Raw genomic sequence first — 72,089 nt, forward strand, 5'->3', positions numbered from 1 at the left:
CTAGTGCAATGCCAAAATAAAAGAAACGACAGGCAGTAGGATAGTTTGGATGTAACCTTATAATAAATATGTATAATGTTATCTATCGATAAAGCAATCTCTATATAGAAAATGAACGTGGATGTGTATTTATACACATTCGAAAAGAATACAAATTAAGTTATGTTTTAATTTGTTGATGACAAAATCGATATTTGTGCCAATGTAAACAATATTCAAAGATATTATTACAACATTAATAAGATAACCTTTACTAATAAGTTTGTTTTAAGGTTCGATCACATAGTGATTTCCGGGCTTTTAGTACAATACTACCGTAAAATTTAGGATGTAAAATACCGTTCTTAATAATTTTTCTACAGGTACAGCCAAATTTGCTAATCAAATCTTTGTATCTATGAAAGAATTTAGTAAAAGTTTTAAGTAATTTATGGTAACGAAATCCCTGACTTAATAATTTACCAGTGATGCATTGATTACGTTCGTTAAAATCTATGACATCACTACTCACACGGGCATAACGAACGAGTTAGGATATATAAACACCGTATGATAGAGCCAAAGGAACATCGCCGTCTTAAAAAGGAAAATTAATAATAGGGAATGAAAAATCTTCTCTTTTGTCGTTAATTTTAGTATGGAGTTTCCCTTTGGAAATTGAAATGTCTAAATCTAGAAAAGGACTATATGTCTACTATCATAGACATTTTCGTCAGCGTAAATTTTATACAGCAATGCCATGGTGTTGTTAAATTTGTTCAGAATTATGACTCAGAAAAAATGCAAGAATCTTATCAGTTTTGGTTCAAGCTATAATGGATGAGCAGTGTTTATAAACCCCCAGAAGAAAATGACTAAACGTTTTTTTTAAGTTTTAAAGGAAAAATATTATTTTGAAGGAATCAAATAACTTTGTTTATATTTTTGGTTTAAATAGAAGTAATGCCAAGAAATATCAGTTTGCTCAAGGCAAATCTAGTGCAAACTTACTGTGCATTGTAACACTATTGATGTATCTCACATCTGTCGGAAGGCCATATGGATGTCATGGATTTAAAAACAAATGTCTTTCCTTGTTTATTTTATAATCAATAATTCTGTCAAGGTATTTCTATGATGTCATAAAATTGGATAATCACTTCCGCTGATAAACTTCGACTATCTTTTTTCAATAGTCCTTCCCTAATGACCCGATTAAAAAAGTTGTACACAGATATTTTGTGGTGCTCCAATTAGTGTAGGAATTTACTGACAAGAAAGAAAAAAAAGAAAGATGTACATGTTTTAGCCCTTCCGGAAGTATACACTTATAAGGAAGGGCACATAACTTCCTAATGCTCGGAAAATTTGAGAATGAAGCGAGTTCGTCACGAACAAATAGGTGGAATAGTTCAACATTATTTGAAAAGGAGACAGTATTTGGTAATATGAATTACTTTATGACTGTTCAAAATAATGTAAAAGACAAATAAAATCTCATTGTACATGTAAACATTTACTGGAAGGATAACAGTCCTCAACCGGCATAATTTTCAGGCATGTCACACTAACAGTTTCTCCCCAGAAGAATTTTACACTGTGGTCCAAAAGACTTAATTTCGCCGTGACAGCATAAGGTCAATTTACACACAGGATATAGTATTCCGTTCCATCCTGGATTCAACCCTGTGACCCCTTGCACAGTAAGCCACCACTCTATTGACATAAAGAAGTACTCCACTAGCACAGTTAATGAAGGGTGAGAAGGGGAAGCACTACTACACCTCCCCCACCTCAAGAGTCACTATACTATAGGCTGTGGCAAAATAGCCTCTAAGATTTTACTGGCTTTGCCTTTGGAAAAATAGCTTCATTAGTGCTATTTTGTCAGCTCAGGCAAAATAGGGATTTATGTAAAGTTTTGCTTCTTTGCCGGTCTTACTTCAGATTTTTTTCAGAATACATGAAATAAATATTTATTGGAAATTATTTATATGCACAAATGACACATGAATGATATGTATAGCTAGATGTCCATAACAATAAAGACTGCCCTGAACAGTATCCTCGTCAAACGGGTTTTCATGCTATTAAGAATACATTGTGACGTTACAATTTCCATTGAAAAAGCATGCATAGTACAAATTCATATGACGTATGAAAACATATGATCTGACCATATATGTAATATTCTTCCATTACTAGCTATGTTTTTATTGTATTTGTATTTAATTAAGGAAATAGTCAAAGGTTGGAAAAAATAAAATATGGATTGTCTAAAATTGAATTTAACAAATAATGTGTACTTGTCTACTTTGGAGATACATGAACATGTAGTGTTAAATTCCTATTTATATATTTAGAATGAGGATGTATTTGTTTTTTCTCTTCAGGCACCAGAACAACAAACTAGAAAAGAAACAAAATTGACACAAAATGTGGATGACATGGCCTTCAAGAATTTACTGAAAAGTGAATCCTCATCAGAAAATATGTTATCTCTTAGTAGTCCTTCAGGGGAAGCAAATCATTCTGAACATCAGTTTAACAGGTTTATGTATTGATGTTTTATTTTAGACAAAAAAGTAATACATATATTTCTGCTGTGTTAACAGAAAACTGATAAAACTAGTTATGCACTTTATTTTTATAATTTTTGTATAGATTTTTCTACAGGTTTCTTCAGGGAAACATTCAAAAAAAGCATGTTCCTAAAACATTAATATTACTTAAATATAAGCACTCCAAGTAAAGGAGATGTGGTACATTGTATGATAGCCAATGAGACAACTATCCACCAGTGACCAAAGGTCAAAAGTCATTGTGTCTGCTTGACAATTTACAAACAACTGACTTTATTCTTATGTGCATAATCCAACCCGGTCTAAAGAAATATATTGATTTTATCATTTGACACATTTATCTTAGCTGTCATAAGGAAAACCATCCCCATTTATAGAATATTCATCATTTTGCTCAACGTACTGACATAGATTTTATGCCCAACAAATGACATTACCTAAAACCAAAGTTTGACAAAAAGATAACGATTGAAATCAAGCATATTGTAAGCACATAAATCACAATTGTGCAAATAGCAACGACCATTTGATACAAATTAAGTTCATGTTGGTTTGCTTTATATTGTAACACATTTATATTTATGAATCTTTTATTTGTTATTACTTAAAGTACATTAGAACTTAAATTGAATATCTGTGAAATTGTTCAAGTTTAAAACATATGAATGAGAGCTACATTATTGATAAAAGTTCAAAAATTTATTACAGTTGAAAAATGTATTATATGACAAATTCACAATGCAATAAATATTTAATGTTTCAGATTTAGAAAGTATATCAATGATTCCCCTGAGCCATACAGACAAGATTTACAGCAAATTTTACTTCCTGTTTTTGTGCAGCTATATTTAGAGCTTTTGTTTAATAATCACAAAGTACAAGGTAACAGCCATTGAAAAAAAATTGTGCATTAAATATTTGACATTTTTCTGATGAATTAGAGGGTGAATCAATCAAATACAATACAAATCAATAATGATTTATTAACATCTTACCAATGTCCATTAACAATACAATACACATTTCACATTGTAAAAAATCACTTTTAAAATTGTTAATGCCATTCTAAAAAGAATTATGAGAGACAGATTTAAAAAAAGAATTAGCATATTAACTCATTCTTCAAAAGCTATTTTATTAAATATGTACATGCACCAATTATTTTTTAAATAGATCAATGTCCTATGAAGGCAGAAATTTTAAATTTAAGTGAATTAAATTTTATATGTTTGAAGAGGACTGCTTGGTAAGTGTTGGTATGTTCTTATATGAATTTATAGGTATACATTTATGTATGTTTCAGCAAACAAGTTTTACAGTAGGCATACCAAGCTATTTGATCATAATGTGAAAAACAAAGCAACAGTAGAGCAGATCTATAAACTAAGTACAAGGGCTGATATGTTATCATGTAAAGAAGTGACAGACTGGAGGTAATCATTTTTTTTCCAGAATAAACAGCAATTTAGAGCATAATTTGTTTTTATACGACCGCAAAAAAATTTTTGTGGTCGTATATTGGTATGACGTTGGCGTCGTCGTTGTCCGGCGTCGTCGTCCGAAGACGCATTAGTTTTCGCACTCTAACTTTAGTTTAAGTGAATGGATCTCTATGAAACTTTACCATAAGGTTCAATACAACAAAAGGAAGGTGGGGATTGATTTTGGGGGTTATGGTACCAACAGTTAAGGAATTAGGGGCCAGAAAGGGGCCAAAAATAAGCATTTTCTAGTTTCCAGACAATAACTGTGGAAAGATGTATGGATCTCTCTGAAATTATACTACAAGTTTCCATACCACAAAGGGATGGTTAGGATTTGCTTTGGGGGGTTATGGCTCAAACAGTTTAAGAATTATGGGCAAAAAAGGGGGAAAAACAAGGTTGTCCTGGTTAATGGACAAATACTTTAGTACAAAACATAATTTAAAGCAGTGTAAGGGAGATAAATCAAATACATCATTGAAATTATCTCCCTTACACTGCTTTTAAATTATGTATAAAGTAATGGTTAATGAACAATTAAGATAATTTAAAACAGTGTAAGGGAGGTAATCCAAATACAACGTTTTGGTTACTTCCCTTACACTGCTTTTAAATTGTGTTTAAAGAAATGCATATTTATAAAGGAAGACCAGTAAAAATATCTGCAAATGTTGCATCTTTTTTTTTTACAACAAAATCCATATGAAAGATTTGACACTATATTTTAAATTATATTATAAAATAGATTAAGTTAGCACTATGGTAAATTTAAATGGGTAATTATGGTTGCAAACTCCATTGGAAATTTGAATTGAGATTATGACCATATCTTGAGGGAAAGAATTTTTTGGGGAAAAGAAGGGGGGGGGGGTTTAAAGAAATTGTGGGGGGTCAATTTTTTCTCATTTCAGATTTCAGAAATTAAAAAGAATTATTCTTCAAATATTATTTTTTTTTCAAATTTCAAATATTGAAAAATTTCAAGAAGTAATCTTTAATTGGACAGTATGGCGCATTAGATTTGTAAAATCTTTGACCACATTTATTTATTTGTTATGCCGAATCTAACCGTGTATTTAGATTTTTAATTTTGGGTCCAGTTTTCAAATTGGTCTACATTAAGGTCCAAAGGGTCCAAAATTAAACTTTGTTTGATTTTAACAAAAATTGAATATATGGGGTTCTTTGATATGCTGAATCTAAACATGTATTTAGATTTTTGATTTTTGGCCCAGTTTTCAAGTTGGTCCAAATTGGGGTCCAAAATTAAACTTTGTTTGATTTCAACAATAATTGAATATATGGGGTTCTTTGATATGCTGAATCTAACCATGTATTTAGATTTTTTATTTGTGGCCCAGTTTTCAAGTTGGTCCAAATTGGGGTCCAAAATTAAACTTTGTTTGATTTCAACAAAAATTGAATATATGGGGTTCTTTGATATGCTGAATCTAACCATGTATTTAGATTTTTTATTTGTGGACCCCGCTATCAAATTGGTTCATATTGAGGTCAAAAGGGTCCAAAATTAAACTTTGTTTGATTTCAACAAAAATTGAATATATGGGGTTCTTTCATATGCTGAATCTAACCATGTATTTAGATTTTTGATTTTTGGGCCCCGTTATCAACTTTGTCCACATTGAGGTCAAAAGGGTCCAAAATTAAACTTAGTTTGATTTTAACAAAAATTGAATTCTTGGGGTTCTTTGATATGCTGAATCTAAACATGTGTTTAGATTTTTGATAATGGGCCCAGTTTTCAAGTTGGTCCAAGTTGGGGTCCAAAATTAAACTTTGTTTGATTTCAACAAAAATTGAAAATATGGGGTTCTTTGATATGCTGAATCTAAACATGTATTTAGATTTTAGATTTTTGGCCCAGTTTTCAAGTTGGTCCAAATGGGGGTCCAAAATTAAACTTTGTTTGATTTCAACAAAAATTGAATATATGGGGTTCTTTGATATGCTGAATCTTACCATGTATTTAAATTTTTTATTTGTGGGCCCGCTATCAAATTGGTTCATATTGAGTTCAAAAGGGTCCAAAATTAAACTTTGTTTGATTTCATCAAAAATTGAATTATTGGGGTTCTTTGATATGCCAAATCTAACCGTGTTTTTAGATTTTTAATTTTGGGTCCCATTTTTAAATTGGTCTACATTAAGGTCCAAAGGGTCCAAAATTAAACTTAGTTTGATTTTAACAAAAATTGAATTCTTGGGGTACTTTGATATGCTGAATCTAAACATGTGTTTAGATTTTTGATTATGGGACCAGTTTTCAAGTTTGTCCAAGTTGGGGTCCAAAATTAAACTTTGTTTGATTTCAACAAAAATTGAATATATGGGGTTCTTTGATATGCTGAATCTAACCATGTATTTTGATTTTGGACATTGGACCATAATAGGTAAATTAAAAAAATTGAAGTTCTTAGACCACATTCTCTCTGTGTCAGAAACCTATGCTGTGTCAAATATTTAATCACAATCCAAATTCAGAGCTGTATCAAGCTTGAATGTTGTGTCCATACTTGCCCCAACTGTTCAGGGTTCGACCTCTGCAGTCGTATCAAGCTGCGCCCAGCGAAGCATTTTATTAATTTACTGAATAAAAGATTGACTGTATTGGTAAATGGATGCTGGATGTTCAATGGCAAATATTACATGCATAAAAAATTGCATGGGGTCATCTTGAAAATGCAGTAAGTGTGAGCTTTTGCTTCATGTTCATAGCTTCACTGTGGTTTTGATATGAAAACCAGAAATAAAATTACTTTTCTGTACTTTGTTTATATTGTACTTGAAAGGATTTAAAATGTGTATAATATATATATAAGTACGTCTGAACCAGTGACAACTCTACAACAGATTTATCCATCGGATCACCAGCAGTGATGGTGATACATGGCTGTGTACATATATATATATATTTTCATAAACAATACTGAAACTGACCGTGTGGGACCCTCATGGGTTGTCAAGGTCATTAAACTCCCCTGTAGTAGTAACAACACTGCACATGTGTATTAAACACAAAATATCTTGTAGTCTTTGCAGAGGATTACGAACCCTGTGAAGAAAAAAAATATGTGATTTAGCTATGGTACAGTGGTGATAATTAAAAAAGAAATCTACTATTGTTGACCATTCAGCAGTTTTAACCTACTGTAACCTTGAAAGATCAAGAACATCATATCACCACTGCTACATTATATAAATAATTTTGTTTCAGATTTTTAGAAAATGATGCAGTCAATTTTCTTTTACCATTGACCAGACTTCCAACCTGCATTCCGAACTCGGTTTCGTATTTTACATACTTAAAGTGAATGTTAGTATGCTCATACATTGGTAAAAGAAAGACAACTTCAGCGTTGCAAATGTACATTTTAAAATAACAGATGGTGTTGTCTCCCTTCAATATGTCTTGTTGTGTACAAAATGGCGGTCATTAACCTTCGTGACCGTCGGACAATTTTCAATCCTATTGTTCGAAATACAACTGGAACAGAATTAAATTTGTAATTTTCATTCTTTAATTTCTTAACCTGTCAGCATACCTGCCAACTTGCACGATTCAGGCATGAAATACTCGATTTTGACCCTTGTCACGATTGCACGATTGTGATCGTGTAAAAACCTCTAAACCACGATTTTGTTAAATCCTACTGTTCCCAAATTTTTCCCAAGGGAGACAACTGTGATCAGCCAATCAAAATCGTTGTTTCTCCTGATCTTTGGGTATTGAAAACTGCAAATGTGCTAAATTTTGAACTTGTTAGGAACTCAGAATATTGTAGAAATCGTGATCATGGCAGACCAATTTTCAATTACAAGAAGGTTCTTACACAGCTTAAGAAGTAAATCATGACTGATTGACAAAGTTCAAAGATACAGTTCAACCATAAACATAATAAACTGTAGCTAATGGACAAATTTTACACTTATGGTAACAGATCATACATGTTGTCATTCTTGAAATTAAATTAACAAATCAATTAAATTACAATGTTCTATCTTTTAATTTTCATAAGGAATCAGATATATTTCCTTCTTTGTGCATATTTTTATATTTGAAAAGTCAACAATCACTTTAATATTCCTTTGACCAATAATCTGATAATCCACCTTTAAGGTTCATCTAATATACACCAACAAAAATGGCTGTGTTTACCCCATGAAATTTTCTCTGAATGCAGACAAAACTGTGTAATTCTAATAGTTTTAAATCCTGGCAGCACCTGGCCACAACTCCTCTTTTTCCTGTGGTACCTGAAAACAATAAACCGGTTTGGTACATTGTTGAGGTCTGAAAGTGACTTATAACTGCCAACAGCCACATTATTTGGACTCTGGTAGATAGTACATCAGACTGTTATCTCATTGGCAATCACACCCCATCTCCTTATTTTGTTACGCGTCAATTATTTGAAATAAATGACTACGGTACTAAACATTAAAACATTTGAAAAAAAATAATTTTGCAATAATTTATGTTGTCATTTTAAGATTTCAGTGTAAGCTTGCTTACTACAGGCTCTTCACAATGAAATTAAGTTGTATAAATGGTGTCACTTTGTTTGTAATTGTGAAACTAGTATAACAATACTATTGTCTAAATCTACAGAAATTGATCATGTTTAGGTAACTGAAATAACAATGTGATTACGTCACTAGGTCACCTGTAACTTATCTCTTGAATAAGGACTATGTTGGGTATAAGAGCTTTCTTACTACAGCCTCTTCATAATCATTTTGTTAAATAATTCTACAAATAAGGGAAACAAATTCACATATTACTTTGAATATTGTAGATTGTTCAGGTAGTCTTGAGCTATTTCTTTGTACAGCAGAACAACTAGTAGTTATTTTCACTTCACACACATATATATATATCTTGACAAACAAATAAAAACGTTATAGTTTGTGGAAACAATTCATATCTATTCTATCAGTTACCCTACCTACCATAAACTGAACGTCGCCTAAGATTCAGTAGGTAAATTAAGTAAAAATCAAGACTTGCATCAAAAATATCCCAATATGAGAGACAATCGCGTCATTTTTACTTAGAGCTTTCAGCTCTTTGATTTTAATTTTTTTTGGTATAATGATACACTGTATTTTAATAATTATTGGTTTCTGTTTTTTTTTTATCAAGCTATCTACTGGTAGATAGAATAACATAAAAATATTTGATTTTATACAGGATAATGCTAACACACTGATTGTTTCTATTGACATTTGCGAATTTAAGATAAAAGCTCTACAATAAGAATTTGAAATTTTGCTACGATGCTCAGTGTGTATTTGGTGTGAAACAAGATGGAGCATGATAATGTTTATCTTGCAATCAACCTTTCAAATACAGGTGTACAGATTACATGAAGGGATATATTTATAGTATACATACAAGTCTAAATTGAAAAAAAACGTTCAAACCTATGATTGCATTGGATAAAAACCGCAATTTTTATACGTGTGCATGCAAAACAAATTTCTTGTTAGAGGGGTCTAAATACAGCACAAACAACATTTTCCAAAAGACCAAAAAAGTGAAAAAGTATATTTTAACAAAACGCATTTGACTAACAGGTCGAACAACAAATGTTCTTAAATCCTGCTGACTGCCATTGGCGATTGAAAAAATAAATGGATCACAAGGTGTAATAAATGGATCTTAACTATAAATTTAATACCAAACAGAAAACAATAAACTTGCGGCAAAGATGGTATACCACAAACAAAGGTGCAAATATTTTTTGTACACCATATCCGGATTTCTACAATTAATGTCTCTTCAGTATATATAGTATACATATATAGTCTCCTGGTATCCTGCTTATGTTGCGAGCAAACAGTTATATTTAAATTACTGTTAATGTCACAGTTTAATTTGGGTTGTTCATCACAGTCCTGGATTTAAGTCATGTTAATTTCATTCTTTCTTTTACTAAAGCTCTAAATTTGATATTTTTCTACAATGTACGAATATTCTATATATTTAGGTAGTTGAATTCCTCGTCTTTGATAGTCATTGAATAACTTTATTACACAACCAAATGCTATACATACTAAAAATAAACTATGGATTTTACACTACAAAAATAAAAATGATTCTGCTTAAACTTTTAATGCAGATTATCAAATATAGTCTCTTTTCATGCAGATTACTTCTAGCAGACATTTTGTTGAATGCATAATAAATATGACCAATCAGAATAATCTTGTGTTTTACAGGGACAATAAATACCAAATTAAGATGAGTGAAGAAGCTCTAGATTATATTAGAAGATATATTAAGGTAAACTTAATGTTTAATGGATGAATTGTAGTTGAAGTGGGTAAATTTTTCCTAAATATATTGTTTTACCTAAACAACAACAACTTTTGCTTAGCCTTTCATCACCAAATGAAAATTTATGCGCCATTGTTATTTTTCCCACAAAAGACATGAAGTGAAAAGTATACAAAAATGTGTAATGTGTTTTTTATGGATGTTTGCTTGTCTAATTTTCAAATCTTTGCCTAATATTTTGTCTCTTTTTGTCTCCTTGTTATCTGGGCATTGAAGAAAAAAATCTCAGGATTACAATTATACATTTATGTCAAAATATGCACCTTAAATACACTTCTGACAAAATCTTTTTGAATTCTTTTCAAAACACATCAATATGAATAGTATTGTTCCCTCGAGGTCTATTTACAGCTCATAATCGATACACTTATACATAGTTCTGTATCTTGAACAGATGATTTACTTATATATTACATTGCCAACAGGGACCTAGGTGGCCAAGTGATCTAAGTAGTTGAACAACTGTATCACTAGCCTGTCAACATTGAATTTGGGAGTGTGAACTCTGCATGGGGCAGATGCACTAGACTCTAATTATAATAGACAAGAATTGTCAGTCTTTCTGCCGAAGGAAGGTGGTTCTCTTGGGCACTCTGGCTTCCTTCCACAAAATAAAAACTGACTCCCACGAAGTAGCCAATAGTGTTGAAACTGTGTTAAACATCAATCAGTTAAACAATAAATACATTGCCAAGAAGGACTACAGAATCTAAGGCATCTCTGTATAAAATGTAGATATATTATTTTTCAGCAAGAAGAAAACACAATGATTGTACAAGTATTTAACAAATATGTTAAGGTAGAGGGTATGTATGTTTATAAATATATTTTGTGATTTACTTTATCATTTGATACCTACTTCTCGAATGAGTTCATGGTTTCCAGAACACAGTTATAGGTTGCACTTTGTAAATACAGCTGTTTCACAAACCACGCCTCTTTTGGGGAGATATATGATATTCATAGATATTTTGTTTTGTTTACCTACTGGTTCCCGGATATGATCTTTATGTTTCATCTCGTAGAGACATAACTTGGGAATGTTACCAGTATAAATACACATGGATAGCGGCTAAATTGAAATTTGAGGAAGACCCAAAGTGAAGAGAGGGGTAGTACAGAATTTAAGTACAAGTTTAAACTCTTAGAAGTTCGAGGCATATAAATGTTGAAAATAGGCCGCACAGCCCTATATTTTGACCGTTGAAAAAAAAGTAGTGCATTCTAGGATATAATTTTTTACGAAACTTCATAATAAAAGTGGCACAGTTTTAGCCGTAAAAGGAGTTCCTATGGGAAATTGCATTGTCTATATTTACAGAAGTTCAACCTACAGTAAATACAAGTTGATTCACTCTAGGTGATGTTGATTGAATCACTGTTGAACAGTTACGATTGTTATTGCCGTGTATGATAACAGTAATTTAAACCCGTCATATAATTTATTTGTTGAATTTATAAAAAGATTTCAGTAAATCACCAGCAGTCACTAGTTTAAAGTAGTTTAATTGTTAAAAAACCATCAAAAGTTAATTCAGTCAAAAAAGATTATGTGTACAGCAGTTGTGTCTGTCCAAATAAAAAGAAATATCCCCACAAAAATAATTATGCTTGTCCAGAAAGAAGAAATGTCATAGCTAAGAATAACTGTTCAATGAAGTTCAATTCTTCACTTGTTCTGTTTTACTGATGGGTTTTAACATTGCTTTCAGTTGAATCATACAATTGCATGGTTGTGTATTCCATCGGTTGATCAGTTTTAACACACTCGGTAAATACCCCACCTTAAACAAATACAAAGTTACTGCAAAATAACTCGTATATTAAAAGGTCACGAAAGCAATTAATTGAATGAGGATAATTTTTTATGTTTCATTGGTTAACCAAGTGATCAATGCAAATCCCTGCTTACAAGGTTTTAGTCTCTATAACATATTGCTTGAAATACATGTTTTTTAAATTTTCCTTACAGTTGCTGAACTTGAATGTAAAAATCAACAGTTGGAGTTAAAAGAAAGTAAACAAATTACAAATGGGGAAGTATTAGATCAACAGTCCTCATCCGAATCTATGAAATTGTTAAAACAGGCCATAAAAAGTGTACGGGAAGGACAACCATCTGTATCATCTATATGTTTTTATACATATATAAATGCATATCATGGGTAAGAGGATACTGTCTAGAATATATGTTTAATAGTCATCAAAATCATACAAATCTCACTATTATCACAAAAAATCTTAATAGGAAAAAAAATACTGGTAGTCATGAAAATTTTAATATTTTTTCAGTCTATTTTCGGATTTCATGTGTGGCTTTGAGCGTTCCTGATGAAGGTAAATCCAGAAAAGCGCTTCGGATGTATGAAATTATTAAATGTGTTGTTTTCAATTATTTACATCACTGGGTCGATACCTCTGCTGGTGGACTATCAGTCCCCGAGGGTATCATCAGCTCAGTAGTCAGTACTTTGGTACTGACATGGTTTATAACAAACTTTTCTAAAATTGACCGTTTATAAATTTTGAAATTATAAAGAAACTAAGGTTTCAACTCCCTCAGGCAAAGTTGACCTTAGATGGATTTGGCTATTTGTTTTAGGTATTTTTGTGATATAGCTCTTCAACTGTTTCGGTACTTATACATCCCTCGGATTTCAAATGTTTTGCTTTGAGCGTTCCTGATGAAGGTAAATCCAGAAAAGCGCTTCGGACCAATGAAATTATTAAACGTGTTGTTTTCAATTATTAGTCGTTTAAAAAAAAACCAATATACATGTATGCTAACAGAAATTAGTATACATGTATGTAAACAAAAAAATGTATATACTACAGATGTACAAAATTTTTCAATCAACTATTGAAAATAATATGTCTAATGAATATAATGAATACCCTAAGCTTTGTTTATGTTTCATTGTTATTTATAAACATATTTTTGTTAGATTAAATACCGTAACGTTGTATATTTTTGCAGGGTTTAAGATTTGGGTATTCAAATGCCAAATCAGTTTGCTAGGTTTTATTTTCGTGTTTTTCTGTCCTTGATTTTGACCTTACATGAAGATCAGATGAAGGCAAGCGTAAATTTCTCATTTTCATGATAACTGAGATTACCAATAATTTTCAATTTTACAGTGACAGTGATATTTTTGTGATTATTTGTAGACTCTGTAGCGTAGATATATCATCAGACCAGGGTATGATTAGTGCTGGATTTGAGGACTCTTCTATCAAAATATGGAGAGTATCTCCAGGCTCTCTACAAACCAAAGAAACTGACACAGATCCATCCAAACTATTCCTGGCAGCTGATTACTGGAATGTAGAATCGGATGAAAGGTTAGGTGTTACTATTGATAGCAATAAAAAAGTATTATTTCAATATTTGTTGCGTGATTCAATATTGTGTTTTAAATGCATGAATGTCTTGTGTGTGTTGTATGAAATGTGTCTTATAAATCTAATACACAATGCTTATTACCACAAAACACAGATCAAATTTGAATTTTGGTGGCGTCACTTTTACCGTTCTAGAGTTATGCCCCTTTACAAATGGAAAAATTGCTGAATTTTTTGTTTCGGTTTTCTTACTTAAGTTTGCTTCAACCAAATGTTATGAAACTTATACAAAATGCTTTATACCACAAAACTCAGATTAAGTACCAATTCAGGTAGCATCACTTTTACCGTTCTTAAGTTATGTACCTTTATAAAGTTATATGCAAGTGGGGGCATCATCTTTGTCCCATTGACACATTCTCCATTTATTTCACAATAGTTTGATCAGTATCTATTTTTCTTTCAGCTCACCAAAATATGAAGAAACTGTAACTTTAAAGGCACACAATGGTTCGGTGTATAAAACCTATTTCTTCAATCAGCTGCCATATTTGTTATCTGGATCAGAAGATGGGTCAGGTCAGTCTTTGAAAAATTAACATCCTGTTATTAAAGTATACTAGGATGTAGAATGCTTCAAAAATCAACAAAATTATTGATTTTGATCACCAAATTCACCTTATTAATGTGTTAATTTATCAACAAAGAATACACATATACATACCAAAATCATTTCATAGAATACTGCAAAAAATCTCATTTTGATTAATTATGGGGTAGTGTCATAAAGTACGTTTAAGTGAATCATGTTATAGCAAACATTGAATTTCCTCACAAAACTTATTTACTCACTATAGCATTATTTATGTATTTTGTAGTCAGACTATGGGATTTAGATGGTTTTACTAACAAAGTGTGTTACAAAGGCCATAATTATCCAGTATGGGATATAGACATCAGGTATGGACTTCTGTTTAAGAGTTAATTTTTAATCCCCTCACACTCATTCACCAGGGCAATTAGTGTTACCAATGTCAGTCATTCCTAAAACGAAAAGTTGTCAGGAATTTTTTGTTACACTGTACCTTATTCCGTTCACTATTCTGCAGACAAGAGCATTTGTGTCATCCCAACATACACACTTTTAGTTTTCTAAAATTTGTATTTTTGCCTTCTTTGCCATTCCTACAAAAGCATGAGTGTATACATTGTTTGTAGAACCATTGAAAAAAATCTGTTAATAACAGGATAACTATTGTAGCATTGTAAAACTAAGGAGGTAAATACCCGCATACTACTTTTTATTACAGTAGACTCCACCTAATCGGATATCGGCTAAACGAATATATCGGCTATTGTAATATAATTTCAAAACACAGAAAATGGACCCAGAAGTTACGAATTTACAATCTTGCAGACAAGAAGATTTTGTTTTTACTAAATAAAAGGAACTATTTCTTAATAAATTGTTGTCTTTAATCATTGTCTTCCTTTGTCATGTGAATTAGATGCCCTTTTACTTCAAATGGTTTGAATTTATTTATAAAATATGCAAGACTCAGTTGACAAGTTGACGTTGCTGTTTGGAGAATTTGGATTAAACTCTAAATGTTCACAGAATCAAAAATATAATCTAAACTGAATGTACCTCCTTCTGAATAATTTATTGCAATATAAATATAAATCCCTTTTGACAAGAGAAATCTGAATTTTGTCAGATATATTTTTTTCACATGTGCAAAAGTAACCACATGTCATGGACGCCATTTTGGATGTTTACAAATTTGTGAGGAAGCCTCTAGAACTATGACCTAAATATAAATAGTCTTCAGAAAACGTAAACTTTATGCAATAATATTTTATCAGTCATGATTATTTTCATAAATTTAAATTTGATTATTGAAAGAAATAAAATTATAACAAATACGATTTTAGTTTGGAGATTCTACACAGGCATGCTTAGATCTATTTATAGCCAAATTAGTTTACCTGTGTGATATAAATGTAAATAATAGATATTAATTTGCTTACAAAACAAATAAATACAAACTATGGATGGTAGATAATAATTCACATAAATATTTCAGGACATTTGATTTATTTTAATAAATAAAGGATTTAAAAACTGCAAACAAATTTAATCATTACATAATCAGCTGATAATTTTTTACACAAACATCATGGTGATGTAACTGATAAAAATCACTCCATCAATCCTCCAGCCCTTTCACATATTCAGCAATTTTCAGGGTTAGTAACATCTCAGGATTATATCTACTCATTATTGCAGAATATTCAATGAATAAACATTCATCGTCTAATTGAATATATCGGGTAATCGGATATTTTTAGCTGACATTTTGGGTATCCGATTTGCCGGAGTCTACTGTACAATTAAAACACTCACAAAAATTAGATACTTTGAGAAATTGGAAAGTTTGTTATATGAAGAAAATATAAGCTAATTGGTATTAATCAAAAAATAAACTATTTCTTGCAGGAAGGTAGTTTCCAAAACAAATGCAATTTCCTCCCATTGAACTGAAACATCTGCTGTTATGGAATGTTAACCACTGTACATACAGTTTGTTTGATGATAGACTTGAATGAATGAATAAAATGTTATCTTTGTTTTTGATTGAAATGCACATTTTTCTCAATGAAAACAAGTACTAGTAATAATATTAAAACTTTAATGAAATCTTACAAATTTAATTTTGTAATTTACAGAAATTAATGATTTTCTTCTGTTACAGTAATAGTAGTGACTACTTCACAAGTTGTTCCCAAGATAGAACAGCCAAGCTGTGGACAACAGACAGGATATATCCTCTAAGGTCATTTGTAGGTCATACAGCAGACATAGATGTAAGCTTATGTTTTTTTATTATAAAAGTTTTACATATGTAAATTTTTGCAAATATAATTTGACCAAGTATGCTTGTTTGTATATTGTCATTTTAATAAATGATTTTAAAGCACGCTTGGTTGTTTAATAGAATTTTATCAAATGACTTTAAAGCACTACATGTTGGATTGATAAAAGATGATGATAGATATACTATGCCTATGTCCTTTATTTCATAAGGGGAGGTAAACGTTTGCTTAAGAGAAACACTTAGATTTTTGTATTAATTTGATAATGGCAGAAGTTGCATATAAAATGGTATTCTGCATTCTTAAAAAAAAATTGTACTTCAAGACTAAATATTAATCAATCAATTTAAAGCCTACAGAAAAGTGTTCAGTATCCTGTATCCTTTAAGTAGAGACTGGAATGTTATCAATATGGTTTAGAAAACTTCTGTAAAATTTATCTAATTTTAACTGATCAGATTTAGTTTACTAATTTGCATAATGTATCGACATTAAAGACAACAACACTCATAAATTATCGCAAAATTATAGTTTTAATGGTCGACATGTTTCGTCATCAAGCATGGCGTCTTCAAGACAAGTATACATATGAAATAAAACATTGTAGTACAAATTTTGCGGTAAAACTGGAAGTAATCTTACAATTATTGTTGTTATGACGACGCTATCAATAAAAATGGAAAGTGAAAGTGAAATAAGAGTAGTTATGTTAAATGATATGCATAATGGTAAAAATTGCACATATAGATCTAGAGATTTAGAATGATAATTATACCCCTCTCTGAAAGAAAGGGATATAATTGTTTAAATCTTTTGGTCCGTTGGTCAGTCCCATGAAAATTTTGTCACACTTTTCTCAGAAACTAAAAAATCAGAGCTTCCTGAAATTTGGTATCTATCTTCATGTAAGCATGCTTTACTGTGTGATGCATTTTTAGATTCATCATTCATCCACTCCCTGTTAACAGAATACTTATATATTCTTGCACATAATGGCCATGTATCAAATTTTCGTTGCATTTTTCTCCGGAACTACAAATCAGTGCTTTCTTAAATTTGGAATCAACCTTTATGTGAGCATGCTATACTGTATAATGCTTTTTACATTCATCACTTGTCAACTTCTTGTTTAATGAGTACTTATAGAGGGTGTATCATAAGTGAGCAATATCTCACAATTCAACTTGTTATTTAAGAATTAAACTGGTTTGCATTAATTTTTTGGAAACTTTTTTTGTATTGTCATTTATCTTTCACGAATAGTTCTTATGTAGAAAATACTGATATAATGTATTTCGAGTGTTATTTCTTCAGTGTGTCAAGTTCCATCCAAATAGCAACTACATAGCAACTGGTTCAAGTGATAGAACAGTACGTCTCTGGAGTTTACAAGATGGGAAGAGCGTTAGGCTAATGCAGGGGCATAGAGGGACAATTCTGGCATTGGCATTCTCACCAAATGGACAGTATTTAGCATCAGCCGGTAATTGAATATGACAATCTAAGAATGGTTTTATTATCAAAGGGTTCATTATAAAGCAGTGATATTAAGTTTACATGATATATGTTCTATGAAAAGTAATTTATATTTTAAGTGGTTAATAGATTATCATTAAATATATTACTTTCAAATTCTTTTTTGGGGGGTGGGAAAACAATGTATTACAGATGAATTATTTCATAGGAAGAAGCAAATGTTTATCAGAAGACATGGTAGTTTCTTGCAATGTAATATGAGAAACATCTCTTCATGCAAGAAATAGATAACAGGCCACAGCCATAAGAGAAATTTATGTTTACTACTGATTTTTGCTTTTCAGGAGATGACAGAAGAATCCGTGTATGGGACTTGAACACAGGGACTTTGTTTAAAGAGCTTAGAGGTCATACAGAAACAGTGCATGCTTTGTCCTTTAACAAAGACAGTACACTACTGGCTTCAGGTTTGTCAACTTTAAGAGAAAACTGTATGTTTATTTGTTTAACTCATTGTGCATTAAATCTGGTTCTGACCAGTTGGATAAATGTTTGATAAAACACACAGTGATTAAATTGTTAAAAATGATTTCCCATTAAGATCTATTCTGAAAATTACACTCAAAGTTTTCATTAAATTATTCTAGTAATACATTTTAAGTCTCTATACTAATGATTATGATTTTTATCCTCTCTTGTTCGTTAAAATATGAATCTTTGAAATATAATAATCAGCATATGACTATGGTAGAATCTATATTTCTATCTATGTTATATTATTATTTAATGGGATAAAGAGCAGGAATAAAACCATTGTTACAATGATGAAGGGTTGCACAGGCAATTTCTCACGTGAATTTCACTTTAATCTCACATGAAATTCACTTCAAACGAGCTTAAACCTGAAACCCGCGTGAAAATTTTCATGTGAATTTCACATGAACTTATCAACAAAAAAATAAAGTGTTTTTCTAGATTTTAATTTTATTTGAAAATTCAAATGTTATTTAACATTTGAATTACTTCATTGAGAAAATTCATGTGAGTTTTACATGATTTTCACATGATTTTCACATGAGATTCTTGTGAAACTCATGTAAAATCAGTTCACATGAGTTTCATGTATAAGCTCGATTTTGAAGTTCATGTGAAATTTCCCTTTGTATTTCCCAATATATTTTCAGAATCAATACCCACTTTATATCCCTCTTCTCTACAAATATCATGTAGCAGGCTATTTTGGTTGGTGCAAAAATTCTGCTATTTGGAATTTGAAAAGACTACAGACAGTTTTAGTGTTTTTTGAATTTTGCAAATACAGCAATAAAATTTAAATTTGATAACCTGCATATTTTTTGAGTTTTGGGTTTCTTCTCAATGAGACATTTACTTTAATATTATAAAATTTTTCAAATTACCATGAAAGTTTACCAGCCAATTAACACCTATTGGTTATTTTGTTCAAATAAAGGAGTTGTATCCATATTCAGACTATCAAGAATGTAATCAATTCCATCAACATTTGTATATCTTTAGGTGGAATAGATTGCTGTATTAAGGCATGGGATGTCAGGAAAGGTGTCAACAATAACAACACTGTGTAAGTAAACAATTATCACCTCAGGTGAATATCTACAATGACCTCATTTGAAGGTGCAGTGTTTAAAACCTGTTAACTTAATATCATGAACATGTAAACATCACATATACAAATAAGAAGATGACAAATGATTGCCAATGAGACAACCATCAGTCAGAGACCAAAGTGGGAGGATGTAAACAACTTAAAGCATTGTTTGTCCTTTAACAATGAGCAAATCCCATACTGTATATTTAGCTATAAAAGGCTTTGCCATGACAAATTCAAAATAGAAAACCAACAGCGTGATTTATGCTGAATACAAACAAACAAACAAGGCAGAAAGCAACCAAGAACAACCACTCAATTACAGGCTGGTGATTTGGGATAGACACATAAAGATGGTGTTAAACATGTTTGTTCATGTTAAAACAGTATGACCTATATATTATGATAAAGTAAAAAAAGTAGTTCATAATAATATTTTAATGACTTCAGTTACTTTTCATAGTTACCGTATTGATTCTTGATCTACAGTAAATCAAATATGATAGAATCTTGGAACTTTGTTCTGGCTGCTAAGCCTTGTTTGACAACAAACAGAAAGACATTTTACTCCACAAAGAATGCTTATTTTGGTGCAAATTTGTTCCTTTTTTCAGTGTGGATGGACATACAAGTGCAGAATTGATAGGAAGTTACCAGACTAAATCTGCAACAGTCATATGGTTAAATTATACCAAGCACAATGTTCTACAGGCAGCAGGGGCCATATAATATCCATCAGATATCTGACATGACAGGTATGGTTAGGAGTCTACAGGAAGCAGAGGATGTATAACATCCATTAGATACATGACATGAAAGGTATGGCTAGGAGTCTACAGGTAGCAGGGACTGTATAACATTCATTAGATACCTGACATGACAGGTATAGCTAGGAGTCTACAGGTAGCAGGGGCTGTATAACATCCATTAAAAACCTGACATGACAGGTATGGCTAGGAGTCTACAGGAAGCAGGGACTGTATAAAAATATCCATTAAAAACCTGACATGACAGGTATAGCTAGGAGTCTTCAGGAAGCAGGGACTGTATAATATCCATTAAAAACCTGACATGACAGGTATAGCTAGGAGTCTTCAGGAAGCAGGGACTGTATAATATCCATTAAAAACCTGACATAACAGGTATAGCTAGGAGTCATTTACAAGGTGTAGGAATTCGTCTGGAATAAACAGAAACACAGGAAGCATATGGTGAATATCTATAATGCCAACCAAAGAAGGCATCAATGGAGGATCGAAATTGGATTATTATCTTACATATCTGAATTAATGTTTAAGATGATTTGATACACAGGAACTTGTCAAAGGGCAATTAAAGACAGCAAAATTATAAGTAAACTAAAAATAAGAAAAGATTTCATATTATGAAAACCATGGACCTTATAAAATGCCTACAGTTTGTCTAAATACAGCATTAAAGTGGTTGATATACAAAGGAGAAGGTTCAACAAGGCCCAAATTTCTCGTATGAATTTATATTTAGTCTATGCAGAATGTGCAATAGTGAACATACTTTTTTTATTTCAAATTTTAGTAACTGGAATAATAAACTATCTTTTAAAGGGAGATAACTCAATAGATATTAATTTATTTCTTCAATTCTGTGGAAAAAATTATGATGAGTTACAAGTCCAATTAATTTGATTAAGAACAGGTTAAATTTCAAAGATGCATGTTTAATCCATTTGATTTCCAACAGTTTTTGAGTGTTTCACATGCATATGTTTCATGAATTAATATGGTGTATCATGTTGTAATAATTTTATAAGATACCGATAGGTAAAAGTATGTTAGATTTTTACAGAATGTTTAAAAGTTAGTGTTTTATTATATATATAATCTTATCTTTATCTTTAATTTTTTCCTGTAAACTTTTTTATTCTAAAAGTACCAAATACATCGGATATAATACATGCTTCATACCCATGTTTGACATCAACTTACAATTTCTAAAAAAAAGACACCCCCCCCCCCTATAAATGTGGCATTGATTTTTGTAATGCTAAGGGATTGAGAAAAGAAATAACTCTTTTGATTGATTTAATATGTTGATGTTTTCAATGAATATTTATTTTACAGTTGATACACATTTTCTTTTTATCAGTATTTATTTAAACGTTGTATCCATATTTGTATGAGCATTTAGATATACATATAGATAATCATAAGGTCATTGATCTATATTTATATTGCAAGGTTAATGATTTCAGGCAGCTATGATGTTGTTATTTATATGTTATCAGTTGTTATTAAAATAAAATGTAAATAATTGAATAGTTTTACTTTTTTATACTATCCAGTTATTGTTTTGCATGCAACAAATGTTGAAGAATGTGAGAAATAGGACGCTAACTCTGCTAGAGCAGCACAAGCTCTGTCGTATAAAGCTTTGTATTCCAGAAGGTAAAGGTCATGGACAATCCATACCTGGGATACAGGAGGGTCTGGTTGGGGTTTACAGAATAGAGAATGATTGACCCCAAAAATGCAGAATAGAGATGGATGGTCCAAATAAAAAAAGAATAGTGAACAATGGGGTGCAAAAATATGAAGAATTGAAAATATTGGACAATTTTTAGTGGAGGGGGCATTAAGTTTTACCCTTATCCGTACGTACGTCCCAAGATTGGTTTCCGTTCTCTAACTATAGTTTGCCTCAACCAAATGTTATGAAACTTATATACATTGCTAATTTCCACAAAACACAGATCAAGTTTGAATTTTGGTGGCATCACTTTTACCGTTCTAGAGTTGTGCCCCTTTACAAATGGTAAAATTGCTGAAATATTTGTTTCTGTTCTCTAACTTTAGTTTGCCTCAACTAAATGTTATGAAACCTATGCACAATGCTAATTACCACAAAACACAGATCAAGTTCAAATTTTGGTGGCGTCACTTTTACTATTCTAGAGTTATGTCCCTTTACAAATGGAAAAATTGCTGAATTACATTTCTGTTCTCTAACTTAAATATGCCCCAACTAAATGTTATGAAACTTATAAACAATGCTTATTACCACAAAACTCAGATCAAATACAAATTTGGGAAGCGTCTCTTTTACCGTTCTTGGGTTATGTTCCTTTATAATGTTATATGCAAACGGGGACATCATCTGTGTCCCATGGACACATTCCCCATTAATTTTTTTAAAGAACAGAGAAAAATTGGCCTAAAAAATTGAAGAGTACATACATGAAGACCTTGGTCCATTTTTATACGACCGCAAAAAAATTTTTGTGGTCGTATATTGGTATGACGTTGGCGTCGTCGTCGTCATCGTCTGGCGTCCTCCGGCGTCGTCCGAAGACACATTGGTTTTCACACTCTAACTTTAGTTTAAGTGAATGGATCTCTATGAAATTTTACCACAAGGTTCAATACCACAAAAGGAAGGTTGGGATTGATTTTGGGGGTTATGCTACCAACAGTAAAGGAATTAGGGGCCGAAAAGGGGCCAAAAATAAGCATTTTTGTAACTTCCAGACATAACTTGTGTGTTAGTGTATGGATCTCTCTGACATTGTACCACAAGGTTCCATATCACAAAAGGAATGCTGGGATTGATTTTGGGGGTAATTGCCTTAAAATTTTAGGAATTAGGGGCAAAAAAAGGGGCAAAAAACAAGCATTTTTCTAGTTTCATGACAATAACTTGTGTGTAAGTGTATGGATCTTTCTGAAATTGTACTACAAGGTTCCATATCACAAAGGGAAAGCTGGAATTGAGTTTGGGGGTAATTGCCGAAACGTTTAGGAATTGGGGGCCAAAAAACACATTTTTCTAGTTTCCAGACAATAACTTGTGTTCAAGTGTATGGATCTCTCTGAAATTGTACTGCAAGGTACCATACCACAAAGGGAAGGCTGGGATTGATGATGGGGGTAATTGCCTCAATATTTTAGGAATTAGGGGCAAAAAAGGGGCAAAAAACAAGCATTTTTCTAGTTTCAGGACAATAACTTGTGTGTAAGTGTATGGATCTTTCTGAAATTGTACTACAAGGTTCCATATCACAAAGGGAAAGCTGGGTTTGAGTTTGGGGGTAATTGCCCTAAACGTTTAGGAATTTGGGGCCAAAAAGGGGCCAAAAAACACATTTTTCTAGTTTCCAGACAATAACTTGTGTTCAAGTGTATGGATCTCTGTGAAATTGTACTGCAAGGTACCATACCACAAAGGGAAGGCTGGGATTGAGTTTGGGGGTAATGAATCATAAGGGGGTTCAAAAAATTTAGGGGGGGGGGGTTTCCTTTTTTTTTCTTTTTTTCCTTTTTTTTTCTTTTAAAATTTTCCATTTTAAGTTGGTTATTTCTGATTTATATTTTAAAGCAAATAATAATGATATGGTAGGAGATACACACCAAACAGGATGTGTAAATTATTATATAATAAGTATTGTGCAATAGCAAGAAATTTTCAATTGCACAGTATTGCACAATAGCAAGAAATCTTCAATTGCACAGTATTGCGCAATAGCAAGAAATTTTCAATTGCACAGTATTGCGCAATAGCAAGAAATATCCAATAGCACAATATTGCGCAATAGCAAGAAATTGTCAATTGTACAGTATTGCGCAATAGCAAGAAATATTTAATTGCACAGTATTGTGCAAAAGAAGATACTTCGTATAAATTGCTTATTTCTTGACCAATTTCAATGGGGTTTTATTCTTGAATTCTTGGGGTTCTTTAATATGCTGAATCTAACCGTGTATTTAGTTTTTGGAATTTGGGCCCGTTTTTAAATTGGTCCACATTGAGGTCCAAAGGGTCCAAAATTAAACTTTGTTTGATTTCATCAAAAATTGAATTATTGGGGTTCTTTGATATGCCGAATCTAACCGTGTATTTAGATTCTTAATTTTTGGTTCTGTTTTCAAATTGGTCTACATTAAGGTCCAAAGGGTCCAAAATTAAACTTAGTTTGATTTTAACAAAAATTGAATTCTTAGGGTTCTTTGATATGCTGAATCTAAACATGTATTTAGATTTTTGATTATGGGCCCAGTTTTCAAGTTGGTCCAAATGGGGGTCCAAAATTAAACTTTGTTTGATTTCAACAAAAATTGAATATATGGGGTTCTTTGATATGCTGAATCTAACCATGTATTTAGAGTTTTGATTTATGGGCCCCGTTATCAACTTTGTCCACATTGAGGTCAAAAGGGTCCAAAATTAAACTTTGTTTGATTTCATCAAAAATTGAATTCTTGGGGTTCTTTGATATGCTGAATCTAACCATGTATTTAGATTTTGGATATTGGACCATAATAGGTGAATGTCCAATTTAAAATCTTTAAGTTCTTAGACCACATTTTTTTCTGTGTCAGAAACCTATGCTGTGTCAAATATTTAATCACAATCCAAATGCAAAGCTGTATCAAGCTTGAATGTTGTGTCCATACTTGCCCTAACTGTTCAGGGTTCGACCTCTGCGGTCGTATCAAGCTGCGCCCTGCGGAGCATTTTATTATGGTTTAATGTGTGCTCTAAAATGTTTTTTTCAATTATGGAACAACAATAGTAGTTATAGGAAAAATTGCAAGGTATACATGACTGTCAGAAGGGTTTTACTGTATTTGGTATGTTGAATGATTGTTAGGTGTACATGCCCATATGACAAGGTCAATCTGAGCTTAACTCATATTCATGGTTTAGCTTTTAAGTTTTCTTGATCAGGTCTGGTTCTCAGATACAATAAGTAAAAGGTAACTATGTTTGGTGTGTAGAATGATTGTATGGTGTACATGTCAGTCTGACAGGGTTTATCTGACCTTGACCTCATTTCTTGGATCACTGATAATGTTAAGGGTTCGTGTTGCTGAGTCTTTAGTTTTGTATGTTGTGTTTTGTGTATTGTTGTTTGTCTTTTTGCTGTTTTTCATTTGCCATGGCATTGTCAGTTTGTTTTCTAATTATGAGTTTGAATGTCCCTAATATATTTTAGAAGTCGACTCTGGTTAGTATTTATGTATGAAATTTTTGTGGGCAAAATGTAAACCGTGAAGACATGTTATATACTTATATAATTTTATTTAGATATTGTTGCTGTATGTACAGTATTAATGTTTTCTGTGTATTGCAATGGATGCCCATTACACAAATATAGAAAAAAAAACTAAAGAGAGAAGAAAAGAAATATTTAGGTTTATATTAAATATTTTCTTTATTCATTTAAAATTAATGTGTCTTATAATTTCACCTTAAATTCTGTCTTTTATATATGAGAATCAAGTCCAAAATATGGACAAAAGAAAGTAAAAACTGAATCAAAATTCTTCCCAATATTTCTGAAATGGTGGCCAAAAAAATCCCTCCAGAATACCTGATACACATATTTAAGTTTCTGATTTGTTATAATGGAAAATTGACTTGCAAGAACCAAATTACTACATTTTGTACTATAATATTTTTTGATATATGTAATATTAATGTGATCTATAAATTGAAACAATTAAGTTTAATCTGTCATCATTGGTAAAAATAATGAGAAAAATAAAAATACCATTATTTTATTTTGACAAATTGAAGGTTTGTTTAGACACCTACTATTATTGAACTTCCATTAAAAGTGTGGTAACAATTTATGATTATCATCTTAAAACATGTACTTTAAAAAAAAACCAATGACATGATGTCATTTTAAGAATTACAGTGAAAACTAGCTAGCTATTTGGTGCCTTACAATCAACTCGAAAATTACAGTGAAATTTTATCAGAATTGTCATTAGAAAACCTTACGATTGAGGTGTTGAAAGGTTGTAAAATGCATATATATTGATAAATGGCATAAGAAATCTTAAAAATATGAAAGTTAATGGCTACCAAACTAAACACATTGTTTGGTTAAGTAGTAAAAACAAGAAATGATAAATGAGCCAATCTGAAAGACTGTATCAAATATGGGGAGAAAATGCTTGAAATTCCTTATTCAAGGTCACAATGTGATTTATATTTGTAATAAAACCATAATACAATAATAATTATAATACTTCAACATGAGGGTTTCTCTTAAATGAGGGATAAGCTAAATATTTGTGTATACAATTCTTTAGCAATAATTAAAAAAAGAACAAATTCTACAGACAAAACCTAAATAAGGAGTTGGAGAATTATTGGAATTACTCCTTTATTACTAAACTTAAATTTCATTCATCTTAACATATATTTATACATTCTGATCTTAACCTTCATTTGCCCTTGTGCATTTTTGCACGAACACGTAAGAAGGATGTATCAAAGTACTGAAGTACTGAACATCGGATGACCACAAGTTCTTGAGGATGGTCAAAAGCACTTGTCTCAGAAAAAAACAACATATCTCTTTACCTAAAACTGAGGTTAATGTACAGAGATATATTTTTTTCTGAGACAAGTTCGTGCGTGGATGATGAATAAATGACAGGAAATTCAACTTCACCGTAATAACTATTATATTGTAGTGATACAAATCAGTATACACTGAGTTGTTGTTTATATTATATTAAAATAACAGTTACATATATATATGATTTGAATCCATTTGTATATCATTCTATTCTACTATTCTAAAAATAGTGCAATGCAAGTGCATGGTGGACACTTTTCTGTAAAAATTCGATTTTTCTAAGATTGGATACGAGTAGGCATTCATATTTTCCCGCAAAATCAATTACAGAGTTACCGGTCCTTGACGGTATTTTCACAAAACGTTCTTTGAGATATTCTTCCGCATGCTTTAACACAATTTTTCGGTACGTGTGCATTGATATTATCAATGATTTTTTACTTATATATATATATCTAACTACAAAACATTTTCATATTATTAATTTATGTTGTAAACAAAAATATTTTTATCAGTATTCATTGAAGAGATGTATTTATATCAAACGATAAGGAATGTTATTTTGCACTCGTTTATGTGCGCGTATTTATCATGTTTACAGATCGGTTACAAACTCAAAACTAATTTACATAATGGAAATCTAGGCGATAGCAATACATCGGGATGACCTCAAGGTCATCGCGATGTAATAAAACAAGTCCGATTGCATAGTTTGTGTCAAACATTCCTATTAGCTCCCAGGTTACAATGTGCTTTATGGTTACAGTAATAATCTAATGTTCAGTTTGCTGGTATTTTGTTTTGATTGATTCATAGAATAAATGAATGAATGAATGAATGACTGTAATTATTCTTGTATCACGTGCTAAGAGACTGAGTAACAGAAGATGGAACATGTATTTACTATTCACGTGATAACAGGGTCCTGTTTCTTCTATTCCCTTTTAACAGTTTACAAAACTTTGAATTGTTCGAAAAACTAGGATTGTGTAACAGGAATATATTACCTTCGCTGTGATTTGTAGGGTGCCCTGTGCTCTTCAAATTCGTATTTGATTTTGGCCTTTTAACTTTTTTTATTCAAGTGTCAATGATGAGTCATTTGTAGATCGGAACGTGCGTTTGGGGTACAAAATGATAAGCCTGATATCTTTAATGTTGTTTTTCTTCAGATGAATCAAAATTTGTTTACTGTTGTTTGAGATCTCAGAAAAATAATTAAGTCTCCCCACATGTTCACGTGACTGTTCCAAGTCAGGAACCTCGTTTAATACTAATGTCTGATAGTCCGTCATTACTTATTTATACTCGGGCGATTTAGAGCTTGACATATAGTATAGACAACATCATGTCTATTGTTGGAGATCGTATGTTGACCTCTAGATTTCTTGATTGATTATTGTTTGCTGTACGTCCAGTGCCAAATACTTCATGCATGTACAGAACAAGAACAGAATGATATAATTGACAAGTTCTGCACTGAGGGGTGGACCGGGATGAAAAGGCGGGAAATGCCACTGAAAAGGAGGTATATCGGATCGGGACAGAAATTTAGTCTTGCAACAGGACAAATGCGGACGGTGCCTTCAAAGAGATGTCGCAAGAGTTCTTAAGGGCATACGATACAGTTACAGGGGAGGTAATGACGTCGCTAACGTAAAATGTTATTTTTCGCGACCGTCAAACTGTGACTTATCGAGAAAAGATGCATTTTTCGACCGATTGTTATCATTCAGACTGATTGAACTTGAAAACGAGTTCACGGACCCTCTTTTTTAAAATGACATTAGGCTTGATTATGTATGAAGATTATTGGTGCCAATTTTTATGAACAAATCACCGATGAATTTTTTTTAAATTAGATAAATATAACGCCAAAAGCGCCGTTTTTTTTAATAAAATCATGAAAATATGATAAAAATGAATTATTTCCAAAGATTTGTTACACAAAACACACTTGTGTAGAGAAGATATTCCAGGTGCTTTTACAAAACTCCGCTTGCGTTTATCTTTTAATTGAAACAAAAAAAATAAGGATGTCTTTCCATTGGATAGAAACGTCCAAGAAACCGAAATGTCCAGTAAATGTCTACAATTTCGACCCCATTTATCTCTAAAAGTAGCACATGAAGGTTATTTTTTTTATACGACCGAAAATCATTTTGGGGTCGTATATTGCTATCACGTCGTCGTCGTCCGAAGACATTTGGTTTCCGGGCAATAACTTTAGTTTAAGTGTATGGATCTCTATGAAATTGAAGAAAAAGGTTCAAAACCACAAAAGAAAGGTTGGGATTGTTTTTGGGGGTGATGGTCTTAACCGTTTAAGAATTAGGGGTCAAAAAGGTGCCTAAAACAAGCATTTTTCTAGTTTCAGGACAATAACTTGTGTATAAGTATTTTGATTGCTCTGAAATTATACCACAAGGTTCAATACCACAAGTAGAAGGTTGGGATTCATTTTGGGGGTAATTGCCCAAACCGTTCAAAAATTAGGGACCAAAAAGAGTCTAAAACAAGCATTTTTCTAGTTGTCAGACAGTAACTTGTGTTTAAGTGTATTGATGTCTCTTAAATTGTACCACATTTTACAAAAAGAAAATTTCTTTAAATGTTATTTTTTTTGGAAAAGGGGGGGGGGGCGGGTGGGAGAGGGGGGGGGATTTTTATCCTCAAGATTTAAGAAATAAAAAAGAAAATTTCTTAAATTATTATTTTTTTTTGGAAAAAGGGGGGAGGGTATAAAAAAAGAAATTGTCAATTTTCCAAAGAAAAATTGGGGGTCACAATTTATCTTGCTAATTCTTTGTATATAGTCTGAAAACAGCTTTACTAAGTATTGCGCAACAGCACAGTGTATTGCACAAAAGCAAGAAATCTTCAGTTGAATATTAAAATATAAATTCAAATCATATAACAAATTTCAAGTTCTTTGACTACATTTATTCTGTGTCAGAAACCTATAATGTGTCAAATATTTAATTACAATCCAAATTCAGACCTGTATCAAGCCTGAATATTGTGTCCATTTTCTATACCCAAGTCAACTCTTGGGATATGTTTTTCTCTGTTTTGAGGGTGTTGTCCTATTGGCGTTTTATATTCCACATCGCCTTTTTATGTTGAGACCTATCAGCCATACAACACAGAAAATGTACGCCTGTGCTAGTATGCTTTATCATGAGGTCAAATGTATTTGATATGCAGTTCCCCTTAATCTAACCTAACGACAAACCTTAACATGTAAACTATGCAAGATATACCTGTTGCGGAAGTTTTATTGCGGAATGTATAAATGTCCTATAGATATCGTCACTGACGAACATTTTGACACTATCATGACATTCGCTTGACATAAAATAACCACAACCTGTAAAATCATTATTGATTTAAACGTTTTTGCCATATAATAAAAAATGCATATAAATAACTTTGTTCCATGTGAATATAAAACACCAGCATTTTTTTCATGTCGTTGTTTAGTCGAGAGAACTTTACAAGAAGGTAATATTGCATATGTGTAATAAACAACTGCCACCTATTTTTATTCTTTATTTTAACCAATTTTATTGAAATCAGATATTTCATTTATCATTTGCAAACAAGGAATTGTATATTTAAAAGGAATGGAAACGCGGCTCGAGATCAATCGGGACTCCCGCGGAGCGATAATTCATATCTGTTTCGGTCGGAAGTATGATAAATCATACAAAGAATCACAACGGTCCATTTCCTGTTTTATTTATCGGTCATCGATCTAAATTCACTTGGTCAACTCCTTTTAGAAGATATAAAGGAGGATAAAAACCAAGACAAGAAGAAACAACTCTTCCGTGTAAAAAGGAACCCCTTGGGTGTCAATTAAATGCCTTTTCGACATATGTTTGCAATAAACTTTTAATAAAAAGTCATATTAAAATCGACCTCGTTCGTCAAATTTGCGAGATTTTCATCCGGATTACAAAACAAGAAATACAGTGTTTTGATTTTTTTCTCTGAAAGGCTCAACAACAATGAAAGGCCAAAAAAAATAGTTGAAGCTGAAACCTTATTCTAAAACTTGGACTCTTTTTTTTTATGTTTCTGGTATAATTTCTGAATTTTCTACGATTTTCCGAAATTTCAGTTTGGCATTTCATTATTCTGTCAAAACGTGTCTTTCAATCTGGCAGTTAAGTATGATTTTTCAAAATGTTGAAAAGTAGTAATACACAATTCCTTGATGCAAAGAAGCCGAAAATATGAATTTTTTTAAATGAAAATGGTCACGAAAACCAGGGACAGTCTATACTAACTGTATAGACTTCCCTGGTACTAACAAAGTATAGACTGTCCCTGCAAAAACTGACCAAGATACACACGGACAATACGACATAATGATTGAACATGGTTCTCAGAATTAAACCAGTACAAGATAATTGTTAAACCATGTTATTTGTACTTTTTAACGCGAGCATTATAAAATTATCGACCAAACACCATACATAATTTGTTTTAAGGCTACCCAGTAAACGTAGCCATGGGCACGAGAGATAGTATACAATATTGTAAAGCACAAAAGAAAGACATATCGCACTTGCTCTCCTCTGTATTGGTAACCAATGAAATCCCTCATATCTAATTTTGCACAATCCATATATAATTGATTATATACACTCAAGACAAATAAGAAACAGTTTATGGACAGTCATATTTGTCTGTGTCACGTAAATTTTTTTGTAAGATATCAGCGTGTATCATTCAAGTTATACTATATACCAATTACCAATTCATTGGCAATAATGATTTTTGTCTCGCCTTGACGGAGTCAAAAAGCGAGACATAGGTATGCTGTTTTTGGCAACGTCGGCGGCGTCAACAATGTATTAGTTTGTGATTAGGTCTAGTTTACGGTGAACAACAAGTGGTAGGTCAATGATATTTAATATGCAGTTGTATTAGCATTGGCACATCTCATTTCCATGTAGATTATTTGGCCCTGCCCCTCAGTCATGGTCTATTGACTTTGAAACGTTTGCTTAGTTAACATGTATTAGTTTGTGATTAGGTCAGTTTATGTGGAACCACTAGTGGTAGGTCAATGATATTTGGTATGCAGTTGTATAAGCATTGGCATATCTCATTTCCATGGAGAATATTTGACCACGCCCCCTTAGTCATGGTCTGTTGACTTTGAAACTTTTGCTTAGTTTACATGTATTAGTTTGTGATTAGATCAGTTTAAGATGAACTGCTAATGTTAAGTCAATGATATTTGGTATGCAAATTTATTGGCATTTGCAAGTTTCGTTTCAATAATGATTATATAGCCCCACCCCCTCTCATCATGGTTCATTGACTTTGAAACTTTTACATAGTTTACAAGTTAATGTTTGTGTTTAGGTTTGTTTAAAGGGAACGACTTATGATAAGTCAATTGTATTTGGCATGCAGTTGTTTTAGCATTGGCACATCTCATATTCCATGGAGATTGTTTAGCCATGTACCTTCAGTCATGGTTCATCGACTTTGAATATTTGCATAACTTACATGTTAAAGTATTGCTATTTTAATTTCAACGTTTGCATTATCAAAATTACAAAATTAGTAGTCGATAAAATTTGTGAAAATATACAAAATATTTGTTGTATCGTGATGGCGTTTATAAGAAATCCTCTTTCACTCCACTTTTCCCCTAGTGATAAACTACTTATCTTTGATACCCTTGCAAAAAAATGATATAGGTTCAAATTTGTTTAAAACATTATTATAATTTCAGGAAAAACAAGAACATTTTTGGATTATTTCTAAGTTTTCTACCATTTTTAAACAAGAACAATTACACTCGATGAACAATTAGAAATTTGCGCCATTAATTACACAAAAGAACCACAATTTACTTTATTGCCATTCCATTTTAATGACTGGGAAAGAATAAAGAATTTGTTTTCATTCAAATATTCTAGCAATAAAAAAGTAAGAACAATGATGTCATTATAATATTATTGCAAATGAAAATTATATCAACTGCTTTAAAATATGCTCATGAATAGTTCTCTATGATTTAAGATGATGTCCATGTCAAAAAATGTTTGTGTGCACTCCGGACGACAAAAATTTGTTGAGGAACTTTCATGATATTGATAAATGTAGTGTTAATACATTAAGAGAGTATCATTGTAAGCAACAACACAGCTAACTCTCCCTGTATAAGTTTTGGAAGCAAAATACATAAAACGTTTATGACCATAAAATGAAAGGGACCACATAAAACAGCCACGATCGTTAAAAGTTATTTAGTATGGCAGAAATATACAACCGTGTTTTCAGTACGATTTAAAAATCACAAGTACTCAAAGGTATCTTCATCTCAGTAGTCGGTGATTCGGTACTGGCATGAGATTGAACGTATTTTCTAAAATTACCCATGGAAAAATTATTAAATTATATCAGTGAAGAAAACTAAGGTTCTATCTTCCAGAGGCAAAGTTGACCTTTGATGAATTCGGCTATTCTTTTTAGACCCCTTTTGGTTATAATACGGTTTATCTCATTTATAAGATAAACCAATTTAATGAAAGAGAAATGATTACTGCGTCATTCGGATCCGGTTCTCGTTTCCCGATAATCAACGTCACATGACTCTTCAGCATTACATTGAACTAGCCACTCTTGTAGATATGTAAAAGTTTCAAAAACCCACCCACCTCCCCTTGCAATCTTCCATCTAATAACAATTCTTTTGTCTGCTGCTGTTTTATTTATCTTTTCAGAATGACCAGAACAGGCCGGATCTATAACATTTTGGACAAAAAAGAGGAAACAAACAAGCCGATGGATTTGCTTGCTGAATCATACGTTCGAGAACTATATATGTTAATGCTAATTTTCATGAATGGCTACCACTTTTATCTAAATATTCAGACACCAGCAGTGTGAAAATGGAATTATCAATACCTGCTATTAGTTCTTCGCCTGAAATGCATTTAACTTTTGACTTTATTTGGATAAAGATCAGCATTTATCTTGATTACTTGATTATAATTGTTCATTATTTTGTAATAAAATCATTCGTCAGTCAAAAAGGATGTCGGGATCTGGCAAGATTAAGGGGTTATGATCGTTTCCCGTAATTGTACGTCGGATCATATTAGGTTTTTACTTTCCTGCGGTACCGCAGGAAGTTCTGTTGAGACCATCTCATGTCTACCCTGAGTGGTCGGTTCTGAATTGGTACCAGTTCGAGCTTGACTGTTTTATGATACATAGTACGGACTATGTATTCAGCGTGCATATAGAGTTTTATGATATAGAAACTGTTAATCTTTACTCCCCTGAAACCAGGGGGTGATTCGAATAAGATCCGACGTATTTGGGGATCATAACCCTCGTTCTCTTTAGGATGAACCTTGAGGAACTTGAGCATCCATTGCTACCAATGGTGCACAGATTTGTCAGTTAAATCAATCATGTCGGCATTCTGTTATCATGTCAGACCTCGTCATTCAAAGTGAACTGTGGCCGTTCTTTCCACATTAATTATTTGTTTGTTATGTTTTTGCCTGAAACTTGATTCTTTGATTAATAGCTCATAACGTTTCTATACGTTACCATACATCGCTGACTTTTAGATATTATGATCATAGCGTTTTTGATAAAGGTCTATACAATTAATAAAGTGTTTCTTTCATCACAAAACGTGCCATTTAAAACACTCAAGCCTGGGTGTGCACTTTTTATAACAGTAAAACAATAATTAAAATATTTTAAAGAATACGTTTTTACATTTTATTATTTTGTTTAATTATGAGTATTAAAGAATGTCAGTGTTTGATCGTGTAATGTGTAAAACATTCTTTTAGTATTGTGGTATATTAGTCATAACCCCCTTCTATATATCTTATTTTCACTGTTTGATGACAAATTACTGTTTTATGTGCTATTAATAACAAGTCTCTGACAAAAGCACATCAATTTGAATGACCATAAAAAAACTGTCTTCCATATTGATACGATATTAATAACTTAGCCGCAATTTTTTCCCTTTGTCGGATAGCTTGCCTTTATATACTGAGGTAAGAATGTTTGATATTAGGTATCTTGTTCTAATAGTTAGATATGAATACTCGAGCAAAAGGCGAAGTCAAATATTTTAAGATATTCTCTTACAGATCTTTTACATTTTCTAAGAATCTACTTTTGATTCCGGTTTTAATTGCTTGTAGTGGCATCATGACTTTCTAGCAAAAAAGAAGTTTTAGAAAGGAACGTTTCTCTATCATATTATTTATCTCGATGATGTCTAAAAAGTCTGTGTTTGGCAATATTTTCAGTCAGTCGTGTGTATGAAATAAGAGATGTGGTATGATTGATAAAAACAAACTATAAACGAAAGACAAAGGGAAAAGAAAATGCAGGTCACTGTTCGTTCTTTAACAATAAACAAAGACAAAAAAAAGACAAAAAACAGCAGGCAGAGGATAAACATTTGACTAGTCTCCTGGCCAGTTGATATTACAAGAAAAATACACAAAATTAAATCAATTTATAGCTCATCTTTGCCTCAAAAGTTGAAAAATTCAAAATACTAGTACATTGAAATAAGAATATGTTAAAGTATGTTCGTAACATTTACATGTATACTTTTACCACCAGATGTGCAAGGCGGTCTTATCTGCAGTTGCCATCTTGTTGACGCTGTACGTGACAGTGGTCAGTGGCAATTACCTTCCAAAGACTCTCCTGGAATGTTTTGACCATAAAGTTGAAAATAGCCATGAAGGTGTAGCATTAGCTCGAGATCTACAGAAACATTGCCTTGACATGTTCTTACATCCCACGATAAAGAGAAATATGACGACGGATGAAGTCAACTATCTTCAATCCATATTCCGAAAAATTATCTCCGAATCAAATCATGGAAGCAGAGTCAAAAGACGTACCAAACTGTTAGAAGTGTTTCCGAAACGTATCAGACGAGAGGTCCGAGATCCTATGAGTAATTGGCCAAAATATTCTGCAGCAGTACGGAGGCTGAAATTTGATATGGTAAGTTATGCATTGAAGCAGCTTTTCTGTGAATTAAAAAAAGATATAAATAAAAATTAAACAATCCCTTTTAAAGTGAAACATTTTAACAAAATACTTCTTAAGACAGAAATTAATTAGCCAACGTTCAAATATTGCATAGTCTTAATACTACGGTACAGTATATAAATAGTCTGCCAACACAGAGACATATCTTATTCCCCATCAACATTTTCACTCACAACTGGAAGTCTAAAAGTGTGTCATCTGGTTGATCGATCTTGGTATCTGTCTAAAGTTTCTATATTCTGCTAAAGTATATGGTAACGTGTTCTTGAACACTGTAATTAACATTTCCATAGCCTAAAACGTTACTCTTCTTGTTTTTTTTTTCCAGAGTGGTGGTACTGGTACGAGTCGATATGATACAATAGCAGATCTCCATAGAATAGCTATAGATGAAGCACATGGTGGGCCAAACTTTTGTCCCTGGCATAGATTGTATTTGCTGATGTAAGTGGTGAACGCAACCTCGGTGGTCTCGTGGTAGCACGTTCGCCTCGAGTGCGGGAGATCGTGGGTTCGAACACCGGCCGGGTCAAACCAAATACTTTAAAATTGGTATTTGCTGATTCTCTGCTAAGCACGCGGCATTTAGGAGTAAGAGCAAAGACTGGTCGGCTGAGAGTCAGAATAATATTTCAGGGTAAGGTGACATGTCTTCCTGCGGACTGTTACCTTGTGAACTAGCACGTTCAAAATCCGGCTCAGCGTGTCGGTCTTGTGAAGAGCAGGGTTAATATTCATATTACATTAACATTTTCTCGTCCTAAATATGCATATTAATTTGCCACTGGACGTAAAGCATCCATCCATCATCATCACAGTCTACGAAAAGGTTCTTAATATATGAAGGTCTTGGTTTTGGGGGGGGGGGGGGGGGGGGGGGGGGGTAATTTCTGTATTCTTCAATTCTTTAATATTTGTCCATTATTCTCTTTATTTAACACACCATAGTTTCTATTTTTCTTTATTCTTTTTCGTATTTGCCCTTTATTCTCTATTTTAATCCCTGCCATGAATGGAATGTAATTCTACAAAAACTTTTAAAAATGTCCTTGTCGATTTAAAATCATTAAATGACTCCATCGACAGCAAATCTAGCTGTGACGTTCTGTTAGTTTTTGTTTGTCACGGTCAAGAATCAAATGTAGCTTTAAAATTCGCGTATATATAACCACGACGTCTAAATTGAGAACAACGTTCAAACATATGATTGCGTTGGATAAACACCGCAATTTTTATACGTGTGCATGCAAAACAAATTTCTTGGTAGAGGGGTCTGTTGATCACTGTTACTAGCAAAAATGTTTAACTATTTCATATATCTTTCTAAACGGTTAAAAAATGCTTTGGATCAATGTCATCTGAACTGATTCTTTACCAGAGTCATTTTCAAAACGTATCTAAATCTTTCATAGACTTAACAGCATCACATCTTTAGGTTCTAAATTATCTTTCGGAGACTTCACTGCATCACATTGTTATTTGCTTGTACTTTGAGGTTTTAATTTTTAATTTTTGAATACATAATTGCATTGTAATTTGAATAATATTTGACCTATTTTGAGTGTTTATAAAACAAATATAATCGAAAAGAGTATTTCAAACCAAGAACAACAAGTCAATTGTCTCTGTATTAAATACGCCGATGCCAATGCATTTGCTTCCGGTGCAAAGAACATGTAGAAGTTTGAGTTTAATTGGTTTAAAAGAACGCACTATTCCTTTTTTTTTAGATTTGAGACAGCTTGTGGTATAGCTATCCCATTCTGGGATTCTTCTATTGATTTTGAAATGGCAGATCCAACTGAATCAAAGATTTGGACAGAAGACTATTTCGGGAACGGTTTTGGTGAAGTAGAGTCTGGACCATTTAGTGGATTTGATACGCCAATTGGACCACTTATACGTAATATTGGGTCAGATGGTTCTCTTTTTCAGAAGACTGGAATCTTGCGCTTGTTATCCAAGAGAAGATTTGCTGAAATAAATGTAGGCACTTCCCCAGATGGTGAAAATCTTGAAGACCAGCATGGACAAGTCCACATTTGGTGCGACGGACAAATGAACAACTTAGAAAGGAGTCCATTTGATCCAGTCTTTTGGTCACATCATTGTTTTGTTGATTACATCTGGGAACTATTCCGTACAAGACAGAAATCATTGGGAATCAATCCTGCAACTGACTTTATTCCCACCAACATAACTGGTCAATCACCAAACGACGAAGCAAGAGGAATCACGGGATATCTAAATGTTGATGGATATTCAAACCGCATCGCTAAACTTGTTGAGTACAAACTTACACCATCCTGTCCCAAGTGTAGTAATAGTGACGCCTTGCATTGTGACCGGGCAAAACAAATGTGCATTGCTGATGACAGGACTGTTAACTCGTACGTCGGTCACCAAGAAGACGCTGTTAAGATTGCAAACAAATATGGTCTTTCAAATGGAAACCATGGCCCTGCATTTAATCTCATGTACCGAGATGCTCGAGTCAGAGTAGATTCGGTAACATTAGTTTACCGAATAGTTCGACAAACTTCCAAGAAGTTGTACTATGGTTTACCGCATCAAACCAAAAAATCTTATTACCGAGTACCGTACACTTACAAAGGGACATTTCAGAAAAGACTGTCCGTAACCAAATGGTATTAAACAGGTTTCAAAGTCCCATTTAAAAAAGAAAACTTATTTATAAATAAAATTTTTACCTTTTGTTGTTTTACAGTAAAAAAAAATATGTGTTAAGACTCAGATCGACGTCCGCTCTCTAATCGACGTCTAATCTGATGTAACATTCTCAAGTCAAGGTTTCAATATTTTGTACCATGTGATCATGGAAGTATTATATCGATTTCATTTTACTTCCATGGAAATACCAAAGCGACGTCCGAGCAATAGGTGTCTCCTCTAATCGATGTCAAATATGATTTAATCATTTGTTTTCTATATGATGTTAATTTATTCTCTGTAGTGCTAGTTTTTTCCCCGTATAGATTCTAATGCTGCCTAAATAGAACATTACACATCATAATGATTTAGTTGACTCAGAAAAGAAATAGGGGAAACAACATCCCATCTCAAAAAATTATCAACTAGTTGCATCGGCAAATGACAACACGGACAACAAATTATATGGACATTTAAAATGTGTGGAAGACGTTGATCCACTCGATTTACGTTGTCTTATTCCTTTCATATGCATATGGATAAAGGGAAATGTGGTTGTATGTCAATGAGACAGCAACCAAACAACAAAGATAACCGAAAGATATCTATAGAGTCTTCAACAATAGACTCAAGGTAGTGTCAATTAAGCTGAAATTCTCCAACTACGAAAAATATTCGGATATGACTACAAAAACTCCTAATATAGGACATAGAAATACTTTAGTTAGCAAAAATAACTTAAATCAACGAAGTATATAACATACCACATCTTCTTATTTTTATAAAGTATATAGCTATTATATGTAGAGTTATTGTCATGAAAACGGATCAATACTAGTATTTCAATTGAAATTGATATCACTACCTGTTTTCATTGATAAGATTATGAAATCAGAATTTTGATAGATTTAATAAAATTATAAAATTTTTATCTTACTTGTTACAAATAATTTTCGGGAGACGTGGGGTCTCGTTAAAGAACTGGATGTCGATTTGAAAACGGAAAAAGACTTCGATTAGAGGCGCATACAATCGGCCGTCAATCTGCAATCTTACAATATAATTCATTATGACGTGAGATTGGACGTCGATTTGAGATACGAACGTTGATTTAAATTTAGACTGCCTGCTCAGCATTTAGAGATTATCTATGATTTACAATCTAACAAACGTGTACAAACGTGGTACACAACAACAACAGAGCTAAAGGGTTATATCCTTCAGAACCGTTTTACATTAAAAATTGTTATTAGAATATGATTTGTTTATAAATATCCTTATACGGCGGAAAACAGTGATATAAATGAAAATTCTTTTAAGACATTAATTTTTTGTTGTCAGTTTCTATAGTGTTCGACGAGTTGACTAACTTGACGTGATAATTTTTCACATTGTATGTATGTTGAAGTAAAGCCAGATTTATCACACAAACATTTATAACAGTAATAATTAATATGACAGACTGGTCGTTAAATATCAGAATATTAGTCAGAATCAATCATTTGTTATAAACTTATTCTTCACTAAGTTGTCGAGTCAGGTCAACAGAAATGTATACCATTTGTATATACAATGTATAGGTGTTTAGGCAAAGAAGGTTTTTTATTTGTTTGCTTATTTGTTGTTGTTTTTTTTTTTCTTGGAAAAAACCATCACCATCATTGTCACCTAAGCATAAGTTGGTTTTAATGTGTTTGTTGTTTAAACAGATAATTCAATTTCCGATATTTTGTAATTCTCCAACAATCCTAATGCATATCGATACCATTGCTAGTGGAAGGTCCTGGTTGTATAGGGCCATACTATGTGTTTTGTACTGGCAAATTTATTTCAAATTAATACTCGAAAATATTCAATTGACAAAACGACGTAAAATTGTTTATTTTAATGACAATGCAAATGTGTTTGTTGGCTGATTTGTAGTCCTTTTCGGTGTAATTTTCAGTTTGGAACTAAACGACTTTGAACTGGCGAGAAATAAATTAAAGCATAAAGTGCATCAAAATAATTTCGGTATCTTGAAATTTTGTAGCGTAGTAATTGTCTATGTTCTTGTTTACATTTTTATAAATTGAAGTGATTATACTTCGGTGCATATGCATCATTGGACTTTGAACTTGATTGTAGTTCCAAAACCTCGGTAGATTAAGAAATCTTTGCAACAGTTTTTATTCTGTTTTCTCCAAGTTAAACTGAAGTAAAAACTCGTTAAGAAGATATTGGAAATATATGTTGTTCTTCAAACCCCGTGCCTTAAACACGACTGAATTAATGTCAAGGAACGGAAATGGGCTATCAGAATCGTCACAATTTCGCATAAAATTTTTACACGTTGAACTCCTTCTGAAAATCAAAAACATAATAAATTGAACTGTTAAACTTGCTTGAAAATATCATTGAATGAAAATGTTATAAATAGTTCAACACTTGTATAGAATGTACATAAAACTACAATAAATTTCATCAAATGGTCGTATGCTTTGTTTTTTTGTTTATTTTTTTAAGGAGAAGGGGTATAAATTAGTAAAATTGATTTTAAATTTAAAATATACAGAAAAGGCGTTACGTCGTCGTGTTCATTTTAACAGTTCTAAATATCTTGGACATGGTTTAACAAAATGTTAATTTCATACTATTTCTCCATATGGCTTAAACAAATATTTTTTATAATTGCTGTAAAATACTTATTTTAAATAAAGTTGTGTAAACACCGAGTTTTCAGAGAAATTTTCATATTTTTTGGCGAAAGAAGCACATTTCAACAATTTTGTGTTTCGATATCGTTCAAGATTTTCTCATATTAAGGATCATCGAAATCTTTGTTTTTCTTCGACGTCTTTCTTTTTTTTTTATGCCACGGCCTTGTCAGTTTCACGTCGGCTTATGAATTTTGAATGTCTTGATATTATTAACATATTATTACCCCAGTTGTATGTCAAAATCTGTGACATGCGGACCCACTTAATCGAAGCCACAAAATATTGAAAAGCAATAAAACGTTTAACATAATATAACGATGAAGGCAAGTCTGGTAAAGCGCTTCGGACGCACTAAGTTTATGAAGTGTTCTTTTCATTTTCTAGTACTTGGTCGATACCGCTGCTGGTGGTAGCCATGTCAACAAGGGTATTATCAGCCCAGAATTGTATTTTATATTCCTTTTGGTCTTTTATCTCCCCAAATATGCAAGTATCTATGCATTTTTGGCTTTAGTATTTTGTGGTTTGTTCCCTAATAAAACAATGAATCTAACATTTGTATTTGCTGCTTCTTTGATAGGCACGCAACATTCAGAAGTAAGAGCAAAAACTGGTCGACCCGGAGTCATAATAATGTGTCCGGGTTTGGTGACATTTCTCCCTTCGGACTGTTACGTTGTTTACAAAAAGTACGTTCAAACTCTGACTCGTTGTGTCGGTCTAGTACAAAGCAGGGTTTTACATTATATTCATATCACATTAACATGTTATCGTCCTGAATATGCATTTTATTTGCCACTGAACGTTAAACAGCCAATCATCATTTATTGTCTAATAAGCAACATGAGAAAATCGAATATCAGCGCTGAACAACTGCTTTTCATGGAGTTTATAATTATCAGCAATGTCTTGAAAATATAAGATATGAACAAAATATTGTAAATATTATCTTTGATAAAAAAAATGTTCTGCACCGGTGAGATAATTACGCAGTTCTTTGAAAAGAATACTAGGGAAGCCGGTTAGTGTCAGGGTGTAGTTTTATTTTAAGTCGTTATAACGACTTTTGATAAAACGACTTAACTTACTCGTTATACCGACTTAGCTAACTCGTCACTCGTTATATAGATATACGAAGATGTGGTATGAGTGCCAATGAGACAACTCTCCTTCCAAGTCATAATTTGTAAAAGTAAACCAGTAACGACTTAACTAACTCGTTAGAATGACTTAGCTAGCTCGTTATAAAGACTTAACTAACTCGTTATAACGACTATAATATAAACTTACTCATTATAACGACTTAAAATAAAACTACACCCTGACACCAACCGCGTTTCGTAGAATACCGTTTGTAAGCAGCGGGGAAATTATTACGCCGTTCTTTGACCGGAATACAGTTCGTAATTAGCGGGCTTTTCTTTATTCGAATACCGCTTATTACGCCGTTTTTGATTGGAATACCGTTTGTTTACAGATACTTTTTTGGTAAATGGACGTATATTCTATAAGTGTTAATCGATGTACTTATTTAATGTAGACTTTAAACATTTTTTTTTTACTAAAGTTAATAATAGCGTCGATCTCTATTTTGGACGTTGTTTTGCTTTTCCTCCAAAACAAAAGCTCTTAAGCATTGTACTGCAGGATTGCCCCTTCCTTTTCAATTTCTTTTGCTTTTTGTCGTTGTCGTTATTAAAAGAAGTTTGACTTCCAGCTTCTTTTGTAAAATATCCATCATTCAATTGAGACGAAGAGTCTTTCAATTTCTGTTTATTTTTTTTACTTTCCATTTCGTCCTGTATTTCATACATTTTTGTCATCACTTTACTTGTAAGAATCTCCAGGCTCTTAGCCTTTTTCTGATGTAATTGACTTCGTTTTCTGTTTACATCTGTCATATCATAGACGTTACCGGGTATAATAAAATCTTTGAATAAACATTTTGTGTAACTGTGAGGATCATCACTAATGTCTTGTAACGCTTCCTTCCAAATAGCCCAATCTTTCCTCGCACTGCCCCAGATATCAGACAACAAGTAGTGGCCTATTCGACCATTCCGTGAATCAACAGTTAAAATTCTATGTGAGGTATCTGTATTGATGTCTAGAAATCCATTAGGAACAATCCATTCTAATTCCATCCCATCAGTATCCAAATCAACATCTGCATCATATTTGATAGAGGGGCATTGTACATAATCGGGAACGTTTTCAGAAGCAAGTATGAAAACATTTTCTGAAATACCAAGAAACACTTGTCTGACTGGTTCACCACACTTGTCTAACTCAATAAAAGCTGATTCTGCAAGCAGAGTGTCTTTAAATTCTGAATATTCAGGTAGGAAAATTAATTTCTGTATCCGATTTCGTGCCATGAGTTTCATACTTTTTTACTAGAAAACATGAAAATATAAGTTTAAACCAAAAAATGGATTCTATGGCAAGACGTTTTACTATTTATTCTAACTTCAAGATATCTCATATAATATATAAGATATCTTATATAATCTAGTTTTTATAAGATATCTTATAAAGTTTATAAGGTATCTTATAAATATATCTTATAAAGTTTATAAGATATCTTATAAATGCTTCTTATATAAATATAGATTCTACCACTGCATCGAGTGTGATACGATATTTATCCACTCGAGACAGTTAAATTTTCGAAGAATTAGAGAAGGTATCTTATTTACTTTATAAGATATCTCATATAGTTTAAAAGATATCCTATAAAGCAAATTATATGAAGACATAATCTTTCAATCAGTTTAATTGAAGTCTGGAGCTGGCATGTCAGTTAACTGCTAGTAGTCTGTTGTTATTTATGTATTATTGTCATTTTGTTTATTTTCTTCGGTTACATCTTCTGACATCAGACTCGGACTTCTCTTGAACTGAATTTTAATGTGCGTATTGTTATGCGTTTACTTTTCTACATTGGCTAGAGGTATAGGGGGAGGGTTGAGATCTCATAAACATGTTTAACCCCGCCTCTAGCCTTTGTTAGTCTTGTATTATTTTTAATTTTAGTTTCTTGTGTACAATTTGGAGTTTAGTATGGCGTTCATTATCACTGAACTAGTATACATATTTGTTTAGGGGCCAGCTGAAGGACGCCTCCGGGTGCGGGAATTTCTCGCTGCATTGAAGACCTGTTGGTGACCTTCTGCTGTTGTCTGTTCTATGGTCGGGTTGTTGTCTCTTTGACACATTCCCCATTTCCATTCTCAATATTATATGAGATGATATATAAGATATCTTAGATAATCTAGTTTTTATAAGATATCTTATGTATTATATGAGATATCTTATATAGTTTATAAGATATCTTATATATTATAAGATGTCTTATATATTAAATAAGATATCTTATATAGCTTATAAGATATCTTATATACTTTATAAGATATCTTCTAAAGTATATAAGATAGCTTGTATACTTTATAAGATATCTCATATAATTTATAAGATATCTTATAAACTATATAAGATATCTTATAAACTATATAAGATATCTTATATATTATATATTTTATAAGATATCTTATATATTATATAAGATATCTTAAGATATCTTGTAAACTATACAAGATATCGTATAAACTATATGAGATATTTTATAAAGTTTATTAGATATCTTGAAGTTAGAAAAAATAGTAAAACGGCTTGCCATAGGAATCGTTAATTAGTATAATACTTTACAGAACCATATGATTATGTAGTATATGTCTCTATATGTCTCTGGTTTAAACGCCAAGACAACTAGCTTGGGCACAAATTTTACAATTCAGAATAGCCTTCTCCAATAATACATGTTTAGACACATTTTACAATAACTTGTTTACATTAGTAATTTAAACATCTTCTTTCTCAATCCACATGTGTTTTGTTTAAAAGATTTGTTTGTCAATCAAAGGGAGATTGCACTACATTTACTTTTAAACAACTAAAGAAAAGGGCAAACAAAGAAAATGAGCAAAACGCAAACCCGGCAAATCCGTTTCAAGTTTAAAGTTACGAAAATCATCTTGATAAAAGCCCCAAGTTGAGGTAATTTCCAAAAAAAAAAAATTAACTGTTTTATGTTTTATTGTCCTTAAGCTATTCAAAGTCGCACCCAAACCAGATGAGAACTCAAGTTTGAATTTGCTACATAAAAATGCAATAATTTTATCATTTGCCCTCTGATAGTTTGAAAACAGAAAGATGTACAACAAATATGGTTTGAAAATGTTAGCATTCATCTCTATGATATAAAGACAAATCATTTAAGGTTCGATTATTGAAATTTTTTGATTGTGGGTAGGGTGAAAGAATTTGTGTTAATTTTTATTTATTTCCGAGAGATAAAGGTCCCAAAAAGCCGTGATTTGAATTGAAAAACAGATTTCCCCCCCCCCCCCCCCCCCCCCCATTTTATCATAACTTCTCATTTTTTTGTGTACATTTATAAGATTTTATACTTTATGATGGTATTTTGTTGTATTAAATAAATGAAGAATGTGCCCATGGGACACAGATGATGCCCCCGCTTGCATATGACGTTATAAAGGTACATAACTCAAGAACGGTAAAAGTGACGCAACCCAAATTCGAACTTGATCATTGTTTTGTTGTAATAAGCATTGTGTATAAGTTTCATAACATTTGGGTGAGGCAATCTAATTAAAGTTAGAGAACGGAAATAAATTTTGGGACGGATGGACGTACAGACGGACAAGGGTAACACTTATGCCCCCTCCGCTGCGGCTGCAAGGTGTACATAATTGAGATATCATTCTCAGATGTTCGAGGGCGATCGATCTTAGCATTTACACCGAAAGAAAGATCGATCATTTTTAAATTACCTCTGGAGGTATACTTTTTAAGTCCGATTGAAGATAAATTAGGCTAAAGATCATTTTTTTTTAATCGATCTAAGCAAAGACCGATATTGTTTAAGTGTAAGTGTAAACGGGGTCCTATTGCGCAACCAATCAACGAAATCTGAACTTACCGTAAATAGGTGTGATACTGTAAGATTTTTTAGCCTACAGATCTGTTTTCTATTTTTCTGTACTTATTCAGTAAAAACATGATCCCTGAAAGAAAGAAAAAATGCAGTAAAAAAACAAGTTAAAGAAAAAAAAATTGGGAATTTGTATATAAGAGGTGGTTAGGTGTTCCATATTCATTTCAGTAAAAGTCTAGATTTAAAAATTTACAATATAATAACAAGAAGATATGATATGATTTCCAATGAGACATCTATCCATCAGAGACCAAAAGTCACGATGAAACCTTCAACAATGAGCAAAACCATACCATTTAGTATGATATAAAAGGTACCGATTTGAAAAAATATAAAACAATGCAACCGAGAAAGCCAATAAACAAAACAATAAACGAAAATCAAATATAGTAGACAGAAAAAAAAATGATCTTGTGCAATGCAAACATATAAATATCGACAGGATGTGGGGCCATAAGTGTTTTAGTCATACATATTTAGTTATTAAAATCGAGATTTAAACAAAAAAGACTGTCATACCATACAAAGAAATTATGAGAGTGAAGTCGTTCAAAATAAGTTTCGCTTCCATATTTGGGGGATTCGTATTGCTCAGTTTCTATTTTTGCGTGTCGTTATTTGTAAAATTGTTTATCTGCTCGGGTTCTTTATGGTATATTATTGTCTGTCTTTCTCAACTTATGGTTTTAGGTTGACTTGAGGTATCTTCTCCTCCTTTTTATGATTACTTTCTCCTCGTGGAACATTCGTGTAAAGTTTGTCTGATGTCTATAGTTTAGAGTCTCAATAAATTCAAAGTTAATCTCATTTAATTTTCCACAATTACTAAAGGATGTCATTTCCTTAAAAAAAACTGTATATTTTAGTATTACCTAAAAGGTATGGAACCCTTAAAGTAACTTAATGATGCTCTAAACGTTTGATACCTTAGTCATATTTTACACGAGAAGGAAAGTGATTCCTTTTAAATTTACTTTATTAATTTGTCCAATCCCAGTCTCCAACAAATGATCAAAAATAATTGCGTGATTCATTATAGTAAAAGTCGATACTTACGTGAAATTCTTTCGTCAACATGTATCCAACGTTATCGCCATAGTCGCCATGCGCGAAAACGTCACTATGTATAACGTACTGCAGTGGTAACACCTTTAATTAACGCCATACGTCGCTTTATGGGAGTCTGGAATAGGGTCCTTAATTTTTGTACCCACTTTAAAGTTTTGGGGCATTTTTCTGTATCTTTAAAAAAAAATAACGCTTATTTTGTAAAATTCTCATGAAAATGATTTTACTATTATTTTTTTTTTGCAATTATATCATTTCTTTATTCTGTATATAGTTAATTTCTGTAATCAGCATTAATTGTATTTCCTAATTCTTTTAATTTTACAGTTATTCTTTATACTTTTGCGCCCTTTTATATTCTATTCTTTATTTTTTTTTGTTATTTTTCTCTTTTCTTTATATAATTTTGTAAAAAAAAAAAATACAGCAAAGTTGTGAGCGTTGCCGCCACCTTGCTTACAGACTGCCTCCGTCATTTATTTATTTTTGTGGCTATGGTTTTGGCTCCCTTAGAAATTTTCTGCGCATGTTGATTCAAAAACCGAAAAATGAAGTCAACCGACTTTATGAAGAAGACCGGGGAAGGCTCAGGTGCGCTGGATCTTCTGCTTATTTTTTTTTTTGGCTTTGCTTGACGACAGATTTAACTAATTTGTCAGTATTAAACGGGAATTATTCACCCTTATGAATTGAAAAAAAAACTCTAGAAAAGGGATTTCCAACTACGTAATAATTGTGGAAACACAAATCCTCGATGCACAATATTTCTGTAGCTCTTCAATTTCACAATGAGTATAGACTAGCTATAGTTTGTAGCATGAAATTGAAATTGTTTAAAAAATTATAAGGTGAAGATCAATTGTATCCTTTTTCGTTTTTTTTTTTTTTTTTATTTCTTTTTACCTAGCAGCTGCATCGGTTGCTTCAATGGAAGCTTCGCCATCCAGTTCCTTTTTATATATTTGATGTACTGTGTTACTCCTCGGTTTACTCGCAGGATAATTTATCATTTACAGTTTCCTTGTTTGACCGAGGTTTTGTTTATGAGTGTTCGGTTAATTGTCATAAATACTATCACAAGCGATATTTAATACTTTAATTCATGTCATGTTGATAAAATCAGCAAAATATATAAAAAGTTGCAAAAGTAAAATAAATAATAAAAAACAAAGCTGCAAAACAAAACAAATAAAAAAAATATGATCAAAATTTATATGCCAGCTTTAGCTGGCACTTATGGTAGAAGCATCGAATTGGAATAAAGAACGATAACTCTCTCTACATGATCCAATCTAATTAAAATTAAATCTCCGCACTTGCTCCTCGTTGTTTATATGTCGCGCGTGGGAGAGGAGATTTCTATCTGGATGAAAGAAAAACCGCATAAAACACAAATATTTGTTCATACTGATATTTTCCTTGGGGTGCATACTTCACTTGATGCCATTTTAACCTCGGAAGGCAATAATATGCCAGCTTTAGCTGGCACTTATGGTAGAAGCATCGAGTTGGAATAAAGAACGATAACTCTCTCTACATGATCAATCTAAAAAGTTTCGTCACTCTCGTTAAATCTCGTACGATTTTTTAAAAATATATTTCGAAGTTGATCACGTCAAGTTATCTAACTCTTAAAAATTTGTTTTTCTTTTTTTTTCATTATATTTATTAAATAAATATTGTATTCTTGCTTGGCTACAAATATAAAGTCAATTCTTCCAATAATGAAAACGAAATTAGCATTGGAATATCCGTCAGGACATTGTCAGGACATTAGTTTAACCCTTATATTTTTAATGGCTGCCAGATTCTCGTTTAATCGCGATCTTGAAAAAAGGGACAAAACGGAATAGATTCGATGTTTAATACGACTTGAATTTTTTTTGTTTACAAAAACAAGAATTAAGAAATTTTAGTAACTTGTGTAGTTTATTTAATTTTTATTGTGCCACGGAAATAACCGAAATTTAGACAACAACATCTTACGCCATGAATCGGCATGATGTTTCATCGTCTGCTTCATCTTTCCATTATCAGTGACAAATTTCCTAAATAACCACAGGTACTTCATTTAAAAGTTACAGTATCATAATTTATGATAACATTTGTAGTGTAAAAGTTCCGTCCAGCCATGGGAACACAGAAAAACCCTCTGCAAGCAATAAATTTCGGGAGAAACGTAGCCGGAGGAAGTAAAATCCGGTGCACTGCCTCTGATTGACCATGACCATTATTATTCATCTGCTACAGAATTTCCCATATCAAGTTACAGTAATAATGAAGTTGGTTATACCATGGAAGTATTATATTGACTACTTCCATGGTTATACTGTTGAATGTGATTTCTGTAGCTCACAGACAAATGCAGGTGAAATTCAAAACTTAACAAAAGTTTTACACAAAGAAAATATATTCAAATTCACTATCTGTAGACTGTACTTCCTTTGACAAACTCTCAACAAATCTTGTCATTAATTATGACACATATCTACCTTAAACAGTCCCAGGAGTTTAATCATAAATTAAAACAGCTGTAAAAGGAGACTTGAGTCTGAGTGATACATTTATAGGTACATATATATTGTATGCACCCATATTGTCCAAAATAGGATTTTATGGGAAGATGGAGTTACAATAACCCATGATAATACCATGACTTTTGATAGGTATAGAGCATGTTACTTGGAAGTATGTGGGCTACATCCTTTGAAATTCAAGCTGCCGGCACATTATTTGGATGCAATATAAATAATTGCCTCCCTCAGTCGCCTGTATATTTCATGCGTCAGTTTAAACCTGATCAAAATATTTTCCCTCTACTGAATACTTTTATCAGGTGCACATTTCAACCTATTAAAGCAATAAACACTTATGGCTATAATGTCACAGTTCCCAAATTACACAGAGTACCCAATTTGCACCTATTCAACAAAAATAACTGGAAATCTTACAAGTTTTCTTTGAGACTAAACAATTTGTATTGTTATGATTTGACATTATACATGTCTTTTAACATAGGTTAATATATTTAGATATACACAAATCGTTCACAATGAGAATATATCAACAGATGAAGCATTCCCGGGAAAAAGTAAATCTACGAAAACGTCAGTGTCGTCACCATGCGAAGTTATCTAATTATCATCTTTTGAAAATGTTAGCAACTTCACAACTACAAGTTAATTTTCATGACCAAAATAAAATAAAGTACAAACAAAAAAGCAATAAAATGCTTCGTCAAGCACAGCCTGATACAACCACAGATGTAGATTTAGCATAAAAAAAACGCCAAAAATTTTATGTCAGTTGAAATCAAACATATTTTAATTTTGGACCCTTCAAACTTTAATATGGACTAATTTGAAAACGGGTATCAAGTGAGCCCGAACATTTCTATTCAGCAGCAGTCTCCAAGTACATATCTCCTTAATTTTATATGATAGTCCCACAAAAATGTTGAAAATGTGTACATTTAATTTTTTTTCTAGATTCTCTCATGTCATACATGTGAAAGCGGTACCTTTTTGGTCACTATTTATGTGTTGCGTCTAAATATGAATTGTAACACTTTATAGTGACTGACCAGGTCAAAACAAATACTTCTCAAGAAACATGCAGAGAAGAAGACAACTTGGAACAGCACCAGCCATGCCAGACTATGTATGAATAAAAACTCAGATCGGAATAGCATGGACGATATGTTAGTTATATGTCCTAGTGAATAGTAAGGAAAGCTATCAATAATTCTGCAGATAACGCAATTTTATCACTGTGGGTTATTGTACATTTTCTGTTCAAATTTTCACACAATCAGTGAATCGTTCAAAAAGGCTAGACTAACTTTTTATTACCAGCTGATTACTGAAAGTTTCAAACAATGACAAGTGTTTCATTCATGAAATAACTTGTGCGTTTCTGCGAAAAAAAATCATGTGCAATTTTGTGAATTAAAGGGAAAGAAGATCCTTTTGCGATGCACTCGTGCATGTCAATTGTGAACTGACCCAATACATTTTCTTTATCATGACCAGTTCACTGATACTGACGTTGACATTATCAAGAAGTACACATCAAAGAAAAAATGCACAAATTACCGATAAAATAATTTACACACCCTGTTTCGTGTGTATCACCTGCCAAATCAGTATTTGTTGCATTTATATATAAATGAGAAATAATCAATGTTAAAATGGTAAATTTTTTGAGAAAAAAAACAAAAATGATGGAAAAAACAACCCAAAAATGTTGTTTTTGACCACTGACTCCTAAACTGTTGGTACAATAAATATGATAACCCCCAAAATCAATTCTACATTTTGTGTATTGAAGTTGAACCTTCTGGTACAATTTCATACATTGTCATAGAGATCCATTTACTTATTAAACTAAAGTTATTGTCCGGAAACCAAATGTGTCTTCGGACAACAACAGTGACATGATTGCATTACTCGAAAGCAAATTTTTGACATATTCCCCATTTCGATTCTGAATTTTATTTTGCCGTCGTATAAAAACTTGAAAAGTAAGCTAATAAAACAAAATGCAAAAATGACATAAAACTGACTCTGAATTAGTACATGAAATTGATGTAGAAACCCACAAACAGAAGATGATCAAGAATACATTTATACTGCTGAGCATTGTTCTCCCCTCAAATTTTAAATAGCATCCCAGAAAATAGCAAAATCTTTAGATTATCAACTTAACAATCCTATTTATGGTTCCTTATGCTTAGATCAAAATGAAAAACCTGATCAAAACATTCTTCTAAACAGGCTCACTGTAAATTCAAACTCTTCTTTTTTAACAATCAGAATGATCCTCTTGCTGATATGCAGGAAACTGGGAATACAATATGAACAACCAGCTAATTTAGAAAGTAAAATTAATTCAACAAACAGAAAGCGTTGTTTGCAATACTAAATAAAAAAACAGGTACAACTTTTAGATATTGATGAAAAAGATATTCCAAGTCCTCCACCTTTTCATGAAAGTCAACAAAAAATTAATTTAATAAAGTTATGGATTGTATAACAGTATTCATAGTTTTGAAATTAAACAAATGTCTTATTGTTTTAAATTTTGTAAAATTTGCAAAGAAAGAAAAATGGATATGAAAATGCACAAGATAATGAATGTAAGCATTGTCATTTATATAAATCACCAATAAATTCATTTTCAGCAGAAAACAATAAGGGAGCAACCATTTAGCTTCAAAGGGGGGAGGTATGGTTTTTTGTTTGAGTCAGATTTTTTACACGAGAAGCGCTTCAATGCTATCAATCAAAATTATTTAGTCAAAATATAACACTAGAAGGTAAGGGGAAAATCTGAATTCAGAATTTTTTTTTTTGTCCTCTGCTTGAACAGAGTATTTTTTTTCCATCAATTTTTTAAGAAAAATACTAGTCCAAATAATTATGACGTCTAGAAAGCGGCTATTTAAAATTTTTGCTTTGATGCCTTCCTGCGACGCGTCAAAGCAAAAAAATACCATACCCCTCATGCCTTTTGAAGTTCAATGATCTTTCCCTAATCATTTTCCACCTGAACTTATTATTTTATTTTAGACAAAAACTATACAGATATGTAGGACATTCGTCCTGAACATGCATGAAATATTTGCCACTGGACGTTAAGCAACCAACAATCAATCAATATATAGGACATAGTCATGGTATAAAGCTGGCATTTAAGGTAGCGCCTTCCTCATATTATGCCAGCTTTAGCTGGCACTTATGGTAGAAGCATCGAATTGGAATAAAGAACGATAACTCTCTCTACATGAGCAATCTAAAAAGTTTCGTCACTCTCGTTAAATCTCGTACGATTTTTTTTTTTTAATTTTCGAAGTAGATCAAGTCAAGTTATTTAACTCTTAAAAATATTTGTTTTCTTTTTTTTTCATTATATTTATTAAACAAACATTGTATTCTTGCTTGGCTCCAAATATAAGGTCCATTCTTCAAATAATGAAAACGAAATTAGCATTGGAATATCCGTAAGGACAATTTCAGGACATTAGTTTAACCCTTATATTTTGATGGCTGCCAGATTCTCGTTTAATCGCGATCTTGAAAAAACGGGACAAAACGGAATAAATTTGATGTTAAATGTGACATGAATTCTTATTTGTTTACAAAAACAAGAATTTAGAAATTTTAGTAACTTGTGCAGTTTATTTCAATTTTATTGTACCACGGAAACAACCGAAGTTTGGACAACAACATCTTACGCCATGTTTCGTCGTCTGCTTCATCTTTCCATTATCAGTGACAAATCTCCTAAATTACCACAGGTACTTCATTTAAAAGTCACAATATCATAATTAATGATAACATTTGAGTGTAAAAGTTCCGTCCAGCCATGGGAACACAGAAAAACCCTCTGCAGTGCAAGCAATAAATTTTGGGAGAAACGTAGCCGGAGGCGGAGGAGAACACAGAACAGGTCAGGAATAACCACCAATTGGTGGATTATACCTCAATTGACGTACAATCCACCAATTGACATGTAATGGTATAGACCAATTGATGTATAATTTTTTTTTTAAAGCAAATTATTCAACCAAAATGGAGCATTGTTTTCTTAAAACCATATAACTGTATGAAAACATGTCATTGTCAAACATTCCTAGTTTAGTATAGTGACATAACATATTGCATTTAATCAATAATTGTATTTGCAGTTTCTTCTATTGTTATCTTGTCAATTCTTGGTCAATAGTACAGATGTTTCAACAAAAGAATTGTTGTACACATGCATTCTCAAGAGATGCAGCAGGCTTTGACAAAACTGAAACTTTCAGAGGACTCAATAATGGTCATAAAATAGGTTGTAAGTTGCAAAATGATGCTCCTATCTCACACTAGCATTTTATAACAAAAAAATTGCATTATACGCCAATTGGTCTATACCAATATATGTCAATTGGTGGATTATACGTCAATTGAGGTATAATCCATCAATTGGTGGTTATTCCTGACCTGGTGAAGGTAGTAAAATCTGCTACAGAATTTCCCATATCAAGTTACAGTGATAATGAAGTTGGTTATACTGTGGAATGTGGTCACTGTTATTCCTAGCTAACAGACAAATGCAGGTGTAATTCAAAACTTAACAAAAGTTTTAAAAAAAATATATATATTCAAATTCACAATCTTCTAATTTGGAGACTGTCACTGTACTTCCTTTGACAAACTCTCAACAAATCTTGTCATTAATTATGACACATATCTACCTTAAACAGTCCCAGGAGATGGAGACTGTTTTTTTTTTCACTCTCTAAGTTTAATCATAGTAAAAGGAGACTTGAGTCTGAGTGATACATTTAGGTATATATTGTATGCTCCCATATTGTCCAAAATTGGATTTTATGGGAATTACAATGGAGTTATGATAACCCATGATAATACCATGACTTTTGATAGGTATAGAGCATGTTACTTGGAAGTATGTGGGCTACATATACATCTTTTGAAATTCAAGCTGCAGACACATTATTTGGAGGCAATATAAATATTTGCCTCCAGCAGTCACCAGTATATTTTATGCGTCAGTTTAAACCTGATCAAAACATTTTCACTTTACCGAATACTTTTATCAGGTGCACATTTCAACCTATTATAGCAATAAACAATTATGGCTATAACGTCACAGTACCCAAATTGCACCAAGTACCCAATTTTCACCCTATGTGTATGTATGCATTCAACAAAAATAACTGCAGAAATCTTACAAGTTTTTTTTGAGACACAAATCGTTCACAGTGAGAATATACATGTATCAACAGATGAAGCATTCCTGGGAAAAAGTAAATCTACGAAAACATCAGTGTCGTCACCATGCGAAGTTATCTAATTATCATCTTTTAAAAATGTTAGCAACTTCACAACTACAAGTTAATTTTCATGACCAAAATAAAATAAAGTACAAACAAAACAGCTATAAAATGCTTCGCCAAGCACAGCCTGATACAACCACAGATGTAGATTTAGCATATAAAAAACACCAAAAATTTTATGTCAGTTGAAATCAAACATATTTTAATTTTGGACCCTTCAAATTTTAATATGGACTGATTTGAAAACAGGTATCAGGTGAGCCCAAACATTTCTATTCAGCAGCAGTCTCCAACTACATATCTCCTTAATTTTATATGATAGTCCCACAAAAATGTTGAAAATGTGTACATTTAATTTTTTTTCTAGATTCTCTCATGTCATGCATGTGAAAGCGGTACCTTTTTGGTCACTATTTATGTGTTGCGTCTTAATATGAATTGTAACACTTTATAGTGACTGACCAGGTCAAACAAATACTTCTCAAGAAACATGCAGCAAAAGAAGACAACTTGGAACAGCACCAGCCATGCCAGACTATGTAGGAATAAAAACTCAAATCGGAATAGCATGGACGATATGTTAGTGATATGTCCTTGTGAATAGTAAGGAAAGCTATCAATAATTCCGCAATTTTATCAGGTTTATCGTACATTTTCTGTTCAAATTTTCACACAATCAGTGAATCGTTCAAAAAGGCTAAACTAACGTTTTATAACAGCTGATTACTGTGAAAGTTTCAAACAATGACAAGTGTTTCATTCATGAAATAACGTGTGCGTTTCTGTGAAAAAAATCATGTGCAATTTTGTGAATTAAAGGGAAAGAAGATCCTTTTGCGGTGCACTTGTGCATGTCAATTGCGAACTAACCGAGTATATTTTCTTTATCATGACCAGTCCACTGATAATGACGTCAACATTATCAAGGACAAGGAGTATACACATCAAAGGAAAAATGCACAAATTACCGATAAAATGAATTACACACACTGTTTCGTGTGTATCACCTCCCATATCAGTATTTGTTGCATTTATATATAAATGAGAAATAATCAATGTAAAAATGGTAAATTTTTGGAGAAAAAACCCAAAAATTATGGAAAAAAAACAACCCAAAAATGTTGTTTTTGACCACTGACTCCTAAACTGTTGGTACCATAACCCCCAAAATCAATTCTAACATTCCTTTTGTGTATTGAACCTTCTGGTACAATTTCATACATTGTCATAGAGATCCATTTACTTAAACTAAAGTTATTGTCCGGAAACCAAATGTGTCTTCGGACAGCAACAGCGACATGATAGCATTACTCGAAAGCAAATTTTTGACATATTCCCCATTTCGATTCTCAATTTTATATTGCCGTCGTATAAAAACTTGAAAAGTAAGCTAATAAAACAAATTATGCAAGAAATGACATAAAACCGACTCTGAATTAGTACATGAAATTGATGTAGAAACCCACAAAAAGAAGATGATCAGGAATACATTTATACTGCTGAGCAGTGTTCTCCCCTCAAATTTTAAATACCATCCTAGAAAATAGATGAATCTTTAGATTATCAACTTAACAATCCTATTTATGGTTCTTTATATGCTTAGATGAAAATAAAAAACCTGATCAAAACATTATTCTAAGCAGGCTCACTGTAAATTCAAACTCTTCTTTTAACAATCAGAATGATCCTCTTATATGAGATGCAGGAAACTGGGAAAACAATATGAACAACCAGCTAATTTAGAAAGTAAAAATAATTCAACAAACAGAAAGCGTTGTTTGCAATACTAAATAAAAAAAAACGCTACAACTTTTAGATATTGATGAAAAAGATATTCCAAATCCTCCACCTTTTCATGAAAATCAACAAAAAATTAATTTAATAAAGTTATGGATTGTATAACTGTACAGTATTCATAGTTTTGAAATTAAACAAATGTCTTATTGTTTTAAATTTTATAAAATTTGCAAAGAAAGAAAAATGGATATGAAAATGCACAAGATAATGAATGTAAGCATTGTCATTTATATAAATCACCAATAAATTCATTTTCAGCAGAAAGCAATAAGGGAGCAACCATTTAGCTTCAAAGGGGGGTATGGTTTTTTGTTTGAGTCAGATTTTTTACACGTGAAGCACTTCAATGCTATCAATCAAAATTATTTAGTCAAAATATAAACACTAGAAGGTATGGGGAAAATCTGGATTCAGAATATTTTTTTTTGTCCTCTGCTTGAACAGAGTATTTTTGTCATCAATTTTTAAAGAAAAATACTAGTCCAAATAATTATGACGTCCAGGAAGGCTATTTTAAATTTTTGCTTTGATGCTTCCTGCGACACACCAAAAAAAAATACCATACCTCCTTCTGCCTTTTGAAGTTCAATGATCTTTCCCTAAACATTTTCCATCTAAACTTATTATTTTATTTTAGACAAAAACTATATGTAGGACATTCGTCCTGAACATGCATGAAATATTTGCCACTGGGCGTTAAGCAAACCAACAATCAATCAATATGTAGGACATAGTTTTGGTAAGCTGGCATTCAAGGTAGCGCCTTCCTCATATTACAAACTATTATTACAGTTGTATGTTACGAAACGTTTTTCGCATGGGGGCTGCCATTTTTGTTTATATACATTCGGAAGACCTCTAGACGCTACTAAGACTCCTATGCCAGTCCAATACCCTAACACTTTGTAGCACCTTCGCTGATTGGCTACAGCAAATTTGACCCTAGACATGACCCTCAAGCGGCTGTTGTTAGATCTCCCACGCGCGACATATAAACAACGAAGAGCAAGTGCGGAGATTTAATTTTAATTAGATTGTACATGATCAATCTAAAAAGTTTCGTCACTCTCGTTAAATCTCGTACGATTTTTTTTTTTAAATTTCGAAGTTGGTCAAGTCAAGTTATCTAACTCTTAAAAATATTATTTTTCTGTTTTTTTCCTTATATTTATTAAATGAATATTGTATTCTTGATTGGCTCCAAATATAAAGTCAATTCTTCAAATAATGAAAACGAAATTAGCATTGGAATATCCGTCAGGACATTGTCATGACATTAGTTTAACCCCTATATTTTTAATGGCTGCCAGATTCTCGGTTAATCGCGATCTTGAAAAAACGGGACAAAACGGAATAAATTCGATGTTTAATACGACATGAATTTTTATTTGTTTACAAAAACAAGAATTTAGAAATTTTAGTAACTTGTGTAGTTTATTTAAATTTTATTGTACCACGGAAATAACCGAAGTTTGGACAACAACATCTTACGCCATGTCATGTTTCTTCGTCTGCTTCATCTTTCCATTATCAGTGACAAATTTCCTAAATAACCACAGGTACTTCATTTAAAAGTTACAATATCATAATTTATGATAACAGTTGTCGTGTAAAAGTTCCGTCCAGCCATGGGGACACAGAAAAACCCTCTGCAAGCAATAAATTTCGGGAGAAACGTTGCCGGAGGTAGTAAAATCCGGTGCTCTGCCTCTAGAGTCTAGTTGACCATGACTACTTTTATTCATCTGCTACAGAATTTCCCATATCAAGTTACAGTGATAATGAAGTTGGTTATACTGTTGAATGTGATTACTGTAGCTCACAGACAAATGCAGGTGAAATTCAAAACATAACAAAAGTTTTAAACCAAAAAAATATATTCAAATTCACTAAGTGTAAACAGGGACTTTCTATACTAAGTTTAGTTAGTATAGAAAGTCCCTGCTGTAAACTGTACTTCCTTTGACAAACTTTCAACAAATCTTGTCCATTGTTGTCATTAATTATGACACATATGGTCTACCTTAAACAGTCCCAGGAGATGGAGACTGTTTTTTTTTTTCACCCTCTAAGTTTAGTCATAAAACAGCTGTAAAGGGAGACTTGAGTCTGAGTGATACATTTATAGGTACATATATATTGTATGCACCCATATTGTCAAAAATAGGATTTTATGGGAAGATGGAGTTATGATAACCGGGCCATGATAATACCATGACTTTTGATAGGTATAGAGCATGTTACTTGGGAGTATGTGGGCTACATCCTTTGAAATTCAAGCTGCCGACACATTATTTGGATGCAATATAAATAATTGCCTCCCGCAGTCGCCTGTATATTTTATGCGTCAGTTTAAACCTGATTAAAACATTTTCCCTCTACTGAATACTTTTATTAGGTGCACATTTCAATCTATTAAAGCAATAAACACTTATGGCTATAACGTCACAGTTCCCAAATTGCAACGAGTACCCAATTTGCACCTATTCAACAAAAATAACGGGGGAAATCTTACAAGTTTTCTTTGAGACTAAACAATTTGTATTGTTATGTTTTGACATATACATGTCTTTAAACATCGGTTAATATATTTAAATATACACAAATCCTTCACAATGAGAATATATCAACAGATGAAGCATTCCAGGGAAAAAGTAAATCTACAAAAACGTCAGTGTTGTCACCATGCGAAGTTATCTAATTATCATCTTTTAAAAATGTAAGCAACTTCACAACTACAAGTTAATTTTCATGACCAAAATAAAATAAAGTGCAAACAAAAAAGCAATAAAATGCACAGCCTAATACAACCGCAGATGTAGATTTAGCATATAAAAAACACCAAAAATGTTATGTCATTTGAAACCAAACATATTTTAATTTTGGACCCTTCAAACTTTAATATGGACTAATTTGAAAACAGGTATCAGGTGAGCCCGAACATTTCTATTCAGCAGCAGTCTCCAACTACATATCTCCTTAATTTTATATGATAGTCCCACAAAAATGTTGAAAATGTGTACATTTAATTTTTTTTCTAGATTCTCTCTTGTCATGCATGTGAAAGTGGTACCTTTTTGGTCACTATTTATGTGTTGCGTCTAAATATGAATTGTAACACTTTATAGTGACTGACCAGGTCAAACAAATACTTCTCAAGAAACATGCAGAAAAAGAAGACAAATTGGAACAGCACCAGCCATGCCAGACTATGTATGAATAAAAACTCAGATCGGAATAGCATGGACGATATGTTAGTTATATGTCCTTGTGAATAGTAAGGAAAGCTATCAATAATTCTGCAGATAACGCAATTTTATCAGGTTTATCGTACATTTTCTGTTCAAATTTTCACACAATCAGTGAATCGTTCAAAAAGGCTAAACTAACTTTTTATTACCAGCTGATTACTGAAAGTTTCAAACAATGACAAGTGTTTCATTGATGAAATAACTTGTGCGTTTCTGCGAAATATCATGTGCAATTTTGTGAATTAAAGGGAAAGAAGATCCTTTTGCGGTGCACTCAAGCTTGTCAATTGCGAACTGACCCATTATATATTTTCTTTATCATGATCAGTCCACTGATAATGATGTCGACATTATCAAGGACAAGTACACATCAAAGGAAAAATGCACAAATTACCGATAAAATAATTTACACACCATGTTTCATGTGTATCACCTGCCATATCAGTATTTGTTGCATTTATATATCAATGAGAAATAATCAATGTAAAGATGGTCAATTTTTGGAGAAAAACCCCAAAAATTATGGAAAAAACAACCCAAAACTGTTGTTTTTGACCACTGACTCCTAAACTGTTGGTACCATAACCCCCAAAATCAATTCTAACCTTCCTTTTGTGTATTGAACCATTTGGTACAATTTCATACATTGTCATAGAGATCCATTTACATAAACTAAAGTTATTGTCCGGAAACCAAATGTGTCTTCAGACAGCAACAGCGACATGATTGCATTACTCGAAAGCAAATTTTTGACATATTCCCCATTTCCATTCTCAATTTTATTTTGCCGTCATATATAAACTTGAAACTGGGAATACAATATGAACAACCAGCTGCAGCTAATCTAGAAAGTAAAAATAATTCAACAAACAGAAAGCGTTGTTTGCAATACTAAATAAAAAAAACAGCTACAACTTCAGGGCTCGACAATAACGCTTGTCCGATACCAGAGGAAAAAAAGGTCGGACAAGTAAAAGCCAGATCAAGGTTGTCCGACGGGACAAGTAAAATCAATCTGTAGAAAATAAATTCAATCCAATTTGATGATCAAAGTTATAAACAAAAAACAAGAAAAGATAAAAACAAATATTAATTTGACATGTTAACTTGCAATCGATAATTTAAAACTGGTTCTTTGACAGATACTTTATAACAGATAAAACGCGTAATATTCTGGGAAACCAGTCTTAGATGAAATCAAGGATGCACTTTGTAGATAAGGTAACAAGACAGTTCGGCACGGAAACCAATCCTTCCATGTTTAATAGACAGTATGTCTCTGATGGCACCATAGGAGACATATCGGGACCAAGACAAACCATTACCACGTTTCCCTACCTTATTTTGTTGCTTATAATAAATATGATAAATTTTATTTAACAAAAATATTTTTTTAAATAAAAAATGAAGAAATTATTGACCATAAAATTCACAGAATCATATTTGATCATATGTAGACAAAACAATACTTGTTTGCGTTTGAATAAACATTTTAATATATTAAAAACAAAGCTGATTGAAGTAAGGCATTAATCATAGTAATCAATATTTTACCAACATGAAAGACCAGGATACAAACCAAATGAGTGTAGACTGACAGGCCTATCAGACTGTGCCTCATGTGCAGAGTCTGATGAGACTTTGGCATTGATGAAAACTAGAACCTAATTCCTGTGACATGACTTGATTCAGTTGTTCTCGACTCATATTTTTGAAAAGGATATCAAGAGATATAAATCAAATTCTGTTCTTATGTTCATTGAATCAAGTTAAAATGCAAAAAAGGTAAATATTAAGATTTTTTTTGGACAAGTTACAATTCCATTCGGACAAGTAAGTTTTGATGTGTACTTGTCCTATTGGGCAAGTTGAAAAAAAAGTTATTGTAGAGGCCTGAACTTTTAGATATTGATGAAAAAGATATTCCAAATCCTCCACCTTTTCATGAAAATCAACCGGGCAAAAAATTAATTTAATAAAGTTATGGATTGTATAACAGTATTCATAGTTTTTAAATTCAACAAATGTCTTATTGTTTTAAATTTTGTAAAATTTGCAAAGAAAGAAAAATGGATATGAAAAATTTAAATGCACAAGATAATGAATGTAAGCATTGTCATTTATAGAATTTATAAATCACCAATAAATTCATTTTCAGCAGAAAACAATAAGGGAGCAACCATTTAGCTTCAAAGGGGGAGGTATTGTTTTTTGTTTGAGTCAGATTTTTTACACGTGAAGCGCTTCAATGCTATCAATCAAAATTATTTAGTCAAAATATAACACTAGAAGGTATGGGGAAAATCTGGATTCAGAATATTTTTTTTTGTCCTCTGCTTGAACAGAGTATTTTTTTTCATCAATTTTTTGAGAAAAATACTAGTCCAAATAATTATGACGTCTAGGAAGGCTATTTTAAATTTTTGCTTTGACACCTTCCTGTGACGCGTAAAAGCAAAAAAATACCATACCCCCTCCTGCCTTTTGAAGTTCAATGATCTTTCCCTAAACATTTTCCATCTGAACTTATTATTTTATTTTAGACAAAAACTATATGTAGGACATTCGTCCTGAACAGGCATGAAATATTTGCCACTGGACGTTAAGCAACCAACAATCAATCAATATATAGGACATAGTCTTGGTATAAAGCTGGCATTTAAGGTAGCGCCTTCCTCATATTAGTGAACGATCGGCTTAGTATGCCAGCTTTAGCTGGCACTTATGGTAGAAGCATCGAATTGAAGTAAAGAACGATAACTCTCTCTACATGATCAATCTAAAAAGTTTCGTCACTCTCGTTAAATCTCGTACAATTTTTTTTTTTAATTTTTGAAGTTGATCAAGACAAGTTATCTAACTCTTAACAATATTTTTTTTTCTTTTTTTTCCTTATATTTATTAAATAAATATTGTATTCTTGCTTGGCTCCAAATATAAAGTCAATTCTTCAAATAATGAAAACGAAATTAGCATTGGAATATCCGTCAGGACATTGTCAGGACATTAGTTTAACCCTTATATTTTTAATGGCTGCCAGAATCTCGTTTAATCGCGATCTTGAAAAAACGGGATAAAACGGAATAAATTCGATGTTAAATACGACAACAATTTTTATTTGTTTACAAAAACAAGAATTTAGAAATTTTAGTAACTTGTGTAGTTTATTTAAATTTTATTGTACCACGGAAATAACCGAAGTTTGGACAACAACATCTTACGTCATGTTTCATCGTCTGCTTCATCTTTCCATTATCAGTGACAAATTTCCTTAATATCCACAGGTACTTCATTTAAAATTTACAATATCATAATTTATGATAACATTTGTAGTGTAAAAGTTCCGTCCAGTCATGGGAACACAGAAAAACCCTCTGCAAGCAATAAATTTCGGGAGAAACGTAGCCGGAGGTAGTAAAAATCCGGTGCTCTGCCTCTGGTTGACCATGACTACTATTATTCATCTGCTACAGAATTTCCCATATCAAGTTACAGTGATAATGAAGTTGGTTATACTGTTGAATGTGATCACGGTTATTCCTGTAACTCACAGACAAATGCAGGTGAAATTTAAAACTTAACAAAAGTTTTAAACAAAACAAATATATTCAAATATACTATCTGTAGACTGTACTTTGACAAACTCTGAACATGCAAATCTTGTCATTAATTATGACACATATCTACCTTAAACAGTCCCAGGAGATGGAGACTGTTTTTTTTTTCACTCTCTAAGTTTAATCATAAAACAGCTGTAAAAGGAGAATCAAAGGAGACTTGAGTCTGAGTGATACATTTATAGGTACATATATTGTATGCACCCATATTGTCCAAAATAGGATTTTATGGGAAGATGGAGTAATGATAAACCATGATAATACCATGACTTTTGATAGGTATAGATCTCGAGCATGTTACTTAAAAGTATGTTGGCTACATCCTTTGAAATTCAAGCTGCCGACACATTATTTGGATGCAATATAAATAATTGCCTCCTGCAGTCGCCTGTATATTTTATGCGTCAGTTTAAACCTGATCAAAACATTTTCCCTCTACTGAATACGTTTATCAGGTGCACATTTCAACCTATTAAAGCAATAAACACTAATGGCTATAATTTCACAGAACAGCTAGCCCAACTGTAAGGTCTCTGCCCCGAGTCCTGAATCTTTCAAGGCTCAGCTCCGTCAGTAAATTAAACGACATGTTTTTATTTGCACCTGTATATAAATTTCACCCAGTTTTTGTTTTTGTTATTAAATATAAAATTGTTTTCATGCGCGCACTCCAAAAATGTGGCGGGATAGTCAACCAGTTGACGGTGGCCGCTTACTGGAAGAAGAAGAAGAAGTTCCCAAATTGCACCGAGTACCCAATTTGCACCTATTCAACAAAAATAACTGCGGATTTAATCTTACAAGTTTTCTTTGAGACTAAACAATTTGTATCGTTATATTTGCCACTGGACGTTAAGCAACCAACAATCAATCATCAATATTGTTATGATATGACATTATACATGCCTTTCAACATCGGTTAATATATTTAAATATACACAAATCGTTCACAATGAGAATATATCAACAGATGAAGCATTCCAGGGAAAAAGTAAATCTACAAAAATGTCAGTGTTGTCACCATGCGAAGTTATCTAATTATCATCTTTTAAAAATGTAAGCAACTTCACAACTACAAATTAATTTCGTGACTAAAATAAAATAAAGTACAAACAAAAAAGCAATAAAATGCTTTGCCAAGCACAGCCTAATACAACCGCAGATGTAGATTTAGCATATAAAAAACACCAAAAATTTTATGTCAGTTGAAATCAAACATATTTTAATTTGGGACCCTTCAAACTTTAATATTGGCTAATTTGAAAACAGGTATCAGGTGAGACTGAATATTTCTATTCAGCAGCAGTCTCCAACTACATATCTCCTTAATTTTATATGATAGTCCCACAAAAATGTTGAAAAATTATGTGTACATTTAATTTTTTTTCTAGATTCTCTCATGTCATACATGTGAAAGCGGTACCTTTTTGGTCACCATTTATGTGTTGCGTCTAAATATGAATTGTTACACTTTATAGTGACTGACCAGGTCAAACAAATACTTCTCAAGAAACATGCAGAGAAAGAAGACAACTTGGAACAGCACCAGCCATGCCAGGCTATGTATGAATAAAAACTCAGATCGGAATAGCATGGACGATATGTTAGTTATATGTCCTTGTGAATAGTAAGGAAAGCTATCAATAATTCTGCAGATAATGCAATTTTAACAGGTTTATCGTACATTTTCTGTTCAAATTTTAACACAATCAGTGAATCGTTCAAAAAGGCTAAACTAACTTTTTATTACTGAAAGTTTCAAACAATATGACAAGTGTTTCATTCATGAAGGGAAAGAAGATCCTTTTGCGGTGACACTCGCGCATGTCAATTGCGAACTGACCCAATATATATATTTTCAGAAGGGCAGGGGGTATGGTTTTTATACGCCCGTCAAATTTTTGACGGGACGTATTATGGTATACAAATGTCCGGCGTCCGTCCGTCTGTCTTGTCCGTCTGTCCGTCTGTCCGTCTGTCTGTCCGGCGTAAACATGTCGCACCGTAACTTGAGAACGACTTATCCAAATTTCATGAAACTTAACATAGTTGTTTCTTATGATGGTCAAACGATCTGTATACTTTTTGGTGAAAATAAATTAAAACTTTTTGAGTTACGGGACTTAGTAACTAAAACAGGTGTGTGTTTTTTTTTCACATGTCGCGCTGTATCTCAAAAACAATTTATGATTATTGCTTAAAACTTTACACACTTCTTAGTTATATTAACCTTAAGATCTGTATACTTTTTGGTGATGATTCAAAATTTTATTTTTGAGTTATTGAGTATTTTGTAAAAAAGGGGGAGGGGTTTTTCACATGTCGCGCCGTATCTCTAAAACAATTTATGATTATTGTTTAAAATTTTACACACTTCTAAGTTATATTAATCTAAAGATCTGTATACTTTTTGGTTTTGATTCAAAATTTTATTTTCGAGATATTGATTTTTTTTTTAAAAGGGGGGGTTTTCACATGTCGCGCCGTATCTCAAAAACGATTTATGATTATTGCTTAAAATTTTACACACTTCTTAGTTATATTAATCTAAAGATCTGTATACTTTTTGGTTTTGATTCAAAATTTTATTTTAGAGATATTGAGTTTTTTGTTAAAAAAAGGGGGGTTTTCGCATGTCACGCCGTATGTCAGAAACTATTTATGCTTATTGCATAAAAATTCACACACAAGACGACGGGCGTATCATGCGCTCATGGCGCAGCTGTTTATTTGTTTAAGTTAGATTTTTTTTCATGCAAAGGGCTTCAACGCTATCATTCAAAATTATTTGGTAAAAAATTAACACTAGAAGGTATGGGGATAATCTGGATTCTGAATATTTTTTTGTCCTCTGCTTGATTAGAATATTTTTTTTTCTCATCAATTTGGGAATCAGAATATTTTTGAAGAAAAAAAAACATACTCCATCCTGCCTTTTGAAGTTCAATGATCGTTCCTTTAACATTTTTCATCTGAACTTATTATTTTATTTTATACAACAAGAGTGCACACGCTGAAATGTCTCGCCTTCTTTACTAATCATTGATATTATGTTGATAGTCCTAAATATAAAGCTTTATTACAACTGTCACATAAGTTTAACATTAACCAAGTAAACTAAACATTGACCAATGAACCGTGAAAATGAGGTCAAGGTCAGATGAACCATGCTAGGCAGGCATGTATACAGCTAACAATTCTTCCATACAACAAATATAGTTGACCTATTGCTTATAGTTTAAGAAAAACAGACCAAAACACAAAAACTTAACACTGAGCAATGAACCTTTAAAATGAGGTCAAGGTCAAATAAAACCAGCGTGACTGACAAATAGATCATAAAATATTTCCATACACCAAATACAGTTGAACTATTGCATATAGTATTAGAAAAAAAGACCAAAACTCAAAAACTTAACTTTGACCACTGAACCTTGAAAATGAGATCAAGGTCAGATGACACCTGCCCGCTAGACATGTACACCTTACAATAATTCCATACACCAAATATAGTAGACCTATTGCATACAGTATAAGAAAAACAGACCAAAACACAAAAACTTAACTATAACCACTGAACCATGAAAATGAGGTCAAGGTCAGATGACATCTGCCAGTTGGACATGTACACCTTACAGTCCTTCCATACACCAAATATACTAGACCTATTGCTTATAGTATCTGAGATATGGACTTGACCACCAAAACTTAACCTTGTTCGCTGATCCATGAAATGAGGTCGAGGTCAAGTGAAAACTGTCTGACGGGCATGAGGACCTTGCAAGGTACGCACATACCAAATATAGTTATCCTATTACTTATGATAAGAGAGAATTTAACATTACGAAAAATCTTAACTTTTTTTTCAAGTAGTCACTGAACCATGAAAATGAGGTCAAGGACATTGGACATGTGACTGACGGAAACTTCGTAACATGAGGCATCCATATACAAAGTATGAAGCATCCAGGTCTTCCACCTTCTAAAATATAAAGCTTTTAAGAAGTTAGCTAACGCCGCCGCCGGATCACGATCCCTATGTCGAGCTTTCTGCGACAAAAGTCGCAGGCTCGACAAAAACTATATGTAGGACATTCGTCCTGAACATGTATGAAATATTTGCCACTGGACGTTAAGCAAACCAAAAATCAATCAATATGTAGGACATAGTCTTGGTAAGCTGGCATTCAAGGTAGCGCCTTCCTCATATTAAAATAATCATAATAACAAAATTTAAGGATATTTTTCCATATTCATTTCTGTGACAGTCTGTATTGAAAATTTTACAATATAAACATAAGGAGACGTGGTACGTATTATTGCCAGTGAGACAACTATGTCCATTACAAAACAGCAGACAGAGATATGAACAAGTACAGGTCACCGTGTGGCCGTCAACAATGAACGCATATATCGTACAGTAAGTCATAATAGGTCCCGTGATGACAAAATGTGAAACAATTTAAAGAGAAAACCAACGGTCTGATTTATATCACACCAATTTACAAGGCAATCTATATCTCCTTCGGATATTGCACACATTATTTTCGTTAATTTGACTTCCATTTTATGGTATGCACGGTAAAGCAAACCATTTCCTTAACTGTAAAAAAAAAAGAAGAAAAAATGCTCATAAGAAAATATTATGCAATTGTGAAATTAAAAGGATACTGAAGAAGCGACAGAAAAACACAAAATGGCAAAAAAAGAGACACGACCTACATCGAAACTATGGATTGGGCACCACAAACGCACACAAAAAAATAGTGTGAGATTCAGTAGCGGTTCAGAAACGTAAGTATAGTTCCTGCTCCTACAGTGGCACTCGTAGTATCGCCCATAACAGTTAAAATTCAATAATATTTGATATGCGTAAAGTTTTCAATGCTGGGCTCGTGCAATTTAATTATTTTGATGGTCGGGGTCAATATTTTGGAACTTGCTCATTTTCGGCATTTAGTGTAAACATCTTTTATTAATAAACTCAAGTTAAATAATGTACTCTATTTGGCATTAAGATATTAATACAACTGAATAACTAATAGGATCCGGAAACAAGCTGTTAACTTATATTAATCCGTTTCCTAATTCAAATAAGAACATTTCATATGTGTAATACTGAAGGAGTAGAATGTATAAAATTAAAAGATGTTACACTAGATGGAAAACAAACAAAACATATAATAAGGTTGTGAACACAAGAAGAGAGAAAAACAAGATATCATTGAGATGGGAGCCATCTCTGTGGGCCCCGCTGTGAATAATGTGTGGTAAAAAATTTGTATCTTTATCATTGGACATGGGGTTGTCAACTGAAACCGAAGTTTATGACCTTGACCTTTGACCTAGGAAGTTGTACATAAATTATGACACACCTTCTGGTGTTGGTTTATATACATGTCAAGTATAAACTTTCAAATCATAACGGTTCTCTAGATATAGAGTGGACACAATTTGTTAAGGACGGACGGACGGACGGACGGACGGACGGACGGACGGACGGACAGACTGATCACTATAGGGCGTCCGCAATTCGGCGGGGCCCTAAAAAATCGGATACATCGGAAATACAATAATAAGGTGCATGTTTCTGAACGTATACAATTATTCTAGATGTACATATGCACTGTAGACCTGTTGAACAAGATGTTTGTAATCATATGACAAATCTTTCGCTACTGAGTATGAATGTTTGAACTACCAAGAATATTTCGATATTTTGTTAGTAGCGGAGTTCCGTTGAACCGAACAGCAAAATTTCGTCTGACAAGAAATCACGGTATGATTCTGATGTTATAAAAATACCAATGTAATAATGATTTGGAGGTCTAGTTACCCGAGACTGGACACACTGATTCCTGAAATCTCCCACTTAAGAAATATTTTTAGGATTCTCAGGGAGGAGATTCCATGAACGTACAGTTGCAGGTAAATAATCAGGGGCGGACCCAGCTATTTTTAAAGGGGGGAGGGGTCCAACCATATGTCCCCATTCAAAAGCATTGATCGTCAAAAAAGGGGGGTTCCAACCCCCGGCCCCGCCCCCCTTCCCTGGATCGTTATAACGACTTAAAATAAAACTACACCCTGACACCAACCGCGTTTCGTAGAATACCGTTTGTAAGCAGCGGGGACATTATTGTACGCCGTTCTTTGACCGGAATACTGTTCGTTATAAGCGGGCTTTTCTTTATTGGAATACCGCTTATTACGCCGTTTTTGATTGGAATACCGTTTGTTTACAGATACTTTTTTGGTAAATGGACGTATATTCTAAAAGTGTTAATCGATGTACTTATTTAATGTAAACTTCAAACATTTTTTTTACTAAAGTTAACAATAGCGTCGATCTCTATTTTGGACGTTGTTTTGCTTTTCCTCCAAAACAAACGCTCTTAAGCATTGCACTGCAGGATTGCCCCTTCTTTTTCATTTTCTTTTGCATTTTGTCGATGTCGTTATTTAAAGAAGTTTGACTTCCAGCCGAAGATTTCTGTTTATTTTTTTTACTTTCCATTTCGTCCTGTAGTTCATACATTTTTGTCATCACTTTATTTGTAAGAGTCTCCAGGCTCTTAGCCTTTTTCTGATGTAATTGACTTCGTTTTCTGTTTACATCTGTCATATCATAGACGTCACCGGGTATAATAAAATCTTTGAATAAACATTTTGTGTAACTGTAAGGATCATCACTAATGTCTTGTAACGCTTCCTTCCAAATAACCCAATCTTTCCTCGCACTGCCCCAGATATCAGACAACAAGTAGTGGCCTATTCGACCATTCCGTGAATCAACAGTTAAAATTCTATGTGAGGTATCTGTATTGATGTCTAGAAATCCATTAGGAACAATCCATTCTAATTCCATCCCATCAGTATCCAAATCAACATCTGCATCATATTTGATAGAGGGGCATTGTACATAATCGGGAACGTTTTCAGAAGCAAGTATGAAAACATTTTCTGAAATACCAAGAAACACTTGTCTGACTGGTTCTCCACACTTGTCTAACTCAATAAAAGCTGATTCTGCAAGCAGAGTGTCTTTAAATTCTGAATATTCAGGTAGGAGAATTAATTTCTGTATCCGATTTCGTGCCATGATTTTCATACTTTTTTACTAGAAAATATGAAAATATAAGTTTAAAGCAAAAAAATAGATTCTATGTCAAGCCGTTTTACTATTTATTCTAACTTCAAGATATCTCATATAATATATTAGATATCTTATATTATCTAGTTTTTATAAGATATCTTATAAATATATCTTATAAAGTTTATAAGATATCTTATACATATTTCTTATATAAGGTATCTTATATACTTTATAAGATATCTCATATAGTTTAAAAGATATCCTATAAAGAAAATTAAATGAGATGATATATAAGATATCTAATATAATCTAGTTTTTATAAGATATCTTATATATTATATGAGATGTCTTATATAGTTTATAAGATATCTTATATATTAAATAAGATATCTTATATATTAAATAAGATATCTTATATAGCTTATAAGATATCTTATATAGCTTATAAGATATCTTATATACTTTATAAGATATCTTCTAAAGTATATAAGATATCTTCTAAAGTTTATAAGATATCTTATAAAGTATATAAGATATCTTATAAAGTTTATAAGATATATTATGAATATTTTTATAAAAGATATCTTGTATACTTTATAAGATATCTCATATAGTTTATAAGATATCTTATAAAGAACATTTTTTTAGATATCTTATAAATTATATGAGATATCTTATAAACTATATAAGATATCTTATAAACTATAATGATATATATGATTTCCAATGGTCATGATGAAACCTTCAACAATAAGCAAAACCATACCATTTAGTATGATATAAAAGGTACCGATTTGAAAAAAATATAAAACAATGCAACCGAGAAAGCCAATGAACAAAACAATAAACGAAGATCAAATATGGTAGACTGAAAAAAAAA

At 32.3% G+C, this 72,089-nt stretch overlaps 2 protein-coding genes and 1 long non-coding RNA gene across 3 annotated transcripts; 2 read left to right on the plus strand and 1 right to left on the minus strand.

Annotated features, from left to right (window-relative positions):
* The first annotated feature begins 1,308 nt into the window (after positions 1-1,308).
* On the plus strand, positions 1,309-20,556 carry LOC127704870 (TAF5-like RNA polymerase II p300/CBP-associated factor-associated factor 65 kDa subunit 5L). The gene is made up of 15 exons (XM_052209100.1): positions 1,309-1,422; positions 2,373-2,530; positions 3,325-3,443; positions 3,865-3,994; positions 10,289-10,352; positions 11,158-11,212; positions 12,379-12,571; positions 13,575-13,748; positions 14,215-14,327; positions 14,627-14,708; positions 16,505-16,616; positions 17,940-18,108; positions 18,446-18,568; positions 19,638-19,701; positions 20,343-20,556. Exons 1-15 carry the CDS (start codon positions 1,354-1,356, stop codon positions 20,455-20,457), a joined length of 1,740 nt encoding a protein of 579 aa, XP_052065060.1. The 5' UTR covers positions 1,309-1,353; the 3' UTR covers positions 20,458-20,556.
* A 14,506-nt stretch (positions 20,557-35,062) lies between these two features.
* Positions 35,063-39,428, plus strand: LOC127704875 (tyrosinase-like protein 1). The gene is made up of 4 exons (XM_052209108.1): positions 35,063-35,130; positions 35,711-36,103; positions 36,480-36,595; positions 37,882-39,428. The coding sequence occupies exons 2-4, from the start codon at positions 35,711-35,713 to the stop codon at positions 38,804-38,806; spliced, it is 1,434 nt and encodes a 477-aa protein (XP_052065068.1). The 5' UTR covers positions 35,063-35,130; the 3' UTR covers positions 38,807-39,428.
* Positions 39,429-43,772: 4,344 nt separating this feature from the next.
* LOC127704879 (uncharacterized) lies at positions 43,773-47,735 on the minus strand. The gene is made up of 3 exons (XR_007983555.1): positions 47,594-47,735; positions 46,523-46,607; positions 43,773-43,916 (listed from the first exon to the last, which is right to left on the minus strand). It is a non-coding gene; the product is annotated as an uncharacterized LOC127704879 (long non-coding RNA).
* Positions 47,736-72,089: the final 24,354 nt, after the last annotated feature.

This window comes from Mytilus californianus, unplaced genomic scaffold (genome assembly GCF_021869535.1).
Source record: "Mytilus californianus isolate M0D057914Y unplaced genomic scaffold, xbMytCali1.0.p SCAF_6, whole genome shotgun sequence".
NCBI lineage: Eukaryota > Metazoa > Mollusca > Bivalvia > Mytilida > Mytilidae > Mytilus > Mytilus californianus.

Bases quoted from the DNA above. Each gene is read 5' to 3' on its own strand.
- LOC127704870 (XM_052209100.1), top strand. From the start codon at position 1,354: ATGAAGCGAGTTCGTCACGAACAAATAGGTGGAATAGTTCAACATTAT. The intron at 1,423-2,372 runs GTAATATGAATT...TTTTCTCTTCAG, and splicing joins TGAAAAGGAGACAGTATTTG to GCACCAGAACAACAAACTAG. The intron at 16,617-17,939 runs GTAAGCTTATGT...TTATTTCTTCAG, and splicing joins GTCATACAGCAGACATAGAT to TGTGTCAAGTTCCATCCAAA.
- LOC127704875 (XM_052209108.1), top strand. From the start codon at position 35,711: ATGTGCAAGGCGGTCTTATCTGCAGTTGCCATCTTGTTGACGCTGTAC. The intron at 36,104-36,479 runs GTAAGTTATGCA...TTTTTTTTCCAG, and splicing joins GGAGGCTGAAATTTGATATG to AGTGGTGGTACTGGTACGAG. The intron at 36,596-37,881 runs GTAAGTGGTGAA...CTTTTTTTTTAG, and splicing joins CATAGATTGTATTTGCTGAT to ATTTGAGACAGCTTGTGGTA.